Source organism: Anastrepha ludens, chromosome 4, assembly GCF_028408465.1.
Source record: "Anastrepha ludens isolate Willacy chromosome 4, idAnaLude1.1, whole genome shotgun sequence".
Taxonomy (NCBI): Eukaryota; Metazoa; Arthropoda; class Insecta; order Diptera; family Tephritidae; genus Anastrepha; species Anastrepha ludens.
In genome coordinates, this window is record NC_071500.1 from 79,856,004 (window position 1) to 79,928,092 (window position 72,089).

General features: G+C 35.6%; 1 protein-coding gene across 1 annotated transcript; it reads left to right on the forward strand.

Moving 5' to 3' along the window:
* Nucleotides 1-4,439: 4,439 nt before the first annotated feature.
* On the forward strand, nt 4,440-18,016 carry LOC128861753 (protein lin-28 homolog). The gene is made up of 4 exons (XM_054100136.1): nt 4,440-4,697; nt 16,821-16,939; nt 17,022-17,315; nt 17,406-18,016. Exons 1-4 carry the CDS (start codon nt 4,631-4,633, stop codon nt 17,478-17,480), a joined length of 555 nt encoding a protein of 184 aa, XP_053956111.1. The 5' UTR covers nt 4,440-4,630; the 3' UTR covers nt 17,481-18,016.
* The last annotated feature ends 54,073 nt before the right edge of the window (nt 18,017-72,089 follow it).

Consider the following 72,089-nt stretch of genomic DNA (forward strand, 5'->3'; position numbering starts at 1 on the left):
ACGGGCAATCTATTAAGCCCGCACAAATATAAAAGACAAAACACATCGACAACAGAAGACGCCTAGACTCCAAAGATGTGAAATTTAAAAGTAAGCAAAGAGAGCGATAGGACGGAATGGGATCAACGAATTTTATCGAGTGCAAAGCAAAGCCTACAAAAACTCTCTGAACAGACTCTTATTTATTGATATAGACTGCATGAAACGATCTACAAAGGAATACCGGTTATTCTAATACCAACTAAGGACGAGTACAAGAGTTTGAGAGTATAGCGATCAGGAAACTAAGAAATAAAGGGGTTTTCCAATAACAGGTGTTATTGATGAATGGATTGCGCTATTGAGAGATGATTACGGATTTTTAACGGCCTGAATTGGATGGTATTTATCTGGACAACGTTTATTTTCAACAAGACGGCGCTACATGCTACAAAAGCAACGAAACCATTGATCTTTTACGGGAAAAGTTTGCGGACCCTGTTATCTCTCGAAGAAGTGATCACAATTGGCCACCGAGATCTTGTGGAACAAGAAACAATATAATTTATGTGTGTGGTGAAGTTTTTTAATTCACGAAATATCCTTGGCGGCGAGTTTGAGATGTAGTAAGATGTTGGAGCAATATTGAAAACTTTAAACATTAATATTTTCAGATTATCCGGGTATAGAAGAAAATAACATTTCGAAAAACAGGAAGAAATATCGTTAATAAAGAGGACAAATAGTATCGGACTTAAGACACCCTTGGGGGACACCAGAGGAAGCAACAAAATATGAAGACGATTCACTATAGACACAGGTATATTATCAAGTTAGAAAGTTAGCCACTTAAGAATTTCAGAATTAGAGCCAAAAATCCTCAAGTTAAGCTATTAATATGGGGATACCCTACCAAAAGCCCTAGAAAAATCTGTGTAGATTGCATCCATTTGAAAACCCCATTGAAAGGTACTCGTATCCGTAAGGAAGATCTGCCCGGAACAAGCCCATTTTGATTGGGACATATGCTTCATATCTAAACTTCAAGAAACTGCAGGCTATCTTACAAAGGCCAACACATCTAAAATATGTCTTCAGATATCGGTTGTCCTAATAGATGGATGAAAATCAAAGTTCTTTGTTTATGGGAAGTGTAGTGAGAGATGGGCAATTTAGTTTATTTTTAGGTCGTCAGAGGATGAGGAGTGGTAAATTAAAATGGTAATTTTTAAACGGTGAGTGGGTTTCAAAATTATATTTAAGTAAATGCGCTTACCTTTGGCGCGGAGGAAGAACCGAGCATGGTGGGAGTGTTACCTGAGTTTTGTGGGAAGCTCGTTTGCTGCTTTACTTATTTGAGCTTTATGGCTCATAAGTTCTGTTAGTACACACCAATTTATTGAAAAGGAAATGTGAAAAGAATCGCTCTTATGGGAAATACTTGTTGATGCTCGACTCTAGCAATCACACTTTCAATCTAACATTTCATAAGTCATAAAATGAAAAACAGAAAATGCAATTAGCTGCATAATAACAGACAATAAGGAAATTTAACATGATTCACTTAAAAAACAATAATCCGTTATACGAATTTTAGAAATTTCTCCCCTCTTTCTCTTTATAAGAATACCGTTATTATATGAAAGGATAGATAAGAATTAGTGAGAAATGTATCAACATTTCACCATTTTTGACAATTTTTCCTTTTTCTTTCGAATATTCATTATTTTTAATAAAAGTATATCTCATTTTCTAATAAAAATGATATGAATCAAAGTTTATACAAAAATTAGAAAAATTTCACAAACTTTTCATCCCAATTCCACGGTTTTTTATTAAAATTATTAGACATGTTTTTCGCATTCAATTTTTCAATTTTTCAATTTTAGTATAATAAAGTCCATGTTTTGTGTGCATGTTATTGCTAAAAAATCACGTTGATTTTGTATAATTTTTTTCTGGACGGTGGTGTTGCACATTTTCTCCGCATAGAAACAAATTTATTGCATTCGTTAATGGTAAGTGGTGGAATTTTTATAAATTTTGTATACAAATTGAAACTTGGATTTATGAAGACCTTATTAGACAATGACCGATACTTTTATAACAAAAAAAACAGAGAAAGGTCCAAAAAACAAAAAAAATAAATAGTCCAAAATAGTCTCAATAGCTAGAATTGACTTTTTGTAACAAGCTTCTGTTTAGTCTGGCTGCGCTGATCCACTTATTATGACGTCAAGGAATTTCGTAAGATCTTTTGAGGCGATGCGATCTAGGTTCGGCTACGGTAATCATTTAAAGCAAAGTATGAGTCGGATTTACTCTAACGCCGTGTTTTGGACCTCCTCGCTGAAATTTTCAGAATCTCCGAGTCTCTTTACACATCCTATTATAAAAGCTTCACCCTATGGAGCTCAGTGCTACCACTTCGAGAGAGGAAAGGAAAGTGAGAATATCTGCCATATCATTGCCCAATCATATACCGGCTATCAGCTTTTTTGGTGATGTAAACTTTCCACCTCGATGTTGCAATTTTGAGCAATCCAGATCATCCGTTAAATAGAGCCAGAAACCGTAATTACTCGAAAATAGAATGGAGAAGTGCATTCTCCGACACCAGTTGAGGCAATTAAATGTGTGAAGACGTATGAATGCATGGCCGTATGCAAGTACTTATACTTACATATGTATGTATATATTCATATAATGCTCTTCGCAGAATTTCAAAACTGATTGTTAAATCCCTAAGATATTTTTTTAAATAAACTTTAGAAAGATGCTTTTAATTTGCAGATCAATTCTTACCTTGGTAATAAAAAGCTACTCAAAATAGTCGAAACTTATCTCCGAAACCACCTTTATTGTACAAGTACACACATATACATACATATATTTCTCTTCATGAAAATATTGGCACAACCTTTACTTGAACTCACATGAAGAAAATTAACTTTCCATTTGAACAAGTCTCAGAAGACATAAGGGCTGATACCATGAAAATAGAAAATTACACCTTGACGCTTAGTCATTGTAATTATTCCTATTTAAAACTCTGTCACGCTCTCTGCTACCCTTATAGACCTATCACTACATGCACTTTTCCGGAGAGTGAGATTAACAAATTATCGTCTAGCCCAGATAAATCATATAAGGGTTGACTTTTTATACATTCTAGGCACGTTCATCTTTTTCTGTGAGTTTCCCAAAAAATCTATTACAATAGAACGCACGTACCACGTTTATTTCGCTTCGCTTCGATAGCTGCGGCGTAGATAAATGCACGCACAGCGAATTCGAGGCAAATGCTTGTAAGCGATCGCTCACAAAAATATGTGAGTGGATGTATATGGGTGTGTGTGTGAATGTGTATGGATAACTATTGGTGCGATGACTTACAAGCGTTGTTGAGCGTTATGCTCTTCTACAAGCATATACATATACATACATATGTGTCCATCGGATAGATGACGTACGACACCAAAACACTAGATCTGCTTCTAATGGCCAATTCTGCACTGTTTCATGCATACTCGTACATACACATCATATATGTATGTGTTTGTAAGAACTAAATATGTATGTAGTTCTAAGGGCGTGCTGCCGGCCGCAGCAGCAGGAATACTGTGCTCACCTTCATATCTACTACGTAAATAACAAACACATACATTCATATTGTGCATTCATACATATGTATGTATATCCAAAAACACATAAGAATAGATGGGACTAGCTCAATGTTGATTTGGAATTCTATTTAGTATTGCTGTTGATTTGAAATTTTGGGTTCTCATCGACGCCAACGGCAGTAACGACAGCGACTTCGGCAGCATTAAAGGCAGCAACCACTCAGTTATGTTTTATTGGGATTCTCTAGTTTGGTGTTTTATAGTCAATCGTCAGTCGTAGAGTAAGCGTCATCAGAATTCGTCATTATTGCGTTTTTTATTATTCTTTTTGTACTGGCGTTCTCGGTTAATTCAGTTCTTCAAGTAGTAGTTGGTTCATTGTGTTGTTGTTCTTGCTTGTTCTTCCACTTGCAGACAAAGTGTTTGGAAAGATATTTGAATGAAATTTTCGAGTTTCCTGGTAGGCAGACAACGATATCGCACGTCAGTGTAAAGGTTTGTTTTCGTTGCGTCGGTGCGTCGGTAGAGGTATAGGGAAATGATAAGTATTACTCATAGAGTAAAGTAATTGTGAGTTGGTTAATGGGAAAAGACTCACCAAAAAAGGAAGTAAAGTAAAGTGCCAATCAGTAAAATAAAAAATACCAAAATTAAAAACTTCTGAACCAATAGTGAAGTTGTCCATTTTGTGAAATCAATTCAAAAATAAAAAAGTAAAAAATAAAAATGCAAATTATAAATAACAATAGGGTCTAAACAATTTAGAAAGAACGATAAGTAAAGTGTTAACTTTTTGAAGTATTTCCATTCTGAGTTACAAATCTAGTCATCATCAGTTGGTTTTGAAACTACACAAGAAAAAAGAAAACAAAAAACAATTAACAATTTCCTCGGAATGCAACCTACAACTAGCAGTATCAGCCAAACAACTAAGAACACCACAAGCACAATCAACGTCACACAGGGCAGCAGCTGCACCAACAAAACCAAATAATCGTTCAAGGAGGAAGAAGCCCAAAGAGCAAATGCCGACATCACAACAACAACATTCGGAGGAAGGTGATTCGTCACCTAATGTCAACAAAACCAAAGGTAAATAACATTTGTATTAAAGCCATTGTAACTGTTGTTTTTTCTGATATCACAGAAAATACAAAACACAATGTGAACCTGCCGAAAATCACTATTTTTAGTATGTGGCTTATATTAGTTGGCTAATTAACTCGAATCAGCTTTAGTTAAATTAATTCTTCAATTTAAAATTGACAGAATTTGTTTTGGCCGAATCGTAGTTTTAGGCTCGTACCACAATACAGTTCTAACAGTCGTTCCTTCTCTACCATTAAGTAGTTAAGATGAAGAATGAGATGTAGATGAGGGAGTCGATTGAAATGTATCTCTTAGCCATTCATATTGATCAATATTCCGTTGAGCTTTCTTATCAAAGTGGGTATTTAGTGTCGATCAATTTTAAACTTAATAAAGAAATAAAAAGTCAATATTGTCTGGCTCTTCTTCTACTAATTTTTTGCACAATAGCCACTTCTTTTGAAATGCTGCAATTTTATTTAGCCAGTTGAAATATATTTTAGGTTTCATTTCTCTACGATTTATTAAGAATGTCTCTTTTTTCCAATGCATAGTATAGTGGTGGTTGAAATTGCAATTGACATTTGGTTCGAGTTACACCACTTCTCCTACTGGGTTACAATATCGTTTCGCCAAAGAATAATTCTAAAAATGAAATTCTAATTTCTCTTTTTTATTTGGTTACTAATTATACCCGGCCACGCCTTGCTATGGCTTGTCTGGTTTACTATTGCTATTATATTGGAGAAAGAGCACTGCAACTCTTACATCTATCGTGTCTCCTTCCCGAATTTAGATGGAAGCTTGTATAGACTTTATGATCTCAATCACGTAATTGATCGCACCGTTAATTATTAGATGGTTACACAGTATTATTTTGCATTTATTTACCGGTGTAGGACATGCACCTTGCAGTTGCATTCTTCACTCTGCAAAACTTGCTAATTACTTTTAAAAAAAGTATTTTAGATTTAGTGAAAAGGCTCGTGATAATTCTTAAACTTATGCAATCTTTACAGCGTGTTCGGTTGAAATGTACCAAAAATTATCTGGAGTGCTTTAAACCTGGTTGTTTGTTCCATTGTACAATAGTTCTCTATGATTTTTTTTCTCTTCTTTTGTCGGGGCCGACAGAGTCGCTGACACTTGATCGACCATAGCAAGTGCACTAAAGAGTATCAAGGCACTCCAGTTTAGGTTAAATTATGTAAATGTCTCTAATTAAATGGAAATTTACTTTAGCGTTCATTACTGACTACTAAACGGGGAACTTTTTGTATCATGACCGGAATAATACCATCTGGTCCAGGCGATTTGAAACACCCAAATGAATTGATTGCCCAATCCCAATTGCACCTATTCTATTTTAGTAAATCCCACTGTCACCCTGGCTGGATCGGTATTGCTTATGTCGACACAGCCTGGAAAGTGGGTGCTAATGAGATCATCTAGAGTTTCTGCGCTGTTTTTAGACCATGTATCATCTTCCTTCCTGACAAGGTTAGGTACGGAAAGATGCTTTGACAATAACTTTCTAAGCACTTCAACCATTTTCCATGTACCTGTGTAAATTTGTCCCTCGCCTTTAACCGGCTTGATGACTTTAAACACTCTCCAATCCCCCGTTGGCACATCAGGATTTTGTCGCTGATAAGGACCTTCGCTTTGGGCAGAGCCAAAATGCTGCTACGGTATACTACTTCCAGCAATCTCCCTTAACCACTTCAGAGTCGGCTCGTCCACATTGATATGTTGTCAGTGGGAATAATTTAAAATAATTAAATCATGGCACATTTTTCTTCGTTTTTAATTCAAAGAATTCGGGTTCAAAAGTTTTAATATAAAATGCAAAAATATCTAATAACTAATAACTATCGGTACAGTGCCTTGTTGGGTACGACTACACACATCTTCTTTACTTATTCTTTCCGGCCATCTTATACTAAGAATTCTTTGTAAAAGTTTATTAATAAATGTTGTAATTTTAGTTCATTCGGATTCATAAAATAGCGCTGATTTTACATTAGATTAACGAATATGTAGCTTTGTTTTGCTACAGATTTACCCCGATTTCCATATGTTTCTCAGCATACTAAATACTGAATTTGCTTTATTGACCCTCGCATCTACGTCTTCGTCAGTACTTTTGGTTGTAATAACAATTCCCTAGTAAATAACAGTCTGTATGCATTTAATGCATTCGTCGCCCTAAAAGAGCGTTTAGGTTTTTCTTGCATTTATTGTATTTCTAGGCTTATTACTCTGCTGTGACTTACTAATTTATTTAGATTTGTCTCTGACTTACTCTGACAACGGCGTACTCAAGATCCGCGAGGTGAGAGAACGGCGTCCATTGTTTCGTTCAATGAAGCGTGCATTACTTCATCTAGGCAGAGGATAAACAGTATTGGCGACAAAATGCAGCTCTGTCACACACCTGTTTGAACTCCAAAGGGTTCTGCCAACAAACCATTGTGTAGAACGCGACATTTAAAGACAGTCTTTCCACACATAGTTCCCTTAAACACTATCGAAAGCTCTTTAAAGTCAATAAAGAGCACATGACGTTGCATTGTTCTAATATGATGTGATTGGTGTTTATAAGGTCGACATGCTGATTTTCTCCAAGGTTAAATGCGGTCAAGTTAAATTTTGTTGGACATGGGCAGTAAAGTTTTGACTAGGTAAATTTCATAATTCACCCTTTTCACCCAAACTTCATCATCTCATACTTTTTATAGTACGGGAAAATAGTATCATTTCCGAGTGCTTTAACATTTTTTAACGGTTTGATGTTGGATCACGATGAAGGATCACGATTATTTGATGAAGGGTCAATATAAACACTATTTAAATAAGCCGGTGTGTTTGACGGATTGTCTGCACTTGACAGTTCATGCATTCGGAGCGGATTGTTTAGCACTTCTGTATGTAAAGTGTTCAGTCTAACTTGAGAGCTGTGCGTTTGTGATAAGAGGAAAGGAAGAAATAGAGAAAAATCAACAGGAGAGTTTCTATTCAGAGCCAGACTAATGCCGGCCGGTGCCAATTACCTAAAATTTTTCACAACTTTCACAGCAAAACTTCAACATAAAACTTTAGTTTAACATTCTAAAATCACGTTTTACTTATTTTAAAGTTAAAACTGCGTTTTTGTGATAAAATACATTTTAAGTTGGCTTTAGTGCTACTTGGTTAGCCAGAGTGGTACTTCAACCTTTTCACCATATAAGTGCACAAAAATAGTTTGTAAATTAGCTAATAGCATATTCTGAGTGCCAGGTTCGAGGCCATTGGACGTGCAACGGGGAAGAATAGATACCGCCACTGATTCTCCAAGTAGTGTGACCACATATGATTCAAGGCTGATGCGCACTGAAGGGGTATTACCAGTAATTTACATTCACACACACATATTTCCTCACATACCTAAGTTACATAAGTAGATATGAATATTTAATGAGCAAATACCTACACATGAGAAATACTTTCCACCAAAAAGGAGAACAATTAAAACTAATAATTATGTAAATTTACATTCCTCAATGAACATTTACATTTGCATTCCTCAGGAACCAGTTTTATGCTTTAAAGGATTAAAGCCATGCAGAATCAAATCGGTTTCAAAATTCCAAACTTTATACGAACGTGACGGTTTTTGCAGGATTGCATTATTTTTCAAACGCCTTTTCTGCGTTATTTACCACAAAAGAAGAACCAGAAGAAAGACCTTTATTTTACATTTTATTCGAGATTTGAAAATTTACAGTGGCAGGCCCTTACCGATCAAAAAATATTAGCAGCTATCGATAATAGCTAGGATTCCAATGATTTACGTAATGCCATTCTCTTGAGTGGTATGCAGCGGTTGAGCAACGAATAAATATTATCAAACAAATTTTTAAGCCTTCCGAATATTTTCATCAACACTTCAATTAAAGTCCCCAAATAATTTGTAACATAGAACATTTTTTTTCAATAATAAATTGAAACAGAAGAAGAGTAAAGAAGTCTGCAGTCAGTCTATCCACGAACAATGGATGACCGAAGAATGAATACTAGCATCAATGAATGAGGTTAAAGGAGTATCTCACACCGTCAACACAACTTTGCCATAAATCGAAGATAATGTACGCTACGTCTACTTGTATTCCTTTTTTTCTGATTGCTGAAATCATGGCGGCATTAAGATTTGTCCTGTACTTCTAGAATACTTTTTATCGCAAAGGTGAAACCAAATAAAAATATTGGTTGTCAAAGATTTTCCAGGAGAATCGGCAGATATTTTACAAAATTGATTACTTCACTGTAGTGTCTAAATTTTCTCTGAACCAAAAATTACTTACTTATATACAAATTACACCTGTAAATTTGGCGGAGCAGCAATAAGTGCAAAATATTATCTGGACTAAATTTTGCTGCAGGCATTATTAATAATTGTGTTCAAGCTTTCATAAATTACCTGTAATTGGAGTTGCATTTTTTCTTACTTCTACATTTATACAGTTAGAGCTGAAGTACTGAAGAACCACAAGGCAGCGTCCTTGGTACACTTCTTTCTATATTTTTTATAAATCATATCCGTAGAATTTTGTTTTTACGAAATTGCTATTAGCTTTACAAGCCATTGAAGTAATATATTTTTATTACAACCCAAATGTCCTTACCATATAAGTTTTTTGGATAGCCTGCATTCGAATTTTGTCTTTTGTTTGCTTATTGTCTCTTTTCCACAATTGAGTTCTTTAAATAAAGTCTCAGAATATTTGTGTCACAGAAGTTATCTTAATTATTTTAGAACTCAAATTCAAAACCATCAAATGCGGGGAGGAAATTTGAATACATCTAGTTGTAAGGAATTTGATCTCCGATAGGATAAAACGAAATATTTTTATTTATTATTATATTTAAATATTAAAATGAATTTAACGATAACTAAAAACGATTCTATAATAACTACATTGATTATTTAAATCAGAGTCCAAGCTTTAAAATACATTCTAGTGCTTAGAATTCAAATGAAAGTAATTTTATATACTCGTATGACACAAAATTAATAAAAATTTATTTAAAAAAAAATTAAAAATTATATAGCTTCAGATAGAATGAGAGAATTGTGAAAAACTTGTCGTAGCTGTATACGTTTTAAAAATATCCCAAATATTTTCTTCCACCATCAACAAGTTTTTTGTAAATGAAAGAAATTCTTATTGATTTTAAAGAGTCCTCATCGATAACCGCTTGTATTTTTGTGTAATTTCTGCAGATCGGACAAAAGCACGCTCCTCGAGTTTTTTGCGTTTTGCAACAGATCCTGCACCGTGAACATTATGAATGAATGAATGGGCGCACTGAAGAAAATTAGAGGTTTCTAAATTGGTGTGATTTGCATATATAGCGACGATAACGGCATGTGCCTTCCTTTCTTGAGTTAAGCTGTAGTCCTCCATGCCTTATTTGATAATGGTTCTTGGGAAGTTATAGCCACAGCTCAGCTACCATATTCACCCTCTATACTATAAAATGGCACAAATAATAATATAATTTTTGCAATTTGTGTCGTACGGTAATAATTTTCACAATTGTGAATTAATAGCTGCAGTATACAAATAGACAAAGATAAAGGTCAAAATAAAGGTTTCTATCACTCACAATCATTTTCGTTTTATTTAGTAAAACTGGTATTCAAAACAAAATAGGACAGTTATTTTGCGCCACTTAATATTAATCAAGTACTTAACCATTAACTTTTTTTAAACACTAATTTTAAAAAGGATTAATATCAATGAAAACTAAATGAGTTATGTTTTAAAAAATATTTTTTTTTAATATTTTTTATATTACATAAATATACAGTATATATACATATATATTATATAATTGGCGCTTACATCCTTTATTGGGAGTCTGGAAGAGCTTCTCCTCCGATTTGTGGTGTGTTTCGTGATTTGGTTCCACGTATGGCGTGACCAATGACCAAAAGTTTTAAGCCGTCTCCGAACGGCAATTGATGTTTGTGAGGAGCTTTTTAATAACAGAAATAGACTCGGAGGCTTGCCATTGCCTGCCGCAGGAGGACCCCTATTCGAGAAAACTGTTTCTATCATTTGGTGTTTCACGCACGGAGATTCCAACCTACGCACTACCGAATGGTAGTCACGCACCAACCCATTCAGCTACAGCGGCCGCATATGTATATGTGTAATCACCATATTTATACGCAGTCACCAAATTTATGTATGTACATATATGCTCCCGAATATTCATCTTAAAAACATTCGCATTCTTATGTGTATGTGTGCTCTACAATCATGCCACATCTATGTCTACAATAGCATACAAATTCTTAAAGTAATGTAAAGTGATATCCCTGGGTCACAAGTGCTTCAACGACAGCTAAAAATAAATCGCTTGGCAATAAAAAAGGAAGTACTCGTTAAACGAGCATACATACGTACATATATATGTCTTCGCAACAAGCAACGCGCAGCAAAATTGGTTCATACAAATTAGAATATTGTCTCTAAGGATAAACAAGTAAAATGTATACGCTTACATACATACATGTGTACGAAATTATGTACGCTTTTGAAGTAGGCTGTACAGGTTCAAGCCTAACGTCAAAAGCACTCAGAGGACATACATACATACATACATTCGCCATATTTAAGTGCGTAAAGGTTATGAAACGATGTTGAGAAATGTGAATGTGAGAAATATAGGGAAGAGGGGAATTCGAAGAGAAGTACATGGCGATGGATGAACGCGCGAAAGTGGATGGGACGTTCCAATAGTCACTTACAAATATTGTTTGTACACATATGTATATTTGCATATATACATACATATGTACGTGTATACGTGTGCGATAGGTATGATTTAGGGACCGTGTGAATACTGACATACTTCAGTTTTCATCTGAATTCCCAAATTCGTATATTTGAATGACGCTCGAGTAGAACGAAATATTCGAGCAGAGTGAAATTGATTTTAAACTAAAAAAGAAATAAGGCGCCAAATTTGTGAAGTCGTTCAACCGCCTCTTTTGTGGGTTAGTAGATAAGATTGGAGTAGTACATCCGCACTCAAATACGAATACAAATAAAAGCGCTTTGCTCGCTCTACAAATGAAATATGTGTGCTGGAGCTGGTATATATGTATGGAGGTACACATGTTTATGCTTATATTATCAGATGTACCAGTCAAAACTGTATAAAGTAAACACAAACTTTAGTCTTCACTTTTCATTCATAAAAACACATTCGTGATGATACAAATATGTAGCAGCGAACCTATGAACGTTCCAACATAGAAAACTGGTCTTACGACCAAAAAAGATTTATTTTTAAAATCAAATATCTTGGAAAGGGATAAATTCTGGTTATGATTTATGAACATATATAACCAAATTAATCAGAATCGATAAAAGTAAAAATTTTCTTAACTATCTATGACAACCTTTCTGGTAATCTTTTATAGAGACAGTTAAGGCAAATATTTCCACCAAAAATTCTTTAAGGTATCTCAATTATTGGCTCCCTTCCAAACCAAACTTGCGTTTACACCCCTTATGAGTGTTTGGCCAAGCTTCTCTTCCTATTTGTGGCGTGCATCTTTATGTTGTTTCACAAATGGAGAGACCTACAGTTTTAAGCCGACTCCGACTGATTAACTTTTTCATGGCAGAAGTACATTCGGAGGTTTGGCATTGCCTCCCGAGGAGCGACCGCTATTAGTAAAAACTTTTCTTTCAGCGTTAGACTTTACATGGTAACTATTCGATATTTCCCTTTTACAGATTTTAACGAACCCTCTACCAAGAGTGAACTTGATTTAGTATGAGAAATGACTTATGTTTTGCATTTTTAAATTAAAGTTTTTTGGAAATGGGCGTAATTAATATTAAAATATAAGTACATATGTGTCAAGTTTCCGTCCATGCTAGAGCGCTGTCAAGTGCTTGAAATTTAGATGTGTCCGAGTCATCTCCACTTTCTTTCTCTAGTTTTAATACTGATTGGTTTTTACTTACCCCGCCCCATAAGTGCTTCGTTGGTGATCCAATTTTCTGGCCACCAGATGTACACAGGCATCTGTTGACAAAGAACTGCAGTTTATCCGTTTATCCAACCATATTTCACGGCCATAGAGCAGCCCAGATTTGACATTTAGTTTAGATTAGATATTTTAGGGGTTGGATAAGTCCAAGCACTCAGTCAGGAAGACCATTGTACTAAACCCGGATATATTCAATTGGAAAGAATAGAGAAGCAGGATAGATACAATATAGATGGTAAGATGGAAAAATGTGTTTAAAGTCACAAACGGATTCATTGATGAATATTAAGATATCCGGAAGAGGAAGAGTATAAACTTTATTCATACTCAGTACATCAGCCTAAGTCTGATTCTAGAAAACGTCGGACAGCTACAATACTTTATAGTGTCCTCATTCTCCAGACAGGATAGGCACATTGGGTAGCCAATGATTCCCCTGGTAGCCATATGCTGACAGCCGGCGTTGTGTGCTGAGACTACATCAAACAGTATTCTCAGGTCCTTCCTACTAAATTTTAAGAGAAAGGTGGGTAATTTTCAGTTTGGTTCCTTCGGAAAGCACTTGGCTACTCTGCAAGAGCCCAACACAGACCGTTTTCCATCGCTAGACCTCATAAAATCGTCAATCTATAGTTGAATCAATGCAGAATTGACACTTAGAAAAGGTTAAGGTTGGTATGCTTTCAGAGCCTTCATTGGCCATTCACTGTAATACCACCATGTCCTGGCACCCAAAGAAATTAAACTTTGTTGTGCTTTGCAACCCTGTTCAGTTTTGACATACATTCACCAACTAATTTCAAAGGCCAGCTTAAATTAGCAATTATATCAGCTTGACCGTCACTACGAATTCCAATACTACCCCGCCACTTTTTCTCAATTCGCTATGACTTCCGTTAAGAATGGCATAGCCATTTGTCCTGTAGCGTAGGAGTATTTAGTGTCTGGATGGTATCCAGATCCACTACCATCACTGCTTTTGGATCCGTTGGTGTCGAAAGTGTGCTGAAATCCCGTTAATAGGTTCTCTGGACTTAACCATTGATCTTTAACTGGGATCAAAACATCTGCGTTCTACCAAAGCTAACGTAATTGTTTCGAATACCAAATGCATTTTAGGCTTACGTCGATGTCGATCTTTGCTTTCCATCAGGTACTATCAGGCATCACAAATACGTTAGCCCGTCCACCTCTTCAATAGGTCTGTCGTAAACCTTGAAAAATACAAACGAAGCAGAGGGTAGATAATAGATTGGGCAAATACTTATGGGTGGTAGTTTATAAGTATTTTTAGTTTGAGTTGAATAATAATGAATATGAAAATACAATAAAGGGTGTTTCGATATGAGGTTTTTTAGATTGTTGTTTAGTTATACGTTCAACACCTGCATGATAAACTTAAAAGTGCCATCCGGAGGCGGCATTAAATGGACATCCCTTCATTTAAAGAACAAAAATTATAAGTTCGGCTAGTTTCCTGGTGACTCAACCTTTCAACAAAGTTTTCCGTGAGCCTTATGATTAGCTTAAAGGATACTTGCTTCCAAAGTATGGGTCAAGCCGATTGCCGTTACCCAAGTGGCAGATAACAGGATTATCGGAAAGTGGCGCGCAAGGAGTTCAATTATTAGGTAAGCCGTGTGGCATGGCGCCAAAAATTACTCAAACCCCATCCCATATTGCTCAGGTCCACATATTTCATTTCAAGAAAGAAATTCGATAACAAGCACTTAGCGGCGATAACGTTGATCGAGTTAGAATTTCCAGCAGCATTTGAAAATATTGGGTTAGTGTTGCCATCACCGCAACCCAAATTGGCACTGTGCCATTTATTTTAGGTTATTCCGATCTCTAATAAGACAACGGACTACATTTCATGAAAAACATTTGTGCTCGACGGTACATATCTTGCATCGGAAATGCAAACAAAGAACTAAATATTTACCCTTCTTACACTATTTCCACCCTTCTACTTGATTTGCATTTTTTTCGCCTTCTAAACCGGTTGGCAGCTGAGAAATTCTTTTAAAATTCAATATCAAAGCCTACAATTTCTAAGAACTTACTCAACTATCCCAAACAAACCGAAATACTACACATTCTTTTTCTAGTTGGAAAACAAGATGCTCTCTCTTTGCTAAACGTGTTTTCTTTTATTGTCCGTCAGGCCAGTGCTCGACGTCAGGTAGCCGACAGTAGAATAATTAAGGGAAAAATGTGCAAGGATAATACGAATTCATTCCATTGTCATTGTTCGATTCACACTCTTTTTATTACTATTGTTGTAAAATGTGCGCTTTTACATGCATTGATATGTAAAAATATTATTTTAGCATTAAAAAATATCTTGTTTTATTGGATCTACTCTTCATAAAATTTATAAACTTTTTCAATCGGATTTTTTTAGCAGAGCGAAAAACTTAAGACATGTTTTGAAATAGACAAATTTGTATTCAGGTGACTCAAGAGCAACATTAAACGGCGACCGCCGTAGCCGAATGCGTTGGTGCGTTACTACCATACGCAATTGTCAGAGAGAATGTCAGTTCGAATCTCGGTGAAAATACCAAAAAATTAAGAAAAAAAAATGTCTAATAGCGGTCGCCCCTCGGCAGGGTATTTCTGCCATGAAAAAGCTCCTCATAAAAATATCTGCCGTTCGGAGTCGGCTCGAAACTGTAAGTCCCTCCATTTGTGGAACAACATCAAGACGTACACCACAAATAGGAGGAGCTTGGCCAAACACCCAAAAAGGGTGTACGCGCCAATTATATATATATATATATAAATTAATATGCGCAAAGGCTTTTTCGAATAAGAACATTCAAAATCCCGGATGCCAAAATAGTTCGAATCCTTTCAATTATAGTGATTGGCATAGTCTAAAACCCTATCGAATAAGAATTTTAAAATATCAGTGGAGAACATTTGTTTTTTCCTGAAAGGCCAAAAATAGCATGAAACAGTCTACCCAAATGAGATTTCTTAAGCTTCGGCACGTCTGGGAACTTTCACTTGCAGCTTTAACATTTGTTTTCTGGGAATATCACTAGTTTAGCTTCAATTGCAGATGAATAATATAAATATGAATTTACAATTATTTTCCATTTTTTCATCAAAATGTAAAGTTTACATAAATGCCCAGTGTTGTGTATTCAAATGCATCCCTCATGCTTTTTTAGATACGAAAACAAAATGTGTGTAACAAAAGTTCTCATTAGAATTATAATTGATTTGTTAGGGGTAATTTGCTTTAGTTAACCATTGAACTTTTAGCTTTCTATTTTTCGAAAAGGGCTGTCCTATAATGGAGTTCTATTTAGGTTCAGATCACGTTTTCAGGTCTGATTTTAAGTTGAATTTTTTTAAATTTACTCACGTTCGCCACTGGAAGAGGTATTGCAAATATTTTTTAGTTTTTTTACCATAATTTGCTCTACTTGTTTTTGTTATATCAGCTTCCTAAACTCTGCTCATAGTGACAAGAAACACCATGTGGAGCCACGCTCTTCTCTACCTGATTTTTTTCAATGCAAAGGAGGCCTTCCTGTTCCTCTGCTACCACCAACCGGTACCGCATCAAATACTTTTGGAGCTGAAGCGTTTGTTTTCATTTGGACAGAATGACTTAGTTGGATCTTCATTCACGTACTATGTCCTTTCGCCGTAAATATCATTCAGTCCATTATTCCATCGACTGCGATTTTCGCCATCGCCAACACGTTTGCTTACTTGGTTCAAAGTAATATTTGTTGGCAAGGGAGATTCTCCTTTGGGTTTCAAGACTCGCATTATTCTCGATAACTCGCAATGTTATTATTATTGTTAACGCTGATCTCTTACTACCCATTAGCTTATTTTACTACTCCTGCTAATATTCTGAGTAAATATCGAAATACGATTACAGTAGAAACTTGAGATATTCATACAAACATATTTGCCATAAAGTATTTTAAACATTGCATTTAAAATTTCTAATTGTCGATAGGTTCAGTATTAATTACTATAGCTTCAATAGCGTTTTAAATATGTACTAATTTTCAATAAATTGTTCTTATTTTTAACAGATGATAACCTAGCGGAAACTGGCTGCGTGCGTTACGGCAAGTGCAAATGGTTCAATGTAGCCAAAGGTTGGGGTTTCATTACACCAAACGATGGCGGGCAGGAGGTATTTGTCCATCAGGTAAAATTTCTGCATTTCAAAGCCTTTCAATAGTTCAGTTTTAACTTCATGCTGATTTCTTTATTTTCCTAACTTGTCACAGAGTGTCATAAAAATGGCCGGCTTTCGGTCGTTGGGTGAGCAAGAGGAAGTGGAATTTGAGTGCCAACTAACTGAACGAGGTCTGGAAGCGACACGTGTCAGCGGCAGCAAAGGACTTGACTGCACTGGTAGTACCTTTCGACCGCGAACAAAAAAACGGCGGCGCGTACGTTGCTATAATTGCGGTAAATTCGCTAACCACATCGCATCTTTGTGCCCGCAGGAGCCACAACCGAAACGCTGCCACATATGCAAATCCGAATCACATTTCTTTGCCGATTGTCCAATGCGGCTGGTGAGTAGATCAAGAATAGCAAAGATACTATACAGATAGACTAGAGTACCAGATTTAATAACTTGCTTTCAATTTGTGCCTTTTTTGAAGGGATTAACTACTACTGCTGAAGCAGAGGGAACTTCACATGACGATAAAAGCCAGAGTGGTGATGCAGAAACGTGAGAATGGGGAACGGGGGGCAGTGGCCGTGGGATTGCAATAGGTGGCAAACATTTACGCTAACGTTTCTCTTGGGAAATATCAAGCAGATTTTCTGCATTTAAATTTACCTCCATAACTTTGGCGGATGAATATTTAGTACAAACCTAAAAAATACTACATTTTTCATATATTTAAAATGTATTTTTTGAAAAAATTCATTCACGATTAGTTTAAAAGACATTTTTTATTTATAGTTCATACTAATTTTTGGAATAACTTGATGGCCAAAATATTTTACTTAAAAAATCATTATTTATGTAAGCATATATGTACATACATATAAGTATTCATGTACAAATATTTTCATGCAATTTAAGGTACAATCGCATTGCCATTTTTTATTATTGAGAAGCTACTTAGATTTTAAATTAAACTAAACAACTTACTACCTCAATAATGTCTACTTAGTTATGAAATCCATATTTTAAGTAAGTAAGTATTTACATGAAAAAAAAATTAAATACATTTTATGGGTCAAAATATATGTGAACATAACCAATTTCATATTCGATGCACATAATGTGGTCCAAGAAGGTCTGTACAAATGAATAACGCCATTATGATTCAAACAAAAAATTGTATATTATTAATACTAGAGCAAAAAAGTAAGACAAGGATTGCCTTTTATATTTTGTGCTTGTAACACCGCATCAAGAGCTGTAATTCGAAAATTTTAGTCGAAAATTTTAGTATTTTTTAACATAAACTTCCATATAACATTTCCACTTAGGAGCTTTCTTCGTACTTCTTTCAGTGAGTTGAAAAATGTATTTCGCCCGAAAGATAGACTTAACTCTTGAAGACAATTCATCTTTCAGCAAGACAAATAGAGATCTCACTTATCGGCTCACACAAGAGAGTTTTTGAGCACTAAAAGAATATATTAATGAGTCATCCGCCTTACAGTTCTAACTTGACATCTAATAACTCCTGCCGAAGCCTTTAAATATCTCGTTTTGGAGATTTCACTGAGTGGGAAAAGTTCTTCAAAAATTGGTTTAAGTGAATGCAGAATTCTATCGCCTTCCAAGGAGACTATCTTCATAGTCAATAAAGCCATTTTCGTTATTTTTTACTATGTTTTCATTATTGGGTGCAAAGTATAAAAAGAACTTTTTTGATTATTTTGAAGCAGAGAGATATTTCGTAATTTTAATATATTCAACAAGTGAAGCACCAAGGAATGTGGTTGCTTATCAAACTAAAAAACATAAGAAATGAACTTCATGCCAGTGGACATTAATGATTTGAAGCTGTTTGTCTGTTATAAAATCTGCCAGGTACATAAGAAAAATATAGGCCTTAAGCATACGGCGCACGTTGTCAAAAACTAGCTGCAGAAAAGCCAGTAGAGCAGAATATAGTAGACTCTACCATTTCCAGACATTAATCTAATTGATTATATGTGAAAATACGTTAAATACTGAAAAGCATCCAAATGTATCAAATGAAGTGTTGGAGCAAAGTTAGTTTAAATTCGAGACTATATCAACTCAATGTGCCCAGCCGTGATTATGAACCTAGGTAACAGGGACAGTGACTGCGTTGATTTTGTCATATATGACCAACACAGTCTCATATACGACAAAGCTCTGAACTTTTTTGTAAATAAATCATTGTCATAGCTCTTTTAACGTCAAAAAATCAGCTGTTCCTTCAAATTTGCAGAGCCGATTAACAGTTTGATGTTAGGCACAACTATGCATTCTCTACATCGTGGGTGATCAATAAAAACATCGAACAGAAATATGTGATTTATTAAATCTTGGTAAAAGAGCGGTTGTTGAAATTAGAAGTATTATACTATGTTATAGTATTGCACCAGTGTACGTGAATTGTAATAATTTATGGTCCAAAAACTCAAGGAAATTAAATGTAAGTATATTGAATAAAAGAAGTATTTATTTCTCTTTTTTTCTGGTTATAACGCTGCCAAAGAAAATAATTTTTAAAAGTGTTTCAGTAAAAAAAAAAGTTGTAAGGATGAAAATTAATTGAAACGTGGTTCAGGGTGGCGATTGTCCCTCTGCATGTATTTTGCTACCTTCATTGTAATGCTGCAGTGGCGACGGCTTACAGACTTGCAAGTGTTAGGGTATATTCAGAAACGCATTATAATGCGCAACGTACTTTTGCAGTGTTGGCAATGCGTTCAGAAATGCAAATATGGCAGTACTGCAAATGCATCGCGTTCCAAAACGCCATTTTTGTATCAAAAGTCACGCATTATTTGCAGGAAAAATTTTAATACTGCCGCTGATTACGCTAATATGATGTCTGATGAAAACTGAGTATAAAACTAATTTTTTTAGCTTTTAATGCAAAGATATATTAAATATAATATACGTTATTAAAACAATATTTTATTACATTTTTCTTGATTTTAGCGATTATCTAAGTACATCGGAAATAAAGTTGCTTCTCAGAGTCCGACTGAGCATGGAAAGTGAATTTGCTTCAAGGAGGAGGAAAAAGAGTGTTTTGTGGAATAAGGTGGCGGAAGAAATAAAAAAAGTGAATAAAGATTTGAAAATATATGGGCAAATCGCGCAGCGAAAATTTTCTAATTGTTTCAAAAAAAGATTTTTTTTTTTTTTTTTTAAATTGGAAAAGTAATGAATTACAATCACAATAAATTAAAAAGCATTAGCGACTAGGAAAAAAAGATTTATTTTTGGGAATTTTTCGTTTTAATGAACATCTTACTATATGTGATCTTCTTTTTAGCTTTACACGTCTTTTTTTTCTTAAATTTAGCAAAAAACTATCACTTTTTACTTCAAATATATCGTCAACAACTAAACTCAATAATACTTCCATTTTAGTGTAAAACGCGTTCATAAATGTAACAAATCTTTTTGCAAATCGTCAACAAATCTATCAATTGCATCACTTGTCACATTGGCAGTGTTGCCAGCGCTGCAATTACTGCGCATTTATAATGCGTTTCTGAATATACCCTTTTTAATCTTTGAATACGGGTGATTTATATTTGGAATTCTTTTAAAATGTACAACATCATATAATAGCAGTTAAAAGGATCGTGAGAAAAGTTATGCCAGTAACCTGTAAGGGAAACACTTTAATTATTGGTACGAAATATATGTATATGAACAGGGCTTGTTCGAATTGCAGTCATAACTGCTAGGTTGTCCGATTTTTTAAAGTAGCACGCTCGATATACTATAAAATTTTGAAGACTTTCGCTGCAGTATAGCGTTGTATCAAATATTCGATCATTGTCTCGAATGTCAAAAACTGGAAAAAACTATATGCGCACCCATCTGTGATAACCAAAATTATGATTAACAGATTGAGATGGGCAGGTCACATTTTGCGGGCTAACACGGATTACCCATCTCAATAAATACTCTGCGGTAAATGCCGCAGACAGAAAAGAAGGGGTCGCCCGCCGCTTAGATGGATTGACGGTGTAGAAGAAGACGCAGATTTACTATCATCTCGGGCACGGAGCACACGCACGAAACCGAGACAATTGGAGGCATATACCATAGCAGGCGAAGACCCGACCAGCCAACAATGATGATGATATGTACTATATAAAATGTGTTTTTCTAAGGGACAATTGCGCAAAGTCTTCATAAAGTTCCAATACATTTACATGCATACTTGCATACATTGATATGTTTCAGTTAAAATATTAAAAAAATTGGCTCCATCTGCACTTTTTATAATCTGAGCTGAATATATTTCAAATATAGGTTGCGGAAATATTTACTAGATAAAGTTGCGTTAAAAATGTATAAGTTATCAATAGGCAGTATTAAGTAATCGTAGCTTACGACACCTCAAGTTTTGCTGCGAACTGATAAAACTGGAATACTTCGCCTAAGTGACACATTAATGGAGAATTTAGAAGGCTTTCTTTCTGATAATGAGGTAATTTTGAAGGAAGTCCTAGTAATTGCCAACGCGCTACAACATAGAGAAGAGTTGGATAGCCTTCATGAGGACAGGATCGAACACTTTTCAGGCTTGAATATAAGAAAGCTAAAACACGAAAATTCCAGCACCGATGTCAATAAATAGTTATCAAAACAAGAATTTATCAATTAATTAAAAATTTACAGAACACAATTAGAAAAAATAAAAAAAGACCTTAAATTTAATAATGAATAATTGAAAGTAGTTAGTAATGCAAGAATAGTCGTGACTTACGTCAAAATTCAAAACACACATGAGCAAAGCGTAGTGAAGGTAGGTGCAAGTATATTCAAAGTTTGCTTTCATTGTTTTTGTTGCCCAAGCTCACGCTGCACACTTGAATAGTTGTAACTGCTTTCCACACAAGATGAACTGCCAATGATTTTGTTCTTCCAAGTTAGTTATTATTTCCTCTAAGTTAACTATTATTAATTTGAATTAATATAGGCTACTCGTGAAGAAAATTAGACTCGAGAGATGCAAGCAGCTTTTTCGGTGGCACGCGGTCAACAGCCATGATAAGATTTTCACGTTTGAAGTAGTTCTTAATAAGAAAAACGTCAAAATCTATGCTAAAACTTCTAAAGACGCCAGAAATGTTATTCAAAGGGTTCAGCGTGGCCATCATTCTGCGAAAAAGTGGTTAAGGCCGGGGCAGAAGTGTACCAAGAGGATGTCTTAGAAGCAAAATTTCGCTCCATCCTATAGGGCAAAAACCACCCGGCACTGGTTAGAAAATAATATTCCTGGGTTCATAGCCGCAGAAGATTGGCCGTCTAGAAGTATAGGACTATAGTTCTTAGTCAGAATTGGAGAACATGGCCTGTCGAAGACCTCCCCGAAATTTGGAGAGTCTCAAACCCTCTTTGACTCGAGCAGCGACGACAAAATCCATACAAAGGGTATGTTCAACAATGCATTATAATGCGCAACATACCATTTCAGAGTGAGCAGTGCGTTCAAAAATGCAAATATGGCAGTACTGCGAATGCAACGCGTTCTTAAACTTCATTTTTGTATCAAAAGTCGTGCATTATTTGCAGCAAAAATTTTCACACTGCCAATAAATACGCTAGTACAATATCTGATGAAAAGTGGGTATTTAATTATTTATTTTAGCTTTTAATTCAAAAATTGATGAAAAATACGATATTTAAACTTTATTTTATTATACTTTTCTTGGTTTTAGTGATTACTTTAGTACATCGGAGATAAAATTACTGCTCAGAGTCTGACTGAGCATGGAGAACGAGTTCACGTCGGGAAGGAGGAAAAAGAGCGTGCTTTGGGCTAAGGTCGTAGATGAAGTAAAAAAAGTTAATAAAGATTTAAAAATAGATAGAAACATCGCCCAGCGAAAATTTTCTAATTTACTCATCACATATAAGCGAATAAAAAAAAGAAACAAAACATACAACAATGTACAGCTTTACACGGTTTTTTTTTTCTTAAATTTAATAAAAGACTATCGGATTTTTCCTCACATACATCGTCCATGACCAAACTTAGTAACAATTCCATTTTACTGCACAGCGCGTTCATAAATGCAACAAATCTATTTGCAATTTTTCAACAAATCTATCAGTTGCATGAATTGTCACATTGACAGTGCTGCCAGCGCTGCAAGTACTGCGCATTATAATGCGTTTCTGAACATAGCCAAACCATGCGTCCTGCAATAGCTGAAATGGCCTAATCGTTTGAAGGCTTGTGTAAAAGTAAATGGTTACCATTTCGAATGAAAATACAATTTTTATTTTAATATTATAAAAAGATGAAATTGTAAAAGAATTAGGTGAACTTGGACATGAGGTTACAAATATTCAAAACATCTTACACGCTACTACCAAAGCACCTTTGCCACTGTTTACACTTGAATTAAAAACCAAACCCAACAACAAAGATATATACACTATTACACATCTACTACACTGCAATATTAAATTTGAGCCTCCACATCAAAAACGCACTTTGCCTCAATGCGCAAACTGCAAAAATACGGTCATACAAACAATTTTTTCTTAGAACACCTATGTGAGTCAAATGTGCTGGAAGTCATAAAGCCATAGAATGTCCAGTAAAGCACGTTAACGAAATAAAATGTGCTCTCTGTGGTAAAAACCTCACGTCCAATTACAAGGGCTGTTTGATTTATAAATCATTAAAAATACAGCAATTTCCAAGTCTCAGACAGAAAAATCCCACCACAATTACAAGCACAGAAGAAAAAGTTGCATCACAAACTTCACTAGACATTGTGACAACTACAACACTAAATTTATCTTATGCCCAAATAACAGCCGTAAACGCTAAAAATGCTGCTCAATCTATTTGACCAACTATAACGGAAAACAATGTTCAATTCAGAGTTGAAAGATATGATGAAACAATTAATCTCACAAATGTCTGCAATGATAAACATGATCACCTTACTTTTCGCTAAATTTAATGAACAAACAAGATAAATTAAGCATTGTTCTGTGGAACGCTAATGGTCTAAGCCAACTTGCACTGGAACTAAAAACATTCCTAAAAAACAATAGCATAGACGCAGCTCTAATATCTGAAACACATTTCACAGATAGAAATTATTTAAACCTTCTTAACTATACTATTTATCACACGACAGTAATTATAAACAAATATATTAAATGCATTGATGTGAGCCACTATAGACAGGACCACTTGCAAGCGACATCTATAGAAATTGAGGACTTTGTTGGACATTTAACCCTTTCTGCCATATACTGCCCTCCTAAACGTAAAAATTCTAAGACACTATACTTTGACTTTCTTAAAACTCCTGAAGGCCGTTTTATTGCAGGCGGAGATTTCAATGCAAAGAATACCTTATGGGGATCCAGAATAACAACACGAAATGATGCAAAAATAGAAAATAAAAGTAACTTTTTAAGCTCTGGAGAACCAACTTATTCGCCAACTGATATACGGAAGCGACCTGAATTAATTGAGTTTAACATTACGAAAGATATTAAAAGTGAGCAACTAGAAATAACTCCAAGCTCTGACCTCTCATCTGACCATTCTCCAACGTTATTAAGCTATGAAATCAGTCCTATCCTAAACTACAAGACATATAAATTTTACAATAATTATATGAACTGGGACTATTTTCGTGAAATTATGGAGCAAAGCATTAACATTAAAGTCCCCCTAAAGAGCGAAAGGAAATTGACTTCTCAATCGCATACTTCAATGACAGTATAGTGTATGCAACAACAACATAACAACACCTATAATCAAGGTGAGTAACAACAAATACATATTACCCCATAAAATCTTGGAAAAAATCAGAGAAAAACGAAAACTAAGGCACCAATGGCAATCTACACGTTCACCAGATATTAAAAAAAGGCTGAATATAGCAACAAAAGAAATTAAAGATATATTAAAAGTGGACAAGGAGGAAAAATTTGAAAAATATATCGCATCACTGGGAGCTACTAGAGCTACAAACTATACGCTATAGAAGGCCTGCAGAAAAATCGACAACGCAGTTATGCACCAACCCCTTCTAAGGACTAGTACAAATTCTTTGGCGAAAATACCAAAAGCAAAAATACTTAAAAAAAATACATTTACAAATCAACATAATAACCAAGGCATTGACAATTCAGAATTTCATGCTCACCTCACAAATAACATAAATAAACCAATCAAGGAAATAACTTCGAAAGAAATACGAATAGCAATTGAGACAAAAATTGACGTAAATAAATCCCCAGGAAGGATTCTAAAGGAGTTACCTGACAAATCCACTCTTTACTTAAGAAATACATTTAACTCAGCATTACGAATGAAATATTTTGCACTGCCCTGGAAGGTTGCTGAAATCATCGCAATTCCCAAACCTAATAAGCTTCTTCATACAGACCAATTAGTTTACTACCATTTTGGGTCTTTCCAATTTATATTTTTATTTACTATTATCGGCAGATTTTTAAGTGTATGTACAGGCAAATATTTATTATACAATGAAATATTAATAAATGATAGAAATGTCTCTTTTAGCTGAACCAACACTAAATAGCAAAAACCAAACAACCAACTGCTATCCGATACAATCAAACTTCTACCAACTACTATCAACCTGCACGAACGCGAGGAACAAAAATACTAAAGCAACAATCCCCACGCTCAGCACACACGCTGCGATTGTTGTATCAACGCGTTGTACAGTACGTACATGCAATGCCCCACACCATCATTATCCAAACTTTTTGAGAAGCTTATACTTGACCGCCTTGACCCCATACTACAGGCGCGAAACTTATTTCCTTGACACCAATTCGGATTTCGTAGAAAACATTCAACAATAGAGCAGGTACATTGAGTTAGAAATAAAATATTGTCAGAAATTGATAAATGAAATACATGCGTTGCTGTGTATCTTGATGGCAACTCATAAAACCTTAGAAGCAGCAACAAACAAGTTACAACAGATTTTGAACAAATCACTAACGTTGTTTAATGCTTGAGATATACAAATCAATAGTGGCAAAACCATTCATGTAGTTTATTCTAACAAGAAAGTAGGACACAAGAATCTGACAATAAACAATTCACAATTCCCGATAGACACCAAAGCACTATACCTTGGAATGTCTATTGACTCTAAACTTCTCTGGAAAGAACATACCACGTTGAAAAGAAATGAGGTAAGAAACAGATTCCGACAACTATACTGGCTACTTGGCAGGCGCTCGAAACTATCATTGCTAAACAAAACCCTTATATACAAAACTATGATTGTGCCAATCTAGGCATACGGCATAGCAATCTGGGGAAGTGCAAGTAAAAGTAACATTGACATTATTCAACGACTACAATCAAAAATACTCAGAACTATAATCAATGCACCTTGGTACGTCCCAAACGAAGATATGCATCGCGACCTCAACATACATCGATACAGTAGGAGAAATCATCCGCAAACGCAGCACAAATCATATTGCTCGTTTAAGGCCGGCGGGCCAATTAAAAGGTCAAAAAAATCGATTTTTTTTTTCCTGAAATCAGTAGCTTAGATATTCAAGAACATGAGACACAAATTTTCAGAGTTAAGTTCCAAGTATTTGCAGAGCTACAGAGCCGAGCGTAGTGCGGCGTCGAGCAACCGTGCGCTTATTGTTGTAGTGCTCCGCCCATTGACCATTCACTTTGAAGCGCGTTTTCTCGGCTTTTCATTTTCACGATTTTACCTAATTTATGTACACGATTGCAAAAAAACTAAACGAGCTATCCATTTCATTCAAAATACGTTATCTTCAGTATTGTTTTCTTTTTCTATGTGAACTAAAAAAAACATCCAAAAACTTTTTTTAAGCGACTTTTTCAACCAGTTGGAGAGTTTTTTTTTCCTTGAAAAACCACTTTTTTTTCTACCTTCCCCAAAAATTCGAATTTTACGTGTTTCTCCCAATTTTCTTAGTTCACATCGAAGATAATTACATCAAAATTAATAATCCTTTTTTTTTGTTTTCAGATGAAAATTGCAAGTTGTATCTTGTGCAGAAGTTGGATACTTCAGTGGCAAGGCGCTCTGGGAATCTATTGATAACTCGGCTTACAATATATTGTTGGAGATTGTACAAATTTTTTTTTTTTAGTTCAAATATATATTAAACTATCCCCAAAACTTCATTTGGCTAATTGTTTTTTTTCTCATCCTACAACGCTTCGCGAAAACTACTGAATTTAGGACATCTAATTGGCCCGCCGGCCTTAATGAACCATGCAAATACGGACATGCGATAACTCCCATCAGCAGAAAAGGCAAACTCCAGGCGGCTCAAGCGACCAACCCCAATTCAGCTGATAACTAGAATAATTTAAAGCTACACTTGTAAACTCACACAAAAACTTAACAAAAAATGTAATATTGATAATGATTAATGAAATCCAAGCTGTAGAAAGAATTATTTAGTGTCATACGGCAGGTGTAATTAATAAAAGAGGCAAACAAAAAAAAAAAAAAAAAATTGTAATATTTACATGATTACTAACTTCATTAAAAAAAGTATAATAATTTCATATAACGGACTTAACTTGTAACAGAAAATATGGCAGGACTAATTAATTTTTCGATTAAGTCAAACCATTTCATGTAACTTCTGTTATACCGTACATTTATTTATATGTACACATAAATGTGTACATATATCCATGAAATGGATTTCCATTATCCATAAATTATTATACTCAAATATTAATTTTAATATATGTTTTAAACCGTTCGTAGTTTTTTCCATTTCAGTCAAAAATTATACTTAAAAAATGCAAACTTTTGTAAGGGGGTGTCAAAACTCGAATGTCACAAGTGAACAAACAAACCTTTAATAGTTGAATCATGGATATACTCGAGCTGGAACATTTTCGTGCGGGTACTCGTTACTCATACGCCCGGGCTGTTCGAAAATGTATGAACAAAATCAAGATCTTTAATATAGGGAATGTACTATTGAAATGTATAAGACAATTTATTTGTTTTCATTTCACAACCTTTTAGTAATGTCACTGAAATTTAGCGTGAAACAAGATATATCCTTAGGGGCTGAAAAATTGTGGTATTTAGACTTTTGAAATTCAATAATAGAAAAACAAATTTTTGGCACCAAAATACCACCGTGGTGGTTATAAGTTATCTTTCACAATATCTACAGAAATGTTCATACATATAATCGAATTCATCCCAAATGGTAACATGTCTAGGCAAATTGAAGCCAAATAATCTTAGCTGTAAAACAATGTATGTATAAGGGCCAATCTATTGGTCGACATGTATGTAGCAATATCATGTGTAATATGCACATATGCATATGCATATAATAAGCGTGTATCCAAGTTATCGTGTGTGGAATAAACTCAAGACGCATACAACAAAATTGACGCAGAAGTTCGGTCGAATACACGAGGAAGGATGCACACGCCAATTATTCTTGTACAAGTATATGTACTTATTTATACAGTATAGTTATATATATTCGAGCGGCGGTTTACTGCTACTTCATGGTTGCCAATACAAACGAGTTTGCACTGAATAGCCTTTGTACTCATGAAAATGGAAATATCGGTTAGTGGGTTGCTATGTATGTGTGAATCTAATTGTAAGAAAGTGAATGTGACTGTGTAAATACACATCAGTAAAATTTACTTATACCGAACGGGTTGGCTTGTAGCGTAGTAAATGAAAATTCTTATTCTGTTACAACAACGTAGCTTTAATTCAGAAACATTTATTTTCACTTAATTCTGAATTAAAATTGATAAATTAAGTATTCAAATTTACAAATCGTACAATTTTATTACGAAAATTTACGGTCTATGAAAGTGAAAAGAGTTCATCGCGCGCTCAGGCCAACTTATGGTGTCCAGCGATGAGACCCATGTTTAGCTTAAAGGCTACGTCAATAATCGAAATTGCCATATTTGGGCTGAAGAGCAACCCGCAGCCATTCAAGAACAGTCATTATATTACATCCATTGAAAACAAGCGTTTGGGGCGGTCTATTTCTTCAAAGACGAGGTTTGTGCAGTGGATTGACCACCAAGATCGTGTGATATTACACCTTTAGACTTTTGTTTGTGGGACAACGTAAAGTCTAAATGCTTTGTGTATGAACCAGCTTCAATTGAAGTATTGGAAGCCAACATTCACGAGATACCGACCGAAGACTTCCAGTGAGTCATTCAAAATTGGTGTTTCCGGATGGCCGAATTACGGCGCAGCTACGACCAACATTTGAAAGGGATTATCTTCCAATAAAACGATTTATTAAAATAGCAATTATTGCAATGACAAAATTCCCTCAAAATAGTTGCAAATTTATAAGTACAATCATTTATTCAAAAAAATTTCTGGGGAAACACGAGTACTCCAAGAAAGAACAAGCTTCAGTCCACTTTATGAAATCCAATCCAGATTTGGCGAAAAGCGGTATGACAAAGGGCTACCTTAGAAAGAATAATATAACCAACGTATTTTGAATTGCCCTTGTATTTGATATGGTCTGACTGAAAGGATGCTACGGCTGCCGAAAGATGAAACACTAGAAATAAGTGTTAGTACGTGAAGTCTTTCTATATTATTAAATTTCTATCAATAAAACCTCTAATTTTAAAGCGCAATTCATGTAGTTTTGCCATTGTTTTGATTGACTTGTGACAAGGTGCGTTTTGGTCAACAGTGAACAAACTTGGCACCCACTTGGAACATGGCTTGCTCATAGTTAAATGCTCATGCAATATAAAACCAACCCGTTCTTTTGATATCTTATGATGTCGATCATTCAAAACGACTTTTGTGATTTGTTTGATGTTTTCTGGTATTACCACCTCATTTGGACGTCCACTTCGCTGCGCATCATCGGTGTCTCTACAACCATGTTTGAAGTCAGAAAAATATCGTTTTATTGTTGTTTCTGATTGAGCAGAGTCCCCATAACACTTTTTAAGCCATTGTATCGGCTATAAAAAAAAAACTTAGCTTTACAGTCTCTGGATGGTTCGCATAGCATTTGCGCTTAACGGCTCCCCACAAAAAATAGTCCAACGGGTTTAAATCACAGCTCCGAGGCGGCCAATCGATATCGGAATTCAAAAACGGTAGCCAAAAGTTCGAGTGTAACTTTGGCAGCGTGACAAGTTGCACCGTCCTGTTGAAACCAAATGGCGTCCATGTAATATTCTTCAATTTTTGGAAACCAAAACTCGTTGAGCATGTCACGGTAACGCTCGCCATTTACTGTAACGGCGGCTCCTCGCTCATTTTCGAAAAAAAATGGCCCGATGATGCCGCCAGACCAAAAACCGCACCAAACAGTGACTCGTTGTGGATGCATTTGCTTCTCTACAGTAACGTGTGGATTTTCTGAGCACAAATTCGTCAATTTTGCTTATTGACGTAGCCACCGATGTGAAAATCAGAAAAGAAGAAGAAGACTCACCATTTTGGAAATAGGTTTTCCATATTTCCCAATTTTGTTCAAGCGTATAGCGTCCCATTTCGCAAATGTCAAACCTTCAAGTAAATTATGAATACATTTGACATGTCATTTGTGTTACCATTCTCAAAAAAATAGGTGGTTCAAAAAGCAAACGCTATATGGCCCACCCTGTATTAGCTCCGGGACTTTTCAGCCCATGTGTTAAAACCTACGATGAATCTTATGCACTGAAACTATTAGAATGGTCTCTTTAACGCCGCCTATCGAGTCTGTTTTGATAATGCTGCTCCTCCTTCGCTCAATGCATAAGCAGCCATAAAAAACTGTGCAATTTTTTAATAAAATCCGTTAATACGCAAATTACTAGGTATTTTGAGTAAACAGACTCTTTTAATATGAGTTTGGCAAGAAGAAATTAGCTGTTCGAGCTCAAATCCGAATTTAATTGAAATCGAACGAAAAACAGAACACCCAAAACAAAACCATACGAACTGCAATTTCTAAACCGATTTTACATCGGTTGCTTTTCAGTGTTCAAAGTTATTCTAAAACATGTAATTGACTGTTATCCAGTACAGTTCTGCTGCAAAAAGAGTATCCGCGTGTGTGACCCAAACGAACGCGGGTGAGCATTGCAGTTTGTTGACGTGTGAATGTGGCTGGCATTAAAATAACTGTTAATAAGATTATATGAGATATTCAGTTGGAAAAATAAATGTAAGCTAACTTACTTACGCTTACTGCATATAAGTATATACATAAGTATACAACTACCTACATATGTATGTTGTTATGCAAATATCCAAGTTAGTAGATGCACCATAAGGAGCATTTGCACTTAAACTTTTATGAAATACTTAAAATACTTAAAAGCTTAAGCACACATTCGTATGTCTGAATTGTTGAAAGTGCGGCACGAGGATGCACGCACTCAACTTCTCTTGCATATGGCTTTCTTTGTCCACAGTGCATATCCACCTGTATGTGTATGTATGTATGTTTACACGTACAAAGTGGAAATCTCAACTCCATGAAAACAACTTCATATACAACTTTTGCTACACTTTACTAAATGTTCTACATTCCATGAATATTTGTTTGTTGTATTGTGAAATTGCATGTGACTACCAACTTATATGCATGCACAGCCACGAGAAGCAATAGCACATCAACACTGTAACCAGTGCTGACTGTACATCTGTTTTGTTTTTTAATTTCCGTTATTTTTTTATAATATAACTAATTGTTAAATAAAAACCACATAAATCCAACTTTCAAACTTTATATATTACAAAAAGTATAAAAGATCCATAAACTTTTCTTCACAACTTCATAGTTTTTAAAGAGATTTTCTGTAATGCACAAGTTTTTTTATATGGAAAAATATGTGACAGCGTCTAGAAAAAAGGTTATAAAAAATCAGAGGTATTTTTCAGCAACTTCAAACTTATACTTTAGTAATAAAATTTAATAAACTGTAAAATTGGATACAAACAATGTTTCTTTAAATTCTCATTGAAAATCGTAGGATATAAGGAAATTTGGAAATAATTTTATAAAAAAAATCAAAAAGTAAAACAAAAAATACTCAAACTGGTCTAAATGTTGATGTACCATGGCCTTGTCGCTGTGCATATACATACATACGAGTATAATAAATGATTATGTAGGAATTGATGATGAATTAAAATGAAGCCACTTCACTAATAAAAGATATTTATGTTAACTCTATAGATTTAACTTATCCATTTTTTTATATAAGCCAATTCATTAATGAAACAAACAAAAATTTAAACTTATAGCTTTCTCCTAGGTTTCGTTGATTTCAATAGAATAACTAAATTTTTCCCATGAAAATACGCGTTTTAAAAGACGTCTAACGTTCGGAAATTGTGCAGTTAATCCGTTTGTAGGATGACCGTCGAAAATTGGATGAGGATTCAGATTATCATTTTCACATTTCAGATCATATGAGTGAAGTTTTATATAAGATTTTAATCTGGGATTTCGCATTAGCTAAATTTTTTTTTCTATTTCTAACTATTTCTTCGAGTTCCAATCTTATCATTCAAGTTTACTACAAACATATTCATATTGTACATATGTATATATAGAATATTTAGAGTATTTGCCTCCTTATGTACAAAAAACGTACTTTCTTTAATTTATTGAATTTTTGATTTTTATAATTGCATTTACCATCAAAAATATCTATCTCAATAATTTTATTTTCCTGTAGAAGTTACATAAGTTTCAATAATGTCCTCTCTTTAAAAAAATGTAGGCGCTTGGATATCCTGGTTTCAAGAGCCGTGCTCTGAACCCATGATTTGCGTCCAATTTATGGCCTTATTTCTCATTTTTAGCTTCGTAAGTAGAAGAAATTTCTGGATTTGGAGAAACAAAAGAAGATATTCATCAGGTTCTTCTGCACTGCCAAAAAGTTGCTGTGTGATGCAGATTTTAGTTCGGTCTTAATTAATGATTTCAAGAGGTTGCTGATTTCAACTCTAATCCTCTATTTCGTTTCATTCTAAAATATATTAAAAACTCGAAGTTTTTTTCCATTAATAATTTTAAATTTCTTGATTAACTCCGTTTGCCCAAAAGTAGTGTTTTTTGCAACCTGAGAGGTCAAAGTGAGCCTCTGTCTACCGGCCTTACAAAAGGCATATATATATGTACATATATTCAAACACACACAAAAAAGAAAATTTATGTATGTGTATGTTATAATATATGTGTGTGTATAGGAGTTTGATTACAGCATTTTATTTACTTCAAAAACTACATACTTATCGAAAGTGATTCGATGGCGAAGTAGAAAAGTGCAGTTGCATTGGTTAATATATTTGTATGTCTGTGCGTTTTTCGAAACTAAGTGTTTGCTTTCTTTTCAAGTAGTGAACGCTTTTTTCAAATCTTCAAAGAAAACACTCAACACTCATCCGCCATTTTGTAGTTTTCACTTTTCTCACCACTCGTCTACGCTTTAGTGGCGTCGCAACTATAAGTATTACTTCCTACTCCACTTTACAATAAAGCGAATGTGTTTTTGTTTTATTTGTCTGTGTTTTCTTGCTTGCCCGTTACAAAACCACTCAGTCATTCTCAGCGGCCTTTGTGCAGCCTCTCTATGTACGGTCTACGAATTGTACCACTGCCTCGGTTAGAGAATGCCATTTACTCTAGTCCATGCTTGGTGTAGTCTATGTACAATGGTGCGAATGGTGGCATGCGGCATTTTGTGCCCGTTGAAGGATGCGGCAGTGGCTGCAGCGATAAATGTTTTAAGCAAATTTCATTTCGTTTCCACTTATCATCCTACGGTTCCTTCCTCATCGTTGAAATACTTACAATCCTACAGATGCTCAAATTATTATCCACAAATAAAAAGGAGAAACGTCTCTATGTTAGGTTACTTGGCCACAGACCACTGTCTCCTATGCCAACATGCTCAAAGATTGAACGTACTTCATTTCGACTATTGCAGAAGCTACAGTTTTGAGGAGGATGTCTGTCACACATTTTCCAAGCCACTGTCCATCGTGGCATGCCATTAGGTTTAGATACTCTGGCTCATAGTTCTGGAATGATACTGTTGGCCTTAAGGATATAAATGTCAGCCAGATCAATGTGTTTGCTCTTAAAACAAAACAGTTTATGGTACCATGGATCAGTAACGGGCCAAGTAAGGTGGCTTACCTCCTTACCTCTCAAATAACTTTTTCCTCCTTAGTGTTCAAGTTCTTAATTTCTCCATGCCTACGTAAAGTGGGTTACTATTTATTTATTTATAAAATTTACCTTTCCAATCAAATCAGTACATTTTCTAATCAGCCATGCCTGCCTTGTAATAGTAAATAGTAAGCTACAAGGGATATTTGAAAAGTCCGTGCAAAAATAAAAAGCTACTGAATTGTTTGGGGTAAAGAGTTTTTATTTTCAAATTGGGGGAAAAATTGTAGTCCGAAAGGTGCGAGAAAGCCAAGTCAGGAGTATAGTGGGGAGGTGAAACAAGTTGGAACTCTACTCCCATTAATTTTGCGGCCATAACTGCTGAGACGTGAGCTGGTGCGTTGTCATGATGGAAAAGGAAAATCACTCGACATCCCCGATTCAAACGAATGCCAAGCACGAATAATTATACCGATCTTGTTGAAACTTGGTGTTTGTTGTTCCAAGAGATGCTACTAACGAGCCTAAACGCGTGACAATAGTGATATCTCGTTGACTTTGCATGGACTTTTCATAAGACCTTACTACTTCTGGGGAAATAAATCCTTAATCTGTATCTGGCTTTTGCGTCGAAAACGATTAAAGCCATTGGCCTGAAAAAAATCAATTTCCTTGACTTAGCTCAAACCTTTAATTTTCTCAGTTTAAAGTATGTTTGGTTGGATAAAAATAATATGCATGGGTTTTAGATAAGCCGCCGTTTTCGACACATATAAAAAAACATGTTTTTTTGGTGGGAGAATATTTTTTAGTTGACTGGTTAGTGAATAAAATACATAAAACAGGTAAAAAGAAGTAAATAAGATGATAAAGGAGCTCTTCTAAATGAAAGCGGTAAAAATTATGTCTGTAGTTCATGATGTCATAGTTCATTGGTGGGGAAGTATTTGTGGAAGAAATATCTGGCGAAGTGTATTCGGGTAATGTGGTTTCAGTGATGTAAATAATACTCCGCCTTTAAAAAAAAAGGATGTGGTGACGCTGCAAATAGCGACCCATTAAACATTTTAAAAGATGGTATAGCATGGCAGTAGTCGGCGTAGCCGATGTGTTAGAGCGTAACTACCATTCGGGCGTGCGTAGGTTCGAATTTCCGTGCATGAACACCAAATAAAAGAACAAGTATTTTTTTTTGGTTGATTGTATTTCTGCCATAAAAAACTTAAAACTGTAGGTCCCTCCATTTGTGGAACGAAATCAAGACGCACACCACAAACAGGAAGAGGAGCTCGGCCAAACACCTAACAGAAGTGTATGCACCAATTATTTTTATTAGTTTTACTTATATAGTATGGCAGTCATAGTCATTTCAGTCTCAAAGTGGTAGATTTAGAAGTGCCATCCGATTTGCAAAAGTCCGGTTATTGATATCGGATATTTGTATCTTTCATTTTTCGCTCTGCACGTGTTTAGTAAATTTTCGATGTTATGATGTGTGAATTTGATGTGTTGCAGTAAATGAATAGCTTTTTTGCCAGAAGCCAGAAAAATGTATTATAGTTTGATATGAAACTTGTCACGTGTGGAAAAAAAGAGACAAACAGGGAGAACGTGTTGTCTTGGATTTAACCGATGAATTAAAAGGCCTCAATGTGGCTATGCATTGAAAAATAAGATATGTGAAAAATATTACAAAGTAATTGCACAACTTTAAAGAAGTCGGGTTGGGGTAAAACGGGTCTGCCGAAAATAATAGATTACAATAACAAAACTAATGGTTTGTTCAAAACTGAAATTTATATTTTTAAATTTTTATTTATTGAATCAATTAATTTCAGTATGGGGTGTGTTGACACAGTTCAGAAGATTACTTACAAAAAATGCAAAATGAAAACTAACAGATGGGCACTGGCCGTATGGGCTCATATTATCGCATGTCTGCTTTTAATGCGTTAATTATTTTCAATGTTACTAACCAGAATTGATAAGTAACGCAAAAATCTACTACCTGTATAAGTTGAAATTTTTGCGAGAACTTAGATTATCCTTTTCAAAACCACATATGACAAATAGAACTCCTTTAAGCCAAGATCAAGTCATCACTAGCTTTGCATGATGTTCCACCTCGTCAGATTTTACTGTAAACCGAAAAGGACATAAAGCGTACCTTCAAGAATCAGAAATTTTGATCTGAAAAGCAACATGCACTCTTACTTGTATAATTGCTGCTTTTACGCAAACGTGCATGTAAAAAATAATATAATGGAAGTATATGTCCAAGTGTATCGAAGATAACTTCTTTAAAACTGTATCAAGGGTTTTCGGAAAGCGATTAAAGATATAAGAATGACTTTCGTTTCTCTGTGGGACTCAATTTTTTTTCATTTTCCACTTTCTAGTATAGCGAAGATACTCAGATATTCCGTATGCTATGAAAATGGCGCATGGGGATAGCAGACATACGTTTTTTAAGGACCAGATGGATATTATTCCCATTTTTTCTGTGCATATAATTATGTTTACGTAATACGGCACCGCGTGACTACTATTCAGGAGTGCATAAGTTCGAGTCTCCGTGCATGAAACAGCAAAATGTCGCCCCTCGGCAGGCAATGGTAAACTTCCGAGAGTAGTTCTGCCATAAAAAAGCTCCTCATAAAAAATATTTGCCATTCGGAGTCGGCTTAAAACTGTAGGTTCCTTCATTTGTGGAACAACATCAAGACACATGCCACAAAGCGGAGGAGGAGCTCGGCCAAACACCAAGAAATGGTGTACGTGCCAATTATATATATATATACAATAGGCCGGGTCGATTTGTGGGGAGGCAAAAAAATCGCCCATTGCTCTGTGAAAATCATATTCTAGGGATCAAAATATGAAACTTTGCCGAAGGAACCATACCTCTAAACCGAAGTCTGATGTCCCCCAATTTGGGTCGAACTTTTTAGTTTCTTTTCTCATGTAAAGGCCAAAAATGGTGATATTTTCAAATTATTGTATGGGGCATCCACCCATGCCAGTGGCACACGCCCAGAGGAGTTCCAGGGCGTGTGCCACTGGCATGGGTGGATCGGCCGTCCAAAGTTGGTGGGGGTCGGTCATACATTTGGACTCGATTGGAGCACTCTAAATGGGTCAAAGTGGGATTTTTCGTACGACCTAATTTGGGGACATCATAATTCGTTTTAGAGGTATGGTTCCTTCGGCAAAGTTTCTTATTTTGATTCCTAGAATACGATTTTCACAGAGCAATGAGCGATTTTTAAATCGACCCGCCCTAATATACAAACTTACCGATGTTAATTTGTACAACTTATTTTTAAAGATACTTTTTTTTTTAATTTGGCTTAAGTCTAGTAACCCATTCAAGTTGCATATGCAAAAATTTAAATACAATATTTCCTCAACTAAAATTAATTTATTCCTTCATGATTATTCATGTTCACTTTTAACTCTCACTGTATTGTATCTCATTCTGTTTCCTCTAATGAAGTCGGAAGTGTGCAAGCAAAGCCCTTATCCGTCCAGTTACTCCAAACGGTAATTAAGTCCACTTTACCAGCCTGTTGAGAAAGTAAACTCAAGAAAGAGACAACTGATAACGAGCACTTAGTTTTTAAGCATACAATTTTTGCTAAATTTAATTTAAGCTCTTGCAATGTTCATACTTTGAAATTCTTATTATTACGTAATTTATTTATTTCCTCAACAGCTTTTAGGGGCACTTTCGGACTAAATGTAAATAGATATTTACAATTGACAGACATAATGTAATTTTTTTATAATATAAATTGAGACCAACACTGAAAAGGTGACAGTTACTTTTGATAATTTAATCCTAAATACTGATAACAAATAAATAGCCAGAGCATCATGATGCAAAAAATAGATAGTTCCACTTAAAGACATTAGAAACCATTTTAGTCATTCAATTTTTTTCGGTACTATCTTTATCATCTATCAGATTGAAAATTGTAATCAATTTTTTTTCGACAATCTTCAACTCAACTCAAATTCAATTTTGTAAAATAGTAGAAAGAAAAAACGAGTTGCACATTTACAAGCATTTACATTTACAGTTGTAGGCTATTAATAAATCGGAAAACTGATGTAGGCTTAATTTCTACCAGGAGATTTGGATCTTTAATCCCGCTTCCGAGGAAATTTAGTCTGCGTCGTGCCACTGCTGGACAGTCGCATAGAATGCGTTCTGTTGTTTCTCGTGTGCAAGAATTTTTTTTCATGTGGTAACTAAGTTTACAATGACCTGTTCGTAGTTTAGTGTAGAGTTTTATGTCTTTTCTGCTGAGGTTTAAGATTGCATTTACCTTTATACGTTTTGAATCAATGAGTCTTTTCGATTGCCGCCTGCTCGTTTGGGCTCTCCAGTACTAGATTAAGCCTCGTTGTTCCCGCTCACGTAGAAAGCACTTTTGAAGCTGTTATTTACCCCACAGAAAGGGTCAGGAGCTATAAAGGGACATACTCAGTCCTTTTCCGCTAAGTGTCCGCAATTATATTCCCTTCGTGTCCGTCACATCCCGGTACCCACATGAGAGTAACGAAGATTCTTGATGCTAGAATTTAGGGAATTTTAAAATATTCCCATACCAATTTTGATTAATGATTTAAGATTGGCTGACTTTCAGAGAGAATGTGGATATTGGCATCATACGTGTCTCTATGATGGCATTCCCTGGCACATAGTTCTAAGGCGTGGACCTGAAAAATAGAAGTCGTTGTTTCCATTGCAATTGCCTTCTTGAAATGTGGTCCCAAAATTCGAGCCACGGCTCTGCCGTCTTCCATTTTGGGCCCATCAGTTAACCTCTCCTGTGCGCTGTGTTTTCATAATATTTCATTATTTCTCCATCACTGATTACCACTTTTAAGAATTCTTGTTTTCTTCACATCTTGTCACATACCGTCAGGCACGGGGAGTTCAGGATTGAACCCAGAATACTTATATGTCCTGTAAGATTGCCTACTTTAGGGTGAAATATATTAAGAAATCTTAAAACACGTTCAAAAACTACCGACCGTTTCTCGGCACGTTTTTTACTTAAAGGAGCATCTCCATAAACTTTTTGTAGCTCTAGATGCACTTCAGCCGCTGTTTTTTTTCAAATGAAAGAGGAAAATCAACACTTCCCGCAAATGTTGATTATTCGGCACAAAATCAGACATTTTCACAAAACCAAAAGTATATGATCCCAAAAAATCCACTAAAGTGTCGAAACAGTTTGTTTACCATATGTCTAAGCATGGTTTATGACGTTTAGGTTATGTTAGAATCGACTAGCACACACTGCTGGCGGCATCTATTGACAAAACGGGAACTAAGTTGCACACCTAATATAATATAAAAGAAGCTGCTCAAAATGAGGAGAGAATTCGTTGTAGTCATGTAAGAGTATGTTCGTTCGTCCGCCTTTTCGCGCATACGGTAACTTGAACAAAAGTGCACTGAATAACTACTTGGTACAATTACCTTTTATCTAATGTAGTTTGGCATTGAAAACCTGTAAAATTTCCCATAAAGCATTGATTTTCCAAAAAGGAAAAACAAATATCTATATGAATTACAAACAAAGCAAAATTACTTAAAAACCGAAGTAAACAAAACCACGGAAGTAAAATTTTGAAAAATGGGTGCTGAAACGACCACTTTTCGGTAAATGCGAGCAACACATAATGATTAAATTCGCCCACGCACACTATCTGTCCGTTCGACTGATGTTACACACTGTAACTCGAGAAAAAGCTGACATATTTTTGCAAAACTTAACAAGAACTACTAATATAAGGTAAGTTCGTGGTTTCAATCCTATCTCAAAAATACTTATGTTGGCTCTAAATGAGGTGAGTTTTATTATGTCTTTATCGAAATACATATAAATATATACATTTACACTGAAGGCGGCGCAGTACCTGGCATTTTTCAAAATTTTGCTTGCAATAAATTTCTCTTCTTGGATTTATAACTTCTACTAACTTTTTGTAACTATGCTTAATTTATAACAGAGATATATGTACCTTTTTTTTCGAAAGAGATATGGGAAGCAGAGTTGGTTATTGACCGGTAAGGATAAGGATAAGGAGTAACATATGTACCAATTTTCATTGAAATACATTAATTTCTGTTCGATTTGTCATATGCTTGGGCAGATACGCTTAGCTACATCGACTTCTCCCATTACTCATAGTATTTTAGTATATAATAATAGGTCTATTTATAAGTTCGTGCGGTTTTACAACAGATGGCGTAACTTGATTATTATTCCATCGATCCACATTTCCAAACATTCATTGGAGAGCTACTGTCGTAAGGCACAAACGTCAGTATAAGTTTTTTATTTGAAGCGTAAACAACAATATTTTTACCACACTTGAAAATGTCGAATTTCGTGCCAAATAATGTGTTTTTGCGGGGAATTCTTCTTCATTATTTTAATATGAAGAAAAAAGCAGCCGAAAGTCATCGTATCTTGGTGGAAGTTTATGGTGAGCATGCTCTATCTGAGCGAACGTGCCAGAAGTGGTTTGCACGCTTTAAAAGTGGTGATTTTGGCTTGGAAGACGAAGAACGCGAGGGTGCGCCGCCAAAGTTCATGGATACCGAATTGGAGGAATTGCTCGATCAAGATCCGGCTCAAACGCAAGAAGAGGTTGCAAAAACTTTGGGAGTTGATCAATCAACCATTTCCAAACGTTTAAAAGCCATGGGAATGATCCGAAAGGTAGGCCATTGGGTGCCGTATGAATTGAAGCCAAGAGACGTTGAACGCCGTTTTATGGCATGCGAACAACTGCTTCAACGGCACAAAAGAAAGGGTTTTTTGCATCGAATTGTGACTGGCGATGAAAAGTGGGTCCATTACGACAATCCAAAACGTCGGGCAACGTATGGATACCCTGGCCATGCTTCAACATCGACGTCGGCGCAGAATATTCATGGCCTGAAGGTTATGCTGTGTATCTGGTGGGACCAGCTGGGTGTTGTGTATTATGAGCTACTGAAACCGAATGAAACGATTACGGGGGATGTCTACCGACGACAATTGATGCGTTTGAGCCGAGCACTGCGAGAAAAACGGCCGCAATACGCCGATAGACACGACAAAGTTATTTTGCAACATGACAATGCTCGGCCACATGTTGCACAAGTGGTCAAAACATACTTAGAAACGCTCAAATGGGATGTCCTACCCCACCCGCTGTATAGTCCAGACCTTGCGCCATCCGATTACTATCTCTTCCGATCGATGCAACATGGCCTGGCTGACCAGCACTTCCGTAATTACGATGAAGTCAAAAAATGGATCGATTCGTGGATTGCGGCAAAACCGACCGAATTTTTCACAAAGGGAATCCGTGAATTGCCAGAAAGATGGGAAAAAGTAGTAGTAAGCGATGGACAATATTTTGAATATTAAATTTGTAACCATTTTACGTCAATAAAGTTTCAAATTTCGAAAAAAACCGCACGAACTTATTCATAGTCCTATTATATACATACTTATATGGCAGCCGTAGCCGAATAGGTTGGTGCGTAACTACCGTTTGGAATTCGGAGTACGTAGGTTCGAACCTCCGTGAAACACCGAAATGAAAAAAAAGGTTTTCTAGTAGCGGTCGACTCTCGGCATGCAATGTCAAACCTCCGATTGTATTTCTGTCATGAAAAAGCTTCTCTTAAAAAAAATAACTGCCGTTCGGAATCGGCTTAAAACTGTAGGCCCCTCCATTTGTGGAACAACATCAAGACGCATGCCACAAAGAGGAGTAGAAGCTCGGCCCAAAGGGTTATATATGATATGTATATGTACATACATAGGTCTACATCTAGCCCGATTCCTTTATCATTGTACATAAAACCGTTATGTTAACCAAATTAAAAGACCGTTGTGTTTAAGTGGGTGGGTATAAAAAACAAAAGAATCGTAAAGTGAAAAATTAGGTCGCATAGTTGGCAAACGCTGGGAAATACTTGGCAGAAATTACTAATATGTAAAATACAACTCGTACAATTTTCCCATATACTTAAACATAAAGAATATATAGTAGAATGCGAATAAACAAGCGGTTTGAATGTACCACAACGACAACAAAATCTAAAGGAGGAGCCCGCCAAAATGTATGTATAAATGCATATAATACAAATATAGCATTATACCAACATTGACTATCTGCAATATGAGTATGTAATATACTACTGAAGGTAACTTGAATGTAATCTACTATAACTGGCTAAATATTGCACCTCATCAAATCCGAATGTAAGAAAATCTGTGCGGAATTACTTGATTCATAGTTGGCGATTAAACTGTGTTTTAGCCTTTAATGCATTTGTACACGATTTGAGGTTCAAAGAAAAGTATTGACCAATAAATATTTATGGGGTAATGCATTTATACACATATGCGGCTATTTATAAAATTATATGGGTAATATCTAGGATATGGCGGTTTGTCTCCCATTTTATATTACGGATAACTAATACAGGTATTGAACGATGCACAGAAAATGGTTAAAAAATAGTTCCGATGCTTTTTATGCATGTATTGCTCCTATGTATTACCTATATTGTTTTGTTCTAAAAAAAAATTATAAAAAACCAAAAAAAAACATTTTTTTAACGAGAACCACCAAAATATATTTAGTCGCAAACAAATAAAGTAACTATAATTTGATTTCGACTTGTCGCTTGTTTTCGCACGTTTTTCTTTAAACTCTTTCCACTGTGGGAGTTTTAGCGTCTATAGATACATACATATAGGTAAACTTGTGCTGCCCCGTTCAACAGTCCATGTAACGTCGTACTTCTTAAATAAACCACTTCTCAATTGATTAAGGCGAAATATTAAAATAAAAGACAAAAACAAGTGGATTTAATATAGTCATAAAGTGATTTAAGGCAGTTTAAAGAAATCGTGGACACAGCTGCTTTCAGCAGCGTATACGATATTTTCGGCACAGTTGAATGGTTTTGAAATTTATTGCTCGCCTTTCCTCTGACTTCATATTGCATATTGTTTTCTTATTGTTATTTTTTACAAAGATTTAGTTCACTCTAAGCTTCCTCAAAATCTCCTTCTAAGTAATCACTATTGAAAATATGAAATGTTTTCAAATTTAGTACAGCGATAATCAAGGCTCGAGGTATCAGGTCATTCCATAAATTCGTGCGTATTTTACCCATAATTTCTCTTTTGTACGATTTTTGTATACCAAAAATTATTCGCGGAATATAACGGAACTATTTATATTTTCTTTGATATATTGTGCATTCAACAAGTGATTTTAATCGCGGAAAGAAGCTCGTGTTGCTAAAAAATAAAATGGAATCTTTGAACGCGTATAAGGGGCATATTTAGTAATTTTTTTATAAAAGTGGTAAAACTGCAACTACTGCTGCTGCAGAAATAAACACTGTTCTGGGAGAGGATACCGTGAGTGCAAGGACTGCGCAAAAGTGGTTTTCAAAATTCCGAAATGGTAACAATTCACAGGCACCTGGTTCAGTTAGGAAAGGTTTCAAAGCTGGGAAAATGGGTTCCGCATAGACTTCCCGTCGCCAACCTTTAGCAGAGAGTGAATGTGTGTTCTCAGTTGCTGCAACGGCTTGAAGTTTTTTGAACCGTATCGTTACTGATGATAAAAAATGGGTGCTTTACAATAATCCTGTTCGCAAACGCCAATGGTTAGGTAAAGATGAAACACCAGAACCGACCCCTAGAGATGGCCTTCACCCCAAGAAGATTCTCCTGTCTATTTGGTGGGATATGGCCGGTATTGTTTATTATGAACTTCTGTAACCAAACTAGAGGATAACTGCTGATTATTATTCCCATCAGCTATCAAACCTGAATGAGGCACTTAATAAAAATCGACCGTCTTTGGTGAATTGACGCAAAGTTTTGTTTCACCATGCCAACGCAAGACCTCATACCGTAAGGCAAAATATTGGCAAGCTGAACGAGCTCGGATGGGAGCTAATGCCACATACACCATAGTCTCCGGATATTGCACCTTGTGATTATTACCTTTTCCGTGGACTTCAATCCCATATAAGTAACAAGAACTTCTCCTCAAAAGAAGCTATAAAAAGCGATATCGAAGCTCCAAGGACAAACAAATTTTTGAGCAGGGAAATATAAATTTGCCTAAAAGTTGGGAAGACATCGTAAATAATGAAGGAAAATATATTATTGATTAATAAATACCTTAAACCTATTTTTTATTAATTTTAAAACCACCTTTAAAAAACACACGAACTTATGTACTGACCTGATATTCTCGGTAAAAAGTAAAAATCTGAGATCTACCAAAGAGAAGTAGCCGACATGTTAATACTTGTACATATCTCTATTGATAGCTTAACAACCATTAATGTGTGCGGAAGTGCAGAAACAAATACACTTACTTTGCCTTTGTGGTTGCTGGCTGGATGCCGAGACACAAAGGAATACCAAGTCGGCGCCTATAACTGATGAGAAAACACATCCATCTGACTCTCAGCTATATAAATTAAATATAAGTAGAGATAGATTGATTTGAGGTTTGCACTTCGGTCTCACGGTCTTTTGTGCCTCAGTAGGAAATAGATTCCGTACGCGTGCTTTGACGTGCCAGCTCTGAATACTTTTTGAGGACATCGTGGTCTACCGACTTGGGACATATGGTACAGTTAAGTAACGTCGCTATCTGTGTATAAATATGATATGAGTAAGTGCCCAGGTTGCCACTTTTTAAGCAACCAAATATAAAACGCCCTTGGAATATAAAATATGGGAAAAGGCACCTGGCACCTATGTACGTGTGTTCAAAAATTAAAGTGACTTTTATTTCTCCCGAAAAATATTTATTTACTTATTAGGTTATATTTTGTCTCCTTAAAGGTCCCCATCAGGAAAAATACATTTGTACCAACCCTTTTTCTAATCTTCGAACCAAAAAGCTCTTTGATATGGCAAGAGCGCTTCCAACATGTTGGAATTTATCTCCATTTTCTTTTATCTCTATTTTCTGTTTATCTCTCTGTTCTGTTTTGAGAACAAGCAAATTCGTAAGGGTCCAAGTCTGGTGAGTACGGTAGTTGAGGCAAGATTACAGTGATATTTTTTGCAAAAATACACGATTTTTTATAACTTTTTTTCGATAGCAGAAAATCGCTGAGCACACCAAAACACGACTCATCCTTGTATCTGTCAAAATAGTTTTGGCCATTTGGTTTAAGCTGCAAAAATAAAATGGAAAGTCGAATTGAAGTTGCCCGCGAAATTAGAAAAGTTCACCTTACTCTTCGAACACACATCGTACCTACATTGAGCGAATTACATCATTGGCCTAGTAATACAGTATACCTAGGCACGTATTTAGTACTTAGTATATGTGTCTTGTATGGAGTATACCTACACATATATCATACTATATATGTATGTATATAAATGCCTAGTGTACACATAAATCTGTGTACAAAGACGCATTCGCTTAGAGTACTCGTATATTTATATGTACTCGTATATGCATATCGACGCTTTCGTTGAGGCAAACCCATATGTGGATCATGCTGAAAATGTAATAATGCAACTGTCATGGTGATATTAAAAAAGCAATAACTTAACGTACAAGAATACCGCAATGCTAGTAGCATTATAAAAATAGCAAGAGCTCTTGTCTATAATACAAGCATACAATAGATTAAAGCAAAAAAAAATCAGAAACTGATTCTTAAAACTATCTATGTATACATTGGACGGGATTGTCTTCTTCTATGCAAGTATGCAGCACTTACAGTACTGTGAAAAATATCCTACTCCTTACTCTTTTAACTGTTTAAATAAAACGATATCCGAAATTGAAGAATAAGTATTTACAGCTTTGGAACATTCATATATTAATTTCTATATTTTATTTCATTTGACTGTCGTAGTCGAATGGGTTTGTACGTGACTAGCGTTCGATTGGGTCTTGGGTTCGATACATATTGTGGACGCTAAATATCGAGTGTTGACAAAATTTTCTTCTTATAGTGGTTGCATTGGCTTCTTGAAAAAGCTTCTAATAAAAACTAATGTTGGAGATTCTGAATAAAATTGTAGACCCCTACATTTTGTGGGACATTGACAAAAGGTAGATTACAAATAGGAAAAGCAGATTGGTCAAACACCTAAGAAAAGGTGTGTATGCCTACGTTGTACAGAGTGCAGAAGTGTGGCAGACATCATACAATTAACTGGATATGAGCAGTTTTGAAGGAATCACCTGATTTGCTGGCATAAACGAGGTTGCAAAAAAACTGAGACTGTTTTGGTGATAAACGAAAAAAAATCAACGCAACCGCAATCGCTCTTGTTGTTTTGTTGCTCGGTGAACAACGACAGATTAGACGAGTGTGTGAAAACGTGTGAAATGAGCGGGCAGAATTGAGTTGGCGAATTCCCGGTGATGTAGCAGCATTCTCTTTATTCTGATTCCAAAAACCCAAACCTAGTAATCTATCGACCTTCATGTGCGCCAGTATACTTATTACATACCATAAACTGAGAGGAGAAGGGGGTGAGAAGTTCACGGTTCTAAGGTACTTAATCAATGAAACATATGCCTTTAGACATATATTCTATTTTTTTCAAATATACAAATACATCGCGTGAAATACATTTTTAATATGGTGAATTTAATGTAAAATCGGGAAAATATTTCTTTGACTTGTTTTCCCTGTCATCCGCAACTCGTCGTTTAAATCATCGTTTGCTTATTATTTCACTAGGTAAGCAGTCATGTTTGTAGTACTAAATTAGCTTATGAAAAATGTTTTTAAAACGTAACGTGCTGGCTCATTACAATAAAGATATTGCCGATACACTGCTCCCGCTTCCAATATAAGCCAGCCCCTTGGGCATTATGTGCTGTAGCTGGGTTGGACATTTTTGCACTGCCACTAAATTGAATTACCGCTGTTTCTTCAGTGGTTATGAAGATAGCAATTTTATTAGCATTGAAAATTTTATCCAAATTTAAACAAAAATTTATTATCCCTAAACCTTTGGTAAAACTTGATTTTTAATTAAGTAAATTTCAATTTATATTTCAAGTCCAATTTAAAGCATAGCATTTCACGCGAAATGAGCGGTCAATATCCATATACAATTCTTGGCAGTGAAATTTGGAAATTTCTGCTCTGCTTATGTTGAGAAAAAGCTCTTCAACATGTTGGCAACATGATGCTAGCAACATTTTTCATCGCTGTTTAAATTGAATTTGCTATTTAAACGTCCACGAAAAATGATTGTTCATGAATTTGTAAAATTTATCTAGAAAGTGTGTTTGATTAGACTTTAGATTAGATTAAAAAAAAAAATAAGTAAATAATTGGCGCGTACACTTCTGTTAGGTGTTTGGCCGAGCTCCTCCTCATATTTGTGGTGTGCGTCTTGATGTTGTTCCACAAATGGATTAGATTAGATTAGACAGCTTTATTAATGAAATGAATGGAAATGACTAAAACTAAAACTAAAGCGTGGCTCACTCTCAACGAGGTAATCGAACTACAAATTTAAGAACACTTCATATAACGATACATAAATATATTATAAAATAATGGAACTTACATTCTTTTCAAAACGTTCTTTTAATTTCCTTTCTCGGGTGGATGGATGCCCTACTTTGCAGCATGTCATTGCTTTAGTCACGGCAGTCAAAAATGCCGTAATTTCTGCAATCGCTATGCAAGTAGCTTCATTAAATAATGATTTACTTATTTATTTATTTTTTCCTGTTTTGATTCTCTCTATTTTTATTTCTTTATTGTTGACAATAGCTGCCGTAAAATGTCCCCGTGAAGTAATAGGATGTTACCTGAAATTGCATAGCGAAAAATACAGTACAACACTTAAGGGAGGGGTCTAGGGTTTGAGCATTTTTTTTAATGAATTTTTGAGACTTTGCTTTAGAGATATGAATAGTGAAAATGTATTTAAACTTTTTGTACATTATAAAGCATCATTTCAACAATATTGTACTAAATTTTTGTAAGAAAATATCGGGAAATAAGCCGGTGAGGTAACTTTTCCGAAAACGCCTTTTCCAAAAGGTGATTTGCGGTGACTATCGTATCTAGTTGTAGAATCACCTGAAATAAAAAAACAGAATTATTTGGTTAAATTATCACCAAAACCTCCCCCCCACTGGCTCCGATTTTTTTTTTTTTTAATTTTTACGTTGCCAGCGCGTTTTTGAAGCAAAAAATGCGATTTTCACTGATTTTTTCGCTGTATAAGTGGAAACCGCCCTTAATGTAAAACAAAAAAGTGAAAAATCTCTCAGTGGGGGGAGGTATTTTATATATAGAAGTTGTATACCAAATTTCAAAAGGATCGGTTAAATATTGTTGAAGTTCTAATAGTCACGGACTTTGAAAAAGTGGTTTCGAGAAAAACGCGTAACGCTCCGCTCCAAACGCTCGCAGCTGTCGCAGAGGAGTGGGCACAAAAACGTCTATAACTCCAAAAGTTTTGCTCCGATTGAGCTGAAATTTTGGGACAATATTTTTGAGATGATTTACTATAAGAAAAAGCTATTTCCAAAAAATCGATTTTTTGAAAGTCAAACCCTAGACCCCTCCCTTAAGTTACCAACCACTTTTTTGATAAAAATGTTTCTTGGTATCCAAGCGTTTCACTAAGATAATTAAAAATGGGTAACACAAGCACTCGTATCTAGGTTACTTTGATCGAAAGAGATCGAAAGACATAACATACACAGTACGATTAACTGATTTTTTTTTGTAATTCTTGTTAAATGTTGTGAATGAGTGAATAAGAAATTTGAACGAGATTTTGAAGGAAGATAATAGTATGTAGTTTTAACTAGAACCAGAAATGTCTAAAAATGGTGCTTCTTGCACTTGAATGTCAAAACATCTCCGAAACGGTTTATTCCAGAAAAATATTAGTTCCCCAAGTTCAACACCCGCAGTCTAAAGAATATAGCAGCTCTGCTATGTCGAAGAACCTACAGGGGTTGGTACTCTCCATGAGGATATAGATGAGCCACTTAAGCCTGGAGAAACATTATATATGTAGGTATATATTAGGTTGAGGAATAAGTTCGTAGCGTTTTTACCGAAGATCGCAGCTCAATTTTTCCGCCAATTCACGACAGGTTTGGCGACCGTTCTCCTTCAAAAGTGATTTGAAACGTTCCTCATCGAATTCAGAAGGCCTTTCGCCGCGGGACGTGTCATCGACGTAAAAGTCATGATTTTCGAACTTTCCAAATCATTGCCGTGCTGTAGACTCACCAATGACACCTGTCGCAAATGTCCCGGGTTGCTTCGGCAGCTTTTTGAACTCGATGAAGAAGAGCAGGTGTTGAAAATGTTGATTTTTGCCTCCTGGGTATACTATTTCTAAGCCTCAAAACAAATAATAAATTAAATATCTCAAAAATGGAATTAACATATTGTGTAGTGCAGAAAGCAAAACCACCAAACACCAAACAAATCGTTGTAAAATAAAATAAAATAAAAAAGACTACCAACTTATTCCCCAACCCAATAAAATTGGCGTTTACACTCCTTTTGAGATGAGGTTTACAGCCCCAAAATCTGTTAATTGCACCTGTCATGTCACATGCACGTCAAACTAATTTTTTAGTGGAAAGAGGATGAGATTTATAAACCTAAAATTCCTTAGTTTCACATGTGAGGCATTGCCTGCTTTCCGGATGAAACTCACTTTTGCATTGGTGATAATGCAATTCGAGTTTTAGCTACTACTGAGGAGGCAATGATAATGCAACGCTTATTACATTTCTTATTAGTGCATTATATCAAACCCTTCTAGGAAAATACATACTTATACATATGGCAACTTGATCGTCCGAGCTACTGTGCACATAATATTCGATTTTATACTTTAAATAAATAAAAATTACCCGGTTACATTCAATTAGTTGGGCATATTGCGTGACAGACGTAGGTTAATAAAAAAAAATAAATAATTGGCGCGTACACTTCTGTTAGGTGTTTGGCCGAGCTCCTGCTCCTATTTGTGGTGTGCGTCTTGATGTTGTTCCACAAATGGGGGGACCTACAGTTTCAAGCCGACTCCGAAAGGCAGATATTTTTATGAGGAGCTTTTTCATGGCAGACGTAGGTTAATACAGCTGATGATTTTCGCCATAACTTTGCTCATTCGAAATAATAAATTGTATAAAAGGCGCATTGTGCATTTTCCTTTCATTAGCCTGTCCTTTAATAATATATTTGGCTAAACTATTTATCCTCCCTCTCTCAATTCAATATCCCACACCTATTTCATAGTGCCTAAAAATGGTATCCAGATGTACCTGTTTTTGAACAATACGAGCAGTAACAGAGAATATAAAGAATCGTTTATTTTACCTGATCATTTTGGAATCTACGGAAAGGCACGCCCAACCTAGGAAGTGTCCAATGACAGAAGAAATATCTTCTCTCACCAAGTTTTTAAGTAGAAGTTTGAAAGTGGCGTTATATACTTGTACTACTAATGGGTTATATACTTGCTCGCCGAAAGTCGCGGAAGGGTGCCCGAAATTGCCTATTTTGTGTTTCTTTTGTCGCTTCTGAGACGGTTGAGGGCCACCTGCAGAGAGTAGTTTGTGTTTCTCATTGACCCGTTATTTCATGGCTATATCATCCACTGTTTTCCATTATGAATTGTAGTGGAAGGGCTGAAGGGTGGGTCTGTGTACTTTAAAAACATATGGTCTCGATTCGTAATTTTTTTTTAACATTTCAAACTTATTTTAAAAACTAGGATACAAATGTCTTGTAGTAATAAATACGAGTTTTTACTTAAGTAATTACGCTCTTGTATTTTAATAAACCACTGAAATCGGTTGCAGGTAGGGCATCGAAATTTACAAGATATCTAAGCCTACTTTAATAAATAAATTGGTAATGATTAGTAGAGTTTAACATTTAAATCGCTTACCAATACAAGTCAAAAGAGTTTCGAATACTAACGAACTTATTGGAAACTATTGTTTGCTATGCGATAGGCACAAATCATGAATAGTCATCATAATGATAAATTTTTAGTCCTTCACAGTCCAGTCATAAGATTTTTGTGTGTAAGTTGGAAATAGTACTATTTTTAACAATAGTGTATGTGCACAATTTTACTTTGTATACGGGAAATATATATATGTAATTACTATATTTAGGTGCTCAAAATTTCACGATCCATTTCCAAGACAAGAATTGCTGCTATGCAAAGAGCTTGAGCAACAACAACGACCATGATTGCAGAAATGTCAAGTACACTTTACTTGTACGGCTTATAAAACGGTATTTGTGACAAAAGTCATGGTGATAGCATTGCATTTATAAGTATTTACATGTAAACTATTCCGATGGAAAAATGTGTGTAAAGAGATATGAATGTGACTTCCACATTCCACATTTTATATTGCATTCGCATTCTGACTTGAGTTGAAAATATGCAATATGATGGATGCAAGTGGTGTATCAGAAAAAGTGAAAGAATGCACATTTTTCCTTATTTTCAGGAACGGCGGAACTTCGGTTTCGCCTTAGGCCTCGGTCATAAAAGCTCAGTGCGGCTTCGGCAAAAATAAAACTACACTTTGGCCGAACATTTCTTTAAATTCGTTTGTTCAAAAATTGTATAGCCATTCACAACACTGGTGTCCTATTTTCTTACAGACTAGATAAAAATCCAAAGAAAAACCAGCCACATTTGTCAACTAAAATATTTGCATTCAATATAAATACAAGCAAGCAAATTTCAATTTTTAGAAAATTAGATTTAGATAGAGCTAAATTAAACAGGCTGGCATTGGATAACGAGTTATATTCTCGAAGTGTGCGAGCAATGGGTGCATTACTAGGAAAATTAGTCTTAAAGTTTTCCCCATAAAAATAAATAAGTAAGAAATATTTTTTGTACGCGCTCCATTCTATTTTTCAAAAGTTTGTAGTAGGGTCTCCAAATGATAAGTGTGAGAACGAATAAGAGCCGTAAATAGCAGTTTACAGGTATAGCGATCGGAAAATTCGCACGTATGCATTACGACGAATGAAGCCTAGAACCGGGTAAAATTTTGAAAGAATAAAATTAATGTAACCACTCAAAGAAAATTTGTGGAACAACATCAAGCCGCACGCCACAAATAAGAGATAATCTCTGGCGTTTTTTTTCGTTTTGCTTCACGCAAAGGACGCATAACTTTAAGGCAATACTCCTTATGGTAAGAACTCCTGATGCACTACGCCATGATAATCTAAGAACACAGTGAGCGAAACCTTGACATTCGAGCGAACTTGGCCATTGGGACGATGGGGTTTTGGTTTCGATGTCATAACCGTCACTAGTTATGACCCTTTTAAACCAATCCGGATCATCGTTGATGTCATTCAACAATTCCTGAGCAACGTTAGTTCTGGTCAAAATTTAGCAATTTTGGAAGGAATTTCGCTGCTCAAAATTTCCGCAATCACACACTTCGACCATCCATGCCTACGCCCTCAGCGCACAACCTGCTATCCTGGAATGCTTTGCCTTCTCACTTTAGCTCACTCCCGAACGGGTGTTCGGAAGCTACCCAGAGGATACTTGTGCTAATCCTGGGATTTGTAAGCTGGTTGAACCATATGCAAAAGAATCGTGCTGGCCACTCCCAAGTGATCGGCGACCAGTAACTTTCCCCACTTGCGTGGACTTCCACATATGGAGCCATCCTCCTTGAAACTCCTCAGGTATAATTCGTTCTTCATTCTTCAATATTACATATACAAAAAATATATAAAATAACTAATAAATATTAGTAATTTGATTTTATACGTTATATATAAAAAGATGGTGCCAAACATAAAATAACTTCACAGTTTTGAATTGAAATTGATAGAAATTAAATATTTCATGCGTCAAAAAATTTTATAAAGTTTTATAAAATATGGGAAATGAAACCACACATATGTAGAAGCGGGACTAATGTCAAGTAGCGATTGGCAAGTACGCTTCGTTCATGTGTCGTATGTATGTAATGCAAACATATCAAAACCTGCGAGCAACATTAAGGTAGGTGCGTTAAAGTATGTCCACCGCACGCGAGCGCTGTTCAAAATCATCATGAAATTGAACACCTTTTAACTAATGTCGTCGATTCCGATATTTCTGACTAAGGAGTTCAATCTGACGAATAAGACCTGGCTAACAATTTATTAGATGCGAACAGTGAAAGTTTTTTATTAGAAGAGCTTTCTCGAGTTGATTCATATGAGGTGAACATACAGGATATAGATGTTGGAAACGATGAGGGTTCTAGGCAATTTGATATTGTAGAGAGCCAGTGACTACTTTTACTGATTTACTTATAGAGTATTCGACAGAAACCAACATTGGCCGGAACACACGAATAAATAAAGATAGATGCAAAACCAGATACAAATGCTCTAAATGTGATGCTTTCGTGTGAATTTCTAATAGGCCAATAAATTTTTTCAGGGACTTTCAAATGAATACAATTGGTTATACATGTTTTTTATATTTCTTTCTTCTTTCTATATTTCAAGTACCATTTTTGTCTTTGTTTATTTTAGTTTATATGAATTTGAAGAGAGCAATTTTTATTTCATATATATTTACGTCTTATTTACTGAAAAAATGAGTTTTCATGTATTTTAACCACTTAAACAAATAAATATTTAAAAATAAAAATAATAATATTGTAGCATTTTTCTTCACAATACAAAAAAGTGTGCCCATGTCTGTGTGTGTCATTCCGAAAAACGTTCTAGGTATAACAGCTTTTTCAATTCGAATAGCGATTGATATTCCTGGGCCAATAAAACTAGGAATTGAAATAATTGGATTCTTAAGGGGGTAGTATGGTATTTTTTTTTTTTTTCATTTTTTTTTTTTTTTTTTTTAATTATTCTATAACATCTTAAGATTATTGTGTGAAAGTTTGAAGTGGATTAGAGTAAAATTGACAAAGACACAAAGGATTAAGTATCTACCTCTCCAACCGGATTTCACGCTGCCGAAAATCTTTAAACGCGTTTTTCTCACACTTGCCTTTTTTACGGTCGGTGTCCACTGTAGATTCATATCTACTGCACCGATTCTTTTCAAATTTGGTTTTTTTGTTTCTTTACTTTATTCACGAGGTAATGACGTCGAGTTTTTTTTTTTTAAATTTTGTCATATTTTAAAACAACAAAGTTTTCAAGTTTTTTTTATGAAAAATCGGTGTTTTGACTTCAAAGCGCTTTAAAAAATTCAAAAAAAAAAAAAAAAAAAAAAATTCGACGTTGTTACCTGCGAAACTTTATTAGCTGATGTATTCAATTTGGTTTTTTGATTTTAGTTGATCCAGTAATGAGTTCTGAGGGACACCGCAATACAACTTTTTTATGAGACGTCCGCGAAGATTCGCTGCCACCAACTCATTTCTTCATAAAATTCAATGAAAATTTCACACAATATTCTTTAAATATGACTTTATAATGAAGTAATTTTAAAATTTTAAAATTTTGAATAAATCAACTGTGTCGACAAAAAAAATTTCGAAAAATATGCTTGTTTTACACCGAATTAACCATACTACCCCCTTAAGGCTTTTAGCGATTAATTTAATTTATCAGCTTCCTCTGCGACATTTGAGTTAAACTTAAACTTTGAAGAAGAAGCAAGCCATCTTACTTTTTGAGTCCTTCTTTGAACAAAACTAGACTATCTCATCTGCATCTATGTATTATAAACTCATAAAATTCATTCTAAAGTTAAGCTTTTCCAGATTCTGCTTATACCGAAATTTTCACGGGCAAAATCAACACACTTTCAGTAACCAATTAGTAATTATGTAAGCTAAATTGTATTTGTGGCAATAGGAACACCAAACTGGTTGTACAGATTTGTTTACACAAGCAAGAAGCGAGAAGTGTAGATTCACGCCAAACAGCGGGTGGTCACTGGTATTTGGCGCATGCGCATTTCTTCTATAGCGGCATCAGCCTTTTTTCTCAACTAAGAGTAGTTGATAGCTTGTATTAATTTGTGATTTATTATGAGCTCTAAATTAATTCAAGGAATTAAAATTTTTTATTTATATATTTTCCAACTAAATGAATATAATTTGAAACACAACTTTATTTTGCTTGAAGTTTACTTTTGGAAGACTTTACAAGTGTTTTCAATACCAAAATACGTTAAAATGTTATAGTATGGGCCTCCCTAACCTGCATGAGTGAATACACTACGGGCGTTCAATATGAAGAAATTGTCCATTACTTAGATCTTTGCAAACCTAATGCAACGATAATTTTAATATTATTTATGTATTTTCATTAGTGAAATTTGAGATAAAATTCAAATGATCTGGAATTATGGCATTTGCAAGTTTCTGTGGCAAAATATGTATGAATTTAGTTGTCGTGTTGTCATGGTAATTTTCAAGTGCGAGAAGTTATGTCGGCTTAATTGTGAACCACTCTATTGTTTCACTCAATTATGCATTTGCATGTAAACAATTTACAATAAAATTATGAGAATCTTTTTGCGAAATAATGTAGCTAAAAGAATAAATTGAAGGAATTTGGAAACAAGCAAGAACAGCAAAATCCTGCACACCATAAAAAACACAAACATTTCTACAAGAATTGAGCACTCCAGGCATATTAAGATTGTTTGCAAATATATCTACTTGCATGTAGGTAGGAAGCGGAAAAGTAAAATCGGATGACACATATTGTTCCAAGCAAATGCCAAAGTAGATGTCGTGAGTGATTGTGCACCTAAAGTTATGCCAACTATACGTGCGCTGCCATTCGATGTCATTCACGAAAATGGGGCAGCGACTCAAATGTCAGCTATGTAGGGCATCCCTTATAGATATGTAGATGAGAATATGTATGTGCATTGTATAGGTATGCTTATACAGTGCTTCTCACAGTGCAATTCCTGTATACATACATAAATATACTCGTGTGTATGTAAAGTTGGCTGCTGAGGAACATGAATAATCAATGCAACATGAAAGTGACAAAGATGGCAGTTGTCGCTGCATTCATTGCTGATGGCAATGGATGTGGATGTGTAAGTGGATGTGACATGTCCGGAAATTAATGCGAGAACTAACTTTTAGAAAGTGTGAAATGTCTGAAAACCCTATTTATGACAAAAAAATATAGTCGGCTGCTAAATAAGAGCAGCACTGATTTATTTGATTTAATTTATACTTATTGAGTGTTTTTGCTGAACATAAATAGATACGAGGGATGATCGATAAATCAATTTGAAGTAAATTACCACCATAATTCGATTGTAACGCCTTTGCGATACTGAAAAATACATATTTTGGGCTTCTCTTCAAACTGGTTTTGTACTATACTATGGAAAAGGATTTTGGGAGCCAATTCCGAATTGTAAGATCTTTACTACTATTCTACCACCCACAATCCGATCTTTACTTCTCTTCCATCGTTGTAGTTTGCTGAGCGCTGTAACCTTTTGCAGTACCCAAAGCGCTCTAGTTTTTTAAGATCTTTTTTAAGAAATAGTTTTCTGTCTCTCAAAAGTTCCTCGTAAGAAAGCATCTCACATTCGGAGGTGGTGTAAAACTACAGATCTGTCCATTTACGGATAATATGAAGACGCATATTACAAATTAGAGGAGGAGCTTGGCCCAACCCGCAAAATGGCGTAAGTGCCAACTATATACTTATATGTATCTATATATATACGGTAAGTGGGCGACTCAGGCGAAGGTTGTCTTTACAGGTCTCTCTTCCGTGTTAAAAAAGCCATTTTTTACTTTTGTATATACATATATAATTGGCGCGTACACCCTTTCTGGGTGTTTGGCCGAGCTCCTCCTCCGCTTTGTGGCGTGCATCTTGATGTTATTCCACAAATGGAAGGACCACAGTTTCAAGCCCTAATTCCTTCACATTCACTGATAACCGGTTAACGCACTGATTTTGGCTACGCCTCTGAATTCTGTATATCCTGGTTTAAACTTGCTCTAGAAAGAAAATATCATTAGCACGAAGAATGTTTTGATGAATATGAAACTAAAAACGCTCAAAAAAGAAAGGTGGATCAGTTCCTCCACATATAATTTGAAACAAACAAGTAAATGAGAGAGTAATCCTTATCCTATATGAAAACTTTAAATTAACTAGTAAGAGCCTCGTGCTAGAAGAAGAAATTGGATCCTCAAACTTCAAAAATCTAGGAGCAAACGAACAAACCTTATCAAGTTGGTCTCCTTGCCGCGGGGATGAGGCTTAAGTGCTGGTTTAGCCCCCATATCATGAGGGTTAACCCACCACGAACTAAGAGGGAAGCTCCACATGGGTATTGGCTAGCCAGCCATCCGGAGAACGGCGGAGGCCTGTCAATCACCATGCGAAGATTACCGTACCGGCAACCATCCCACTGTCAGTCCCTATCCTGGTATTCCATCATCCCCTCTCCTGTACCCCTCTAATCCAGGGTGTTACGTCACCGTGCCCAATGGATGGTTTGCAGCTAGGGGTAGAGGTAGAGTGACTTTGCCATGGTAGAGGGGACTGCCATGGTCGACGTTTCTCCTTTCCCCCCTAAAAAATCGATGATTATGAAATGAAAAAAAAATGAACCAAAAAAACCTAGCCTCGGACAACCAAGGCAATCCAAAATTAAGACCAAATTCTTCAGGAAAGTCAGGTCTTTCAATAAAAAAGACCAATAACGTAAGCGGAGTAAAGCCTGTGGCCAAGCCAGGCCTAGTGATTAATCGCATAGGGGAACCTTGGGCGGGAACCCGCCTTGATGTGGTCCCCCGAGAAGACATCCCAAACCAGCCAAGATCTAGAGCTTGGATACCAGACTTCCATTTTGATCGAGAGGAAGTCCTGGACCTGATAAAGGCAACCCCGAACTACCTACCAGCGACTGGAAGGTAGCAAAGATTGGCGAAGTGGACGGCAAGAGGAGACTGGCCGTGATAATCCTCAATGAGGAATCTTTGGACCCACTTGCCAACAGGAAATTGAAGATCAAGTAGTATCAACAAGTCCCAGCAACCCTAGCTACCTCATAAAAAAGAATGACAATTGAACAACCAGCAGTGAAGAAACACTAGAATTGCTAATGCAAACGCACTTCCCAAGTTGTCTCTACAACGGAGACAGTAGACCCCAAACTATAGTTCACTACGAGAATCCCCCAAGAGATTTTATAACAGAGGATAATATAAAATTTGCCTTACAAATCACCGGGACCTAATGGAATCATACCCGCTGATTTGCAACACGCAAAAGATATGATTGCACTTACACTCGCCTTAATTTTTGAGGCAGCGATACGTCTTATCTATATCCCCGAGAAATGTGTAGAAGTAAAAGTGGTATTCATTCCCAAAGGAGGGGAAAACCACACATACGAAACCGAAGGGCTTTCAGTCCAATTAGCCTATCATCCTTTTTGTTAAAATCTTTAGAACGGTTGCTAGATGTGCATATCAAAGGAAGGATTAGCGACAAACTATCACCTTCCTAACATGCATACAGCAAAGGCAAATCAGTGGAAACAGCGCTCCATGAGTTAGTCCACACAGTCGAGAAATCACTTCACTACAAAGAATATAGCCTCGCTGCCCTTCTAGATATCGAGGGTTCCTTCAATAATATATATCCGGAAGCAATTACCACTTCGTTAACGGAAATAGGAGTAAGCAGTGCACTAGTCTCGTTTATAGAACGAATGCTAACTGGGCGAACGATAAACGTAAATTTGGGTGACGCATCCATAAGAAATTGTCGATCAGGGGTACACCCCAAGGTGGGCTAATATCTCCACTTCTGTGGAACCTAACTGTCAATAATCGTCTACAAGAACTTGAAAAAATGGGAGGTAAAATAAATCATATGCCGATGATTTTGTAATAGCAATCTCGGGGAAACACCTTCCAACATTAGGCGATCTCCAACAAAGATCTCTCAACAGATTATCACTTTGGTGTAAAAGTCGAGGACTAGAAGTAAATCCGGAAAAAACGGATCTGATACTGTTTAGTAGGAAACACGAAACACCTGCTCTTCAACAAATATTCCTAGGAGGGAAACCACTTAGAGTAACAGAAAAGGCAAAGTATCTAGGACTACTAGATAGGAAGCTAAATTGGGGGCTCACAGTCGGTGACAGAGCACGCAAAGCTATGACCGCAATGTACTCCTGCGGAAGGCTTATTGGGAAGAAATAGGGATTGGAACTCAGAATGATACATGGGCTCTACACAGCAGTAGTTAGGCCAGTTCTCTACTATGGTATTGTAATATGGAGGGATGACCTTCAGAAAGGTGTGAACATCAAAAAACTTGACAAGGTTCAAAGACTAGCATCTGTTCTGATAACCGGCACTATGTCAACCACACCATCGAAAGCATTATATGCGACACTAAACTTCCTTCCGGTAGATCTGCAGGCAATATATAACGCACGCTGCGTGGCAATAAGGCTGAACACTCTAAATAAGGGGTCAAACACGGATTATGGTCACTGTAAAATTCCTGGGTGGCACTTTGGGGCTTCCCGGACTGGTGGACTATGCACTCCCGCCTATACTTGCCACTACATTGCTTACGACCCTCCTACCCTCAAGAGAAGAGTGGGGACGGGACGATGTGAGACAGGGCGAACATCTGCGGATCTCCTTCAGTTTTCGGCTCCCCGACTACTGTAGTGCCTTTCAGGCTGAACTGATGGCAATAATAAAAGCCGCGACACTGATACAGTGTGATGCGATATCCGGAAATGATATCTATATTTTCACTGAAAGCCAAGCGGCAATAAAATCCCTCACAAAACAGTCGACAACCTCCAAGGTAGCTATGAAATGCCGCACATCTCTTAACGAGATAGCTGGGTCATTTCACCTAAAGGTAACATGGATTCCTGGCCATCGCGATGTTGAGGGTAACTGTAAAGCCGATGGACTAGCGGGAATCGGCACTAAATTGCCTGATGAGTACATAGATAATGACATAAGGATACCCTTACAAACATGTAAGCTACTCATCCTTGAAGCAATTGTAAAGAAACAAACGAAAGATGGCGCAATGAAGCCATCTGCAAAATAACCCGAAAATTGTGGCCTTCTCTCAATATGAAACGCACAGAATCTCTGCTAAGCCAAAATAAACACAGTCACATTGATCTCAGTCATAACGGGGCACTGCCTAGTAAGTAGACACACCCAAAGGATGGGTGTGCAAACACATGACTTCTGTAGAAGTTGTCTAGATGAGGAGGAGGAAGAGACAATATTGCACCTACTGTGCCACTGTCCTGCTCTATCCAGACGCAGGTTTACTATTCTGGGTGAACAATTTTTTGATGAGTTGAAAGATCTCAGTTCCACAGAAATCAGAGCTATTTTAAAATTTTTGAAAAGCACACACTGGTTTTAGGAGAGATAGGGACTAGCTTCCCACGCGACATCACAATGGGCTATGAGCCTGAGTGTGTCCCACAGGATAACCGCTTCAACCTAACCTAACCTAAACGAACAAAAGTCAAACGTGGCAGTCGGAATATCGTCTCGATATGAATACTGCATATACCGACAAGGAATATATTTGTATAGTATCTGTAAAGTGTAAGGATCATTAATGTCTAAACCAAACCTTCGAAAAATAGTTCGTATTTGGAAATTCCATATGTAACTTAAATGGCTGTGAATAAAAATATCGAGTCTAAAACAATACCAAGATCAATGTTTTCGTTAAGAGTAGTTAGACATGAATTACCAGTTTAAAATGATGGAGATTAAGGGACGAAATTAAAAGAAAGACATAGGAAAGCATTTATTAAATTTCAAATGAATACGATTTTTACAACCCAATGCAACTTGATTACATAAGATTCTTTTATTTCTGCAAAAACTTACATTCCGTGGACTGATTTTCCGTAAGTTGGCAAGATTTTCCTCCTTTAATAAAATGAAGTTTTTAAAATTTTACACCGAAATAAATAAAGAAAATTATCGAAAATTTTTAACCAGCTTATTTTATTAAAATTAAATACAATTCTTTTGGTTGTTCATTCTTTCTGGCTTGTGAATGTTCATATTTATTATTTCATTTACGCAACCTGCCACTGTATTTGGCGTCCACCAAGGAAGTACAAGTGCAAATGGTAAGCCCATTTCGCTCCATTCTGACCATTATTTATAACCACTCGATATTCTTTACTATGGAACACTTAAATCAGTATGTACTTTCAAAAATTTTAGAAGATCCCTGATTTCCACAGTACTAAAAGCTTCCAATTCATTAAACACTTGTCTACCTAAAATTTATGAATCTACGTCTGCATAGAGCACAACAATGGCACAGAAGGGGTGAGATCGTCTCTTCCTCTTTCTCATCTAGACAGCTTCTGTAGAAGTAATGTGTTTCTACGTCCATCCTCTGGGCGTGTCTGCCTATAGTGTACCGTTATAATGGAAATCAGCATTGACGTGCGATTCTGCGGAAGATTTCATGATGCTATCTTTCATTTGCTGCTTAAACAATTTTTTTCAAAAATAAGTAATAAGACTTGTAGTCTGTAAGGCTATGCTGATGTCATGTTCTGGGAACGCATCAGTCAACTTGGTGCCAAGTCTTGCTAGTACCTCGCTTGCTACTTTTGCACCGACTAGCGTAAGGTAACCAAGCAATTCTTTGTTTTCTCCTGTAGCTAGGGACAGTTGGACGAACGATTTTCTTGGTATGACAAGAAGAGCGTTGTCTGGTCATTGATGTCATGAAAAGCGACACATTTGTTTTACATGGAATTTCTTTACGAAGAATTTTTCCGAAAATATTATCAGCAGCAAACGAAGCTGTCTGCGCTTTTCGCAAGACATTCTAAAAAAGCTGGGAGAAACAGGCTGCAAGTTAAAACTATTTCGTAAAATTGATCTCATTTTAATATTATATATAATCCGTTTTGCAAAAAATATACATTTTTTAGACTTTTACAAATTTTGATTTTATGGAACTTATATCTAATTTGCATCTCACTAGACTTGCAGTCAAAGCGTGCATTTTACAGGTTGGTTGAAAAGTAACGAAAGCAGTACCTATTTGACCAGAAGAGGAATAAAAATTTACACGCCACTTGAATAGAGCATCCTTCAATTGAAAACACGAACAATATTAGTCAAAAACCTCGATGTATAGAATAGAGAAGGTGGCGTCTTTCGCTGATTTAAGAATTTTTGGCGAATTTGACAATTTAGTGAGAAAATAAACAATCTTTTGTGTGCAAATATTAATTAGAGAAAAAAGAAACCCATTATCATCTCGGTAGATGGCCGTAGTGATCGACATATCGTAAAGTATCGGTCAAATAAATTAAAGTTTATGCTCGTTGTCAAGGCGACATTTCACACTAAATAAATTTATATTTTATGTTTGTTCCATTCAGTCGTGAGTTAGAGAATGTTAACCGTGGAAATCAACAAAGAGAAAATTCGGTTCATGATACATTTTTTCTTTGATAAAAGCGAAAATGCAAGCCAGACCGCTGAAATTGTGAATGATGTTTATGGTGTCGATACCGTAATAGTTAATTACGTGCAATTCGTTGAAGTTGATCGGAATACTGTAGTCGTAGCATCGTCTAGGAGTTAACGATCGACCATAAACAAGTTTCAAATCATTTTAGCAAACATTTTGCGCAAAAATAATGATGTATTGAACAAGTGTATAAAATTGTTTGTGAAGTCCAAGTTTGACTAAGCGAGAAATTACTCATATCATAGGCACCTCAGCTGCCAACGCCATATAGAAGAGCTGTTCGGAAAGTTAGTGCCACATTCCTTAAAAAGCTGTGGAGCAATATTTTGCAGAGCTTCCGGAAAATGATTACAGAGATAGTATAAAATTATTAGAGGATTATTGAATTGTATAGAAGCTGAGGAAGATTATGTTGAGTAAAGAAGCAAATTTCATTTTGCTTTCTTACATTTCTATTTTTGCTTTCTTACATTTCAACCAACCGTAGTAAATACTTACACACTCCCGTTGCTGTCAAAGTGAAGCGAGAGTAAACTCGCAAGTTGTAGATAACCCTTTATATATGTACAAGCAGACATTAAGGTGGAGCGATAGTATAGGGAGGGCCATGTAAAATTTGCTTTTTGAATCGGCTACAAAAAAAAATTAATTAATATTTTTTCAAACTTTTTATTTTTTATTTTGAAGATTGAAAATTGTCATTTATGAATGAAAAATAATATCGTTCAAATGACTGCCACGACTGGCTTTACCATTAGTAGGACATTCGATCAACTCAATTTTTAAGCACATTTTCGATTGCTTGGGCTCCAATTTCATGAATGGCAACTTCGATTTCGTGTTTTAAAGCATCAGTCGTCTCTGGATGGTTCGCATAGCATTTGTCCTTAACGGCTCCCAAAAAAAAAAAATAGTCCAACGGGCTTAAATCACAGCTCCGAGGCGGCCAATTGATATCGGAATTTCGGCTGATTATTCGGTTTTCAAAAACAGTAGCCAAAAGTTCGATTGTAACTTTAGCAGTGTGACAAGTTGCACCGTCCTGTTGAAACCAAATGTCGTCCATGTCATCCTCTTCAAGTTTTGGAAACAAAAAGTCGTTGAGCATGTCACGGTAACGCTCGCCATTTACTGTAACAGCGGCTCCTCGCTCATTTTCAAAATCAAATGGCCCGATGATGCCGCCAGACCAAAAACCGCACCAAACAGTGACTCGTTGTGGACGCATTTGCTCCTCTACAGTAACGTGTGGATTTTCTGAGCCCCAAATCCGACAATTTTGCTTATTGACGTAGCCACCGATGTGAAAATGAGCTTCATCAGAAAATATGATTTTTCGTTAAAAATGCTCATCTTCGGTCAAACGATTTTCTGCCCATTGAGCGAACCGAAAACGCATTGGATAGTCATTAGGCTTCAGTTCTTGCACCAATTGAACTTTGTAAGCCTTCATCTCCTCAAAGAAGTGCGTGAAATGTTCAATTCTTGAGAACTACGATTATGACGAGTTGAGGTTGTTGGATGTTCACGCACATTTTCGGCTACAGCAGCAATGTTTTCGGGTGCACGCACGTGTTGTTTTATCCATTAACGATCCACTTTCACGAACACGATTAACAAATTGATCTACAAACTGTCTTGTTGGCAAATCTTTTTTTTTTGAATTTTTTTTTTCAAATTTCTCACAGTTTGAGTAGAAGACTCACCACTTTGGAAATAGGTTTTCAATATTTCCCAATTTTGTTCAAGCGTAAAGCGTCCCATTTCGTATATATCAAACCTTTAAGTAAATTATGAATACATTTGACATGTAATTTGTGTTACCATTCTCAAAAAAATAGGTGGTTCAAAAAGCAAACGCTATATGGCCCACTCTGTATATGAACACTTTTTTTTGTTTTTGTAATGTCATAGCAATAACGTTTTTACGCAAGCAAATTTGGGAAAGAAAACGAATATTTACACAACTATTAATAAACTTAATGTATCAAAGGTTTTGTGTTTTAATTTGTGACTGCAGTACTGAAGTAAAATATTAGTAATTTAAACAATAAATAATAAAAAATACACATCTTATCACTCACTGAAAGTCTTCTGGTGCTACACTAAATAGCGTTTATAAGTTACCTCAGAAGGTCGTGAAGATGCCTTGAAATCAATCTAAACAACAGCAACCAACAGAACATACAATTGCATACGTACGTATATCATTTTTCGAAGTGAAAATGGAAAGGGTAAATTTCACGTTTTTCCTCAACTATACAATGGGGTCGCAATTCTTAGCATGCAATAAGGCAAATCGTATTTTGCACTCTTATTTCTGGAATGGAAAGCCAACTTTTTGCAAGTCTGCCAGAAGCGTTTAAAAAACTGAAAATTCTTTCAGGCCTAATATACCCCTAATGTCCCTATGTAAGCACAAATACATACATACATAATTTCATATTAAAAATTTCTTTCTCTTAGTTTTACACTTCAGCCAACTTCGTAATAGTTTTTAATGCTGCCTTTGGTGTCACTGGCATACAAACATAGAAAGTATGAAAATTACTTTTCTTCCTCTGCAGAATTTTTATAAAAAATATTAAGATTAACAGAATGCTTGTCACTGCCTCTGCTCGTGAACTCCACAAGTTTTATTAAAATGAAACTTTTCGCTCGCTCGCAAGTCATGAATTGCATTAAAAGTTAATTGGCGAAAACTTAGTAAAGGCCACTCAACGCGGCCATCGCGAAAGTTTCGACAGTACCAGTAATTAATTGCAGATCAACTCTTTGTTATAATATGACACATTTTCTTTGAGCTGAAAGAATAATAACTATAATAAGTCAGTTCTAAGTTTAAAAGCCTTATTAATGCTTTCATAATTTTTGACAAAAATAAATTCGTGTCGACGGTAATTGAGTCAATGCAAACATAGAAGATGTACGTCCTCGGTTCCCAGTGAATTTGGCAGTAATGGTTTTTCCATATTTTTTTGGTTTGTTGAAAAATATCAGGACGCACACCACAAATAGGCGCAGGAGCTCGGCCTAATTACCAAATAAAGCTGTAAGTGCCAATTATATAAACATATACATACACATATGTATATACATACGAGTATAAATACGTGTACTTATTCATATTATGTTGAAAATAGTTTGGTCAATAAAATATATTGGTTTTTTGGTCAAGGCCTTTTAGCTCGCTGGCAAAAAAATTAGAACGTTCTTTTCTCAATTTAATATTGATTATCATGAGTGGATTTAGCGCTGAAATATAAGAGAACTATTCTACCCCTTTTATGGGTTCAGAGTATTTCTCTCAGCCCAACTTCCTCAATAAATTTTAATATGTTTCTTATTTTATTGGGATCCGTATACTATGTATGTTATAATATTCTGGTTAATTTCTCTAATTTAAGACAAGTCAGTTAAGTCTTTAGGCATTTGACAAATTTGAACATCGGTAGCATCATATCTCACGGCTTTGAGATCTTAGGAGCAAGTTCAGCAAGAATATCAAACTTCCTTCAATTTTTATGAACGCCTGAGCTCTCATCGCTTGGGATTGTATGTGAATGTGAAGAGGTGTGAGCTTTAGAAGAACCTCCATTGATGCCGCACAATAGTTTAATCGCTGAAAGAAGGATGCGAACTTTCCCAATCAGCAGTTCGAAAAAGACAACCACATTAATAGAAAGCTGCGGGTTCGCTAGCCTTAGAAGTAATGACCCTGGTAGAGAAACAAATTTTGTTTTATTGTCGTTTGCGTATGTCAGAAGCATCGCACTTTAATTGCATATGCTGTGTATTCCGAGAGGTCCGTTCCAACATTCATAGAGATGATCATGTTCAACGCCATTCTAAGTATTCGGAGTATTTTCCAAGACATGATGTATTGTGAAAGCCTGGGATATACAGAAGCCAATTAATAAGGGCCTATCAATATATTAACGATTGATTTCAGTGTTCCACACAATTTTGCTTTACCTTACCAATCCAAACCTTAAAATCGCTATTGTTAATATGGATTCCTATTGTATGCTTTCCCGATAGAATTTGCGTAAACAGCTGGTACAATGCGCCTGTTCAACTCCTTGTGGCCGACTTTGTGCAGCTCAGCCAATCCATCATTGGCTAAAGTGTCATTTTTATTAAACTGCATTATTATTATTATTCTATTCAACTTGGCCGAGTCGTACAACTTGAGCTTTTTCTCTAAGTATTTTGAAACGATTCCAATTAGTTAACCAGAAACCAGAAGCTTAACCTCAAGCCCACATGCGGCTGACTTGAAAACTATTGACAACATTTACCAGCAGCATGCAGCTAAGCAAATTGATTCAATAAAGGTTTTAGTGAACTAATGGCTAGCTCGTAAACACAATTACTTGCATTTACTGTTCCAATTTAGGAGCGTAAAAGGTGGAAATGTTAATGAAAATGAGATTATGTGTAAACAGAGGATTTTTCAGAAGGACATTCACATACAAGTACATAGACGTTTGTAAGGGATAGGCATTAGAAAATGGCTGTCCAGTGCACGCACACACACATGTGCTACATGAATAAGTATGTGTTTTTAAAGAGAACATGTGTTTATAAATAGCTGCCACTCTGAGTTAACCTGCTAGTACAAATTGAGGTTATGTGAAAATACAACAACAAGACATGTGAATAGAAAATGTAAGTTGATAAACAACAAACAAGAAAAAAGATCTGAGGACTGTAGTGTCATAGCAAATTCGAAACAAAGTGAAAGAATAAAAATGTTGTATGTAGTAGCATAGGGAATAAAGTCTACTGGAGGCAAGTGGACGTAAAGAAGTTCAAATAGGTATTTAATATAGTAATTGCATTAAAAAACTACAAACCACAGAAGTGCGCGTAGGCAAAGGTGCAATTTTTCATACCCAGGAAAACGAATAATCTCCCAAAGCAAGTGCCCATTTGTAATTCTCAAAGCAAACAAATAAATGACATTTTTGGAACTCAAGTGTTTTATACGTTTCTTTCCAGGCTTTTACCATCTCTCATCTCGGTTTTGTTTAATTGTTTAATTTAACAACGTCTTCAAACACAAAAATTAACCATTTCTAATTATGTTCGGTATTTTTGGTTTTCTGTTAGATCAAGGCAAAATTTTCTATTGCCTAATAATTTAATTATTTAACAACAACACTGTAAATATTAATAGTACTAATTGAAATTATCTATAACGATCAGCTGGAATTAGATTCTACTTTTGTAAAAAATCTGTAACCCGTGGGTAAATCCATTTCCAATACCCTTTATTATGGTACCGTAAAGTAGGGCAAGTTCGTCACCTTTTCTCTTATAGTCTAAAAACTTGTGGGCGAAGACAATTTACTAAGATTTTGGTTTAGACGGTGACTGTGAAGAGTTTGCATTTCAATAAGTAATGAAACATACAATTTTTGTTAGTTTTTAAGTCAATTTGTTGAGACACTTTCGTCATACGTATATAGACGATTTCATATGTTACGCTGTTAAGACACAATGTGATAGTTTATAGGTGTGGAAATATACATATATTAGGGCGGGTCGATTTAAAAATCGCTCATTGCTCTGTGAAAATCATATTCTAGGGATCAAAATAAGCAACTTTGCCGAAGAAACCATACCTCTAAAACGAATTCTGATGTCCCCCAATTTGGGTCGAACTTTTAGTGTCTTTTGTGGGGAGGCAAAAAAATCGCTAATTGCTCTGTGCTTTTATTGCCACCAGTTACCAGTTATGCAATTTTTGCTGGCATTTTGTCAAACCGTATAAATGCGTGGTTGGGATGTAATAATATTTTGGAGAATTTCAAGCGGGTCTTCGTAAGAATTACTCTTCTACTGTTAATTTGTTCAATCTGACTAATATCGTCCACCTCAATTGCAAAAATGCAAAAAAGAAAACTTTTGCGTTCTTTGTAGATTTTTCATATGTCTTTGACACAATTCCGCGTAATATGCTTTTTTTGTAAACCATCACGTAACGGCCTCTCCAGCCATATAATTGAGATTATACGACTTATTTATTGCGACACCGCAAATCAGATTCGCTATAACAGACCCAGACCCTCTGGCCCTTGTCTTGTTATACAAGGTGTACGGCAAGGTTTTTTGCTGAGTCCTACCCTTTTTTCCTTGTATTTTAAGTTGGTCTAGAATTTAAAAAAATCGGTTTTATTAAAAAAAAAGGTTTTTCGCTGAGTCCAACCCTTTTTTCCTTGTATCTTAAGGGGTCCCGGTGGTCTAGAATTTTCAAAAAATCAATTTTTTTAATATTTCGAAAGTATAGGCCTTTAAGAATATACTGTGCTACAGCCGTTTTAGCAGATAGAGTCAGATTTGCCACGCGGCGACATCAATGGTTGCATTTAAATGATACAAATTTTAAACTCAGTTATCTCAAAACTATTTTTTTCGGCCTGGAGTTGTCAAAACAAAAAAAAAAAAAACTATTCAACCGAATCGTCTGAAATTTGAATATGTTGTTCACAACATGAATGGCTATGGCCCGTACTAGAATCATTTTATTATTTCAATTATTTCGTATTTTTTAAATTTCATTTCATTTCATTTATTGCCCAAAATCATTTTAACATAGGAGTTTACAAAGTTATGATAAAATTAGATTATTTAGCATTATCCTAACATACATTTGTATTTATCTAGGAGTTTAAAACTTTTTTTTTTTGATTATACAGTAGGTTATCATTATTATTTGGAATGTCTTTGGCATAATTTTAAAACTTATTTATATTCTCCCAAAAAGGGCTTAAAAAGGAGATAACATATAATAAACTTCTATAATTTATTTGGCTATAAATTGATCAATGTTATAAACTAAATTTTCATCGTTGAAGTTGTAAGTATTGTATCGCCTATGATAATATATTGCTTTACTATTTTTATGTAACATATTATTATTTTTTAGTATTTTTAAATATATTGGTGATAAATATTTTTCTGTTAGAGGTAATGATATTTCCCTTGCCTTTGACAGATATTTGTTTATCAGTTCATTTTCTATGAATGTCAGTTTATCAACAAATCTTATTTTTTAAATCAAAAAACTTAAAAATAACCGTTTTGTAATTTTTTTGTCAATTTTTTTTTATTCTAGTAGCGGGACATAGCTACAGTCATACTGATAAATATTTTTTTTAGTTTTTGTATTTCAGGTAAATAGAAGAATCAAAATGGACAACACCGTCCAGGCCCAATTTTTCGGGCGGCTCGGGGTATGCTATCATACAAGCTTGATTTTTAGAGCTAGAGGCGGCTTACTAAAGCTTAATGCGAGAGCCTTTACCAATGCTACATGGTCAACTTGTACTATATATTTGCAATTTAAATGTTGTTGAAGATACGTTCCATTTTATCGGTGTGTGTCCTATTTATTCAAATAATCATGTAAAGTTTTTTGGTGAAAAAGTTTTGGATCTACAGCGGGTGATAAATATCTTAGGAGGATACAATTATATTGTTTTTTATAAAACTTCTTCAAAGACGTATTATTCGTAAGAGCTTTCCAAATAATTATAATTACAAAATAAAAATAATTATAATTATAATATATAACACACATCTATTCTGCTACAGTTTTCTGCTGGGTATATATCTCTATACTGATGAGAAAGTATCAAGAAAATGCTACAAATCCTTAGCCCGGAATAAAAAAGAGGGCTGGGCTTCAGTTCACTAGCGCTTTGAGTGTGAGTGTGCATTTGTTAGCCTAGAGGTTAGACGCCATGACAATGCTTGTGCTGAACAGCGTACGCTTCCGTTAGAATATTCCCAACCTATTCTTTCACATACGCACACCCATCAACATAGCAAAGAGATTCACAGTTTAGCACAAACTTTGCGGCTTCAGCTTTCTTTAATATTACACTGTTTTGCAGGTGTGTGTAGGCAACATGACAGGGACGACAGTTGTAATAAGCAAGATAAATCCGTAGTGGGAGCAATGTTAGCTCTGCAATATTAACTCTGCTATAGGAAGACTACAGACAGTGAATGTTACTGTGCTTCTTATTGTTATTAGTTTAAAATAACTACTGATTGTAATTGAATTTAGCTAAATGTTGTCTGGTCATGGAAATGGGAGTGCATTGTGAGCGTTGTGATTGTGTTTGTTATTGTGCGAAAATAATATGAAAAATGTCCAGCAACAAACGCAATATTACTAGTTCGTAGCCAAGTAAAGGAGTTTCACCTTGTTCTGAATTTAACACGAAGTATATGTGTATGTATAAGTAAATATATCCAATGAAGTATAACAGAGTTGTTTGGATTTGCAAGTTAATACAGACATTTAAGTGTTTTTTTCCACAGTGTTGCTGGAATGAAGAGCTAAACTAATTAGCAAACATTCAAGTTCATGTGCTAGAATTTAATGGAGCAAGCCAAACTTGTTCGAGAGAAACTAGAAATGCAGCAATTGTAAAACAATTTATTTTATTAAATAAGAATGCATCTAACGTTAAGGATGTACACAAAAAGGATTTGATGAGTAAAAATGTTAATGGAGTCACTCAGTGCGTAGTGAATCCTAAAAATCCAACTTCTTATTACAAAAAGACTGTCAATCGATCGATAAACTAAAAGATAGATAAATTAAAAGTTTGGGATGAGGGGAGTTCCTATCTAGATGAATAATTTATTTCTTATCGTACAATGCCTAACATACAGCACACCCTATCGGAAGATTTATAATTTTTGCAAATTATATCCTACGTCAATCATATTTGATGCTAGTGAATTAGGCAGCTACAATATAGAAACAGACATGCAGAGGAGCGCTAGAAGTCCAAATAAAGGTTTCTATAGGTCAAAATAAGTTTAGTGTGTTTCTTAAGAAATTCAATTGTTCAATTCGCAGTGTGGCATGGCGCACCGTCTTGTTGAAACCTGTAACCGTCTAAACCTTTCTCACGCATTTGCGGGCAGACATAATGAGCCAATATCCATCTATATCGGTTTCCATCGACCGTTTTGTTTTCTCGTTAAGAATATGACCCAATGATGGTTTTGGCGCAAATGCCGGTCCAAACAGTTACTTTCCGGTCATACAATGGCGTTTTATGGATCTCGTCTGGATTCTCCGCTGCCAGAGAGGTTAAAATGTACCTCGTCAAATTGTATGTTGAAGTCGTTTACATACCGACATAAAGGATGGCGCACCCTGTATATATTTTTAGAAATCTACACTATTGGAAGTTAGACCGTCTCATGCTTCTTCTGGTTCGTAACAAAAATCCATTAAAAGATTAAACCTGTCAATCAGCTTACTGCACGCTGAATGTCTAGTCAGCGGTAGATTTTTCAAACTAAATGTCGGCATGCGACCAATGACCTTCAGTCCTTCATACAGTGTGCTTCGTTAAATATTGTTTTTTTACATCTTTGATA

Coding starts and splice junctions, on each gene's coding strand:
- LOC128861753 (XM_054100136.1), top strand. CDS start 4,631: ATGCCGACATCACAACAACAACATTCGGAGGAAGGTGATTCGTCACCT. Junction 16,940..17,021: donor AGGAGGTATTTGTCCATCAG/GTAAAATTTCTG, acceptor AACTTGTCACAG/AGTGTCATAAAAATGGCCGG. Junction 17,316..17,405: donor CCGATTGTCCAATGCGGCTG/GTGAGTAGATCA, acceptor CCTTTTTTGAAG/GGATTAACTACTACTGCTGA.